The following is a 72,089-nucleotide window of genomic DNA, read 5'->3' on the forward strand; positions in this document are numbered from 1 at the left end:
CTGGACACTGTAGATGCCCCTACACATGGAAATTGTAGAAGCCCCTACACCTGGACACTGTAGATGCCCCCACACCTGGACGCTGTGGATGCCCCTACACCTGGACATTGTAGATGTCCTTACACCTGGACATTGTATTTGCCCTTACAACTGGACATTGTAGATGCCCCCACACCTGGATGCTGTAGATGCCCCTAGACCTGGATGCTGCCGATGTCCCTACACCTGGACATTGTAGATGCCTTTACACCTGGATGCTGTAGATGCCCCTACACGCGGACACTGTAGATGCCCCTACACCTGGACACTGTAGATGCCCCCACAACTGGACATTGTAGATGCCCCATCACCTGGACACTGTAGATGCCCCCACACCTGGACATTGTAGATGCCCCTACATCTGGATGCTGTAGGTGCCTCTACACCAGGACACTGTAGATGCCCCCACACCTGGACGCTGTAGAGGCCCCTACACCTGGAGGCTGTAGATGCCTCTACACCTGCACAGTGTAGATGCCCCATCAACTGGACATTGTCGATGCCCCTACACCAGGACGTTGCAGATGCCCCTACACCTGGACGCTGTAGATGCCACTACATTTGGACGCTGTAGATGCCTCAACACCTGAACGCTGTAGATGCCCCTATATCTGGATGCTGTAGATGCCCCATCACCTGGACATTGTAGATGCCCCTACATCTGGACGCTGTAGGTGCCTTTACACCTGGACACTGTAGATGCCCCGTCGCCTGGACATTGTAGATGCCCCTATATCTGGACGCTGCAGGTGACCCTAGACCTGGATGCTGTAGTTGTCCCTACACCTGGACATTGTAGATGCCTTTACACCTGGATGCTGTAGACGCCCCATCACCTGGACATTGTAAATGCCCCTATATCTGGACGCTGCAGGTGACCCTAGACCTGGATGCTGTAGATGTCCCTACACCTGGACATTGTAGATGCCCCTACATCTGGATGCTGTATGTGCCTCTACACCAGGACACTGTAGATGCCCCCACACCTGGACGCTGTAGATGCCCCTACATCTAGACACTATAGGTGCCTCTACACCTGGACACTGTAGATTCCTTTACACCTGGATGCTGTAGATGCCCTGTCATCTGGACATTGTAGATGCCCACGCACCTGGACATTGTAGGTGCCTTTACACCTGGATGCTGTAGATGCCCCTACACGTGGACACTGTAGATGCCCCTACACCTGGACACTGTAGATGCCCCCACAACTGGACATTGTAGATGCCCCATCACCTGGACACTGTAGATGCCCCCACACCTGGACATTGTAGATGCCCCTACATCTGGATGCTGTAGGTGCCTCTACACCAGGACACTGTAGATGCCCCCACACCTGGATGCTGTAGAGGCCCCTACACCTGGATGCTGTAGATGCCCCTACACGTGGACACTGTAGATGCACCTACACCTGGACACTGTAGATGCCCCCACAACTGGACATTGTAGATGCCCCATCACCTGGACACTGTAGATGCTCCCACACCTGGACATTGTAGATGCCCCTACATCTGGATGCTGTAGGTGCCTCTACACCAGGACACTGTAGATGCCCCCACACCTGGATGCTGTAGAGGCCCCTACACCTGGAGGCTGTAGATGCCTCTACACCTGCACAGTGTAGATGCCCCATCACCTGGACATTGTAGATGCCCCTACACCAGGACGTTGCAGATGCCCCTACACCTGGACACTGTAGATACCCCTACACATGGACGCTGTAGATGCCACTACATTTGGACGCTGTAGATGCCTCAACACCTGAACGCTGTAGATGCCCCTATATCTGGATGCTCTAGATGCCCCATCACCTGGACATTGTAGATGCCCCTACATCTGGACGCTGTAGGTGCCTTTACACCTGGACACTGTTGATCCCCCATCGCCTGGACATTGTAGACGCCCCTATATCTGGACGCTGCAGGTGACCCTAGACCTGGATGCTGTAGTTGTCCCTACACATGGACATTGTAGATGCCTTTACACCTGGATGCTGTAGACGCCCCATCACCTGGACACTGTAGATGCCCCCACACCTGGACATTGTAGATGCCCCTATATCTGGACGCTGCAGGTGACCCTAGACCTGGATGCTGTAGATGTCCCTACACCTGGACATTGTAGATGCCCCTACATCTGGATGCTGTATGTGCCTCTACACCTGGACACTGTAGATGACCCCACACCTGGATGCTGTAGATGCCCCTACACCTAGAGGCTGTAGATGCCCCTACATCTGGACACTATAGGTGCCTCTACACCTGGACACTGTAGATTCCTTTACACCTGGATGCTGTAGATGCCCTGTCATCTGGACATTGTAGATGCCCACGCACCTGGACATTGTAGATGCCACGCACCTGGACGCTGTAGGTGCCTCTACACCTGGACGCTGTAGGTGACTCTACACCTGGACACTGTAGATGCCCCGTCGCCTGGACATTGTAGATGCCCCTACACCTGGATGCTGTAGATGCCCTGTCATCTGGACATTGTAGATGCCCACGCACCTGGCCATTGTAGATGCCTCTACACCTGGACGCTGTAGGTGCCTCTACACCTGGACGCTGTAGATGCCCCATCACCTGGACATTGTAGATGCCCCTACACCTGGACCCTGTAGGTACCTCTACACCTGGATTCTGTACATGCCTCTACACCTGGACACTGTAGATGCCCCTACACCTGGACCCTGTAGGTGCCTCTACACCTGGATTCTGTACATGCCTCTACACCTGGACACTGTAGATGCCCTGTCACCTGGACACTGTAGATGCCCCTACACCTGGACATTGTAGATGCCCCTACACTTGGACATTGTAGATGCCCCTACACTTTGACGCTGTAGATGCCCCTACACCTGGACATTGTAGATGCCCTTACACCTGGATATTGTAGATGCCCCCACACCTGGACATTGTAGAAGCCCCTACACCTGGACATTGTAGATGCCCCTACACGTGGATGTTGTAGATGCCCCTTGACCTGGATGCTGTAGATGTCCCTACACCTGGACATTGTAGATGCCCCTACATCTGGACACTGTAGTTGCCTCTACACCTGGACACTGTAGATGCCCCTACACCTGGACACTATAGATGCCTTTACACCTGGATGCTGTAGATGCGCCAACACCTGGACACTGTCGTTGCCCCCACACCTGGACATTGTAGATGCCCCTACATCTGGATGCTGCAGGTGCCTCTACACCTGGACAGTGTAGATGCCCCTACACCTGGACATTGTAGAAGCTCCTACACCTGGACATTGTAGATGCCCCTAAACCTGGACACTGTAGAAGCCCCATCGCCTGGACAATGTAGATGCCCCTACATGTGGACATTGTAGAAGCCCCTACACCTGGACACTGTAGATGCCCCTACATCTGGACACTGTAGATGCCTTTACACCTAGATGCTGTAGGTGCCCCATCACTTGGACTCTGTTGTTGCCCCCACACCTGGACATTGTAGATGCCCCTATATCTGGACGCTGCAGGTGACCCTAGACCTGGATGCTGTAGATGTCCCTACACCTGGACATTGTAGATGCCCCTACATCTGGATGCTGTATGTGCCTCTACACCTGGACACTGTAGATGACCCCACACCTGGATGCTGTAGATGCCCCTACACCTAGAGGCTGTAGATGCCCCTACATCTGGACACTATAGGTGCCTCTACACCTGGACACTGTAGATTCCTTTACACCTGGATGCTGTAGATGCCCTGTCATCTGGACATTGTAGATGCCCACGCACCTGGACATTGTAGATGCCACGCACCTGGACGCTGTAGGTGCCTCTACACCTGGACGCTGTAGGTGACTCTACACCTGGACACTGTAGATGCCCCGTCGCCTGGACATTGTAGATGCCCCTACACCTGGATGCTGTAGATGCCCTGTCATCTGGACATTGTAGATGCCCACGCACCTGGCCATTGTAGATGCCTCTACACCTGGACGCTGTAGGTGCCTCTACACCTGGACGCTGTAGATGCCCCATCACCTGGACATTGTAGATGCCCCTACACCTGGACCCTGTAGGTACCTCTACACCTGGATTCTGTAGATGCCCCTACACCTGGACCCTGTAGGTGCCTCTACACCTGGATTCTGTACATGCCTCTACACCTGGACACTGTAGATGCCCTGTCACCTGGACACTGTAGATGCCCCTACACCTGGACATTGTAGATGCCCCTACACCTGGACATTGTAGATGCCCCTACACTTTGACGCTGTGGATGCCCCTACACCTGGACATTGTAGATGCCCTTACACCTGGATATTGTAGATGCCCCCACACCTGGACATTGTAGAAGCCCCTACACCTGGACATTGTAGATGCCCCTACACGTGGATGTTGTAGATGCCCCTTGACCTGGATGCTGTAGATGTCCCTACACCTGGACATTGTAGATGCCCCTACATCTGGACACTGTAGTTGCCTCTACACCTGGACACTGTAGATGCCCCTACACCTGGACACTATAGATGCCTTTACACCTGGATGCTGTAGATGCGCCAACACCTGGACACTGTCGTTGCCCCCACACCTGGACATTGTAGATGCCCCTACATCTGGATGCTGCAGGTGCCTCTACACCTGGACAGTGTAGATGCCCCTACACGTGGACATTGTAGAAGCTCCTACACCTGGACATTGTAGATGCCCCTAAACCTGGACACTGTAGAAGCCCCATCGCCTGGACAATGTAGATGCCCCTACATGTGGACATTGTAGAAGCCCCTACACCTGGACACTGTAGATGCCCCTACATCTGGACACTGTAGATGCCTTTACACCTAGATGCTGTAGGTGCCCCATCACTCGGACTCTGTTGTTGCCCCCACACCTGGACATTGTAGATGCCCCTAAATCTGGACGCTGCAGGTGCCTCTACACCTGGACACTGTTGATGCCCCATGACCTGGACATTGTAGATGCCCCTACACCTGGACGCTGTAGGTGCCTCTACACCTGGATTCTGTACATGCCTCTACACCTGGACACTGTAGATGCCCTGTCACCTGGACACTGTAGATGCCCCTACACGTGGACATTGTAGATGCCCCCACACCTGCACACTGTAGATGCCCCATCAGCTGCACATTGTAGATGCCTCTACACCTGGACACTGTAGATGCCCCATCGCCTGGACATTGTAGATGTCCTTACACCTGGACATTGTAGATGCCCCTACACCTGGACGCTGTAGATGCCCCTACACCTGGATGCTGTAGATGTCCCTACACCTGGACATTGTAGATGCCTTTACACCTGGATGCTGTAGATGCCCCTTCACCTGGACACTGTAGATGCCCCCACACCTGGACATTGTAGATGCCCCTACATCTGGACACTGCAGGTGACCCTAGACCTGGATGCTGTAGATATCCCTACACCCGGACATTATAGATGCCCCTACATCTGGATGCTGTAGGTGCCTCTACACCAGGACACTGTAGATGCCCCTACACCTGGACGCTGTAGATGCCTCTACACCTGGACACTGTTGATGCCCCATCACCTGGACATTGTAGATGCCCCAACACGTGGACACTGTAGATGCCTTTACACCTGGATGCTATAGATGCCCCTACACCTGGACACTGTAGATGCCCCCACACCTGGATGCTGTACATGCCTCTACACGTGGACACTGCAGTTGCCCCATCGCCTGGACACTGTAGAAGCCCCTACACCTGGACACTGTAGATGCCTTTAGACCTGGACGCTGTGGATGCCCCTACACCTGGACATTGTAGATGTCCTTACACCTGGACATTGTATTTGCCCTTACAACTGGACATTGTAGATGCCCCCACACCTGGACGCTGTAGATGCCCCTAGACCTGGATGCTGCAGATGTCCCTACACCTGGACACTGTAGATGCCTTTACACCTGGACGCTGTGGATGCCCCTACACCTGGACATTGTAGATGTCCTTACACCTGGACATTGTATTTGCCCTTACAACTGGACATTGTAGATGCCCCCACACCTGGACGCTGTAGATGCCCCTAGACCTGGATGCTGCAGATGTCCCTACACCTGGACATTGTAGATGCCTTTACACCTGGATGCTGTAGATGCCCCTACACGCGGACACTGTAGATGCCCCTACAGCTGGACACTGTAGATGCCCCCACAACTGGACATTGTAGATGCCCCATCACTTGGACACTGTAGATGCCCCCACACCTGGACATTGTAGATGCCCCTACATCTGGATGCTGTAGGTGCCTCTACACCAGGACACTGTAGATGCCCCCACACCTGGACGCTGTAGAGGCCCCTACACCTGGAGGCTCCTGAACTAATCATATCCATCCAAGGTTGCTGGGGCCCTGTTTAAAATCCCCAATGACATCGTCAGGGTCTGACTGCAATTTTAACTGGACTCCTGATCAAAAAACGATCATGAGGCAGGGTCAATTCCCAGTGGGGAAGAGATTGGGGACTAGAATAGCCTCAGTAAAGAAAGATTTCCATTTGTTCCTGTATCGTCTTCCTGAGGTCAGGGTGTGAATGATTATTCTGTTTAGTGATCCCCGGCTGTGATTTAATCCACACCCATCCACCCCAAATCGTGAAACTCGATAGCTGATCCGACCTGTTGCTGGGTATCGCCCACTGCTTCCCGATGACTTCTTGTCCTGATCGGACTGGGGATTGGGCTGACTGGATTTTAAGAGCGTCCAGATGTTGAAATGAGCTGAATCTCGTGCTTGACATGAGCGGGTGTCAGATGAACTTATCAGAACCGTTTCCCGTCAGAAAGCCAGTGACAGTTAAAATAAGGAGCAAAACTGTCCCAAGCACACGGTCCCAGGTAACAATATAAGAGCTGACACCGCAAGTTTCTGAGATGTGTTTATTTACAGCTATGTTGCTTCTTTTTTCATCCACTTTCATTTTACCCCATTTGTAGTTCAAACAATACTGAGCAAAAGCAGAGAATGAAGCAAAAAACGGTTGTCATATATTTAGCTGCACAGACTGCAAAGCGTTTCCGCTGAGGTTTTGAGGCTGGAGGTCGATAATCAGTTGAAGGAATTCAATGTGAGGAGGCCTTTCCCAGGCTGAAATTCAGCGGTTAGTATAAATTTGCCATTTCAGTCGGGCCGTGTCTGCTCCTGTGACTCTTTTACAAATTCCACCCTGAGAACCTTGTGCTCTGTTCCCTGCACTCCGCTTTTTGACCTACTCCCACTGCCTGCGAGGTTCAGCAGAACCTTGGAAAATTGGGACTTCCTTTGAATACCCAGCGCAAAGGAAGCCAGTTGCTTTCCTGTCTGTGAGCAGATCTCTCCGAACCACCTTTCAGATCCTTTCAACAAATAAATGCAACTCTCCGACTCCAATAGCCGTTTGCAGTAGCAGGACTTTGTCTGCCTTTAAGCAATGCCATGGGAGCTTTGTTTGCTCCCATGAAGTGAAGTGAAGCAGGCATATTGAACCAGTGTGTGTGAAATTCAGCAGGCGCGTAAGACTGGTGAGAATAGATTGGCCATTTTGCAGGGCTCCTGTACCAGATTCCTTTCCATTGAAATTCAACCCATCCTGGTGGAATTTCAGCCCTTTTCAATTCTCAAACAGATCTATTTTTCTTCCCAGTTTTTGCAGTCTTTCCATTTTGTTGTACATACCAAACCATATCCACAGCGAGTTTACTGCAATTTAATTCTCAAAACCAGACCAGACCAGTCAGTCAGAGTAACTGAGACAACAGACACTGACGAAACCACAGAAGCGTCAACCAAACTGTGGGTGTAACGGGTGATAGTGTTTAATGCTAAAATGTAGAAAATACTCAACTTTAGTTGAGCAGTAAAATGCCATGATTAAAATAACAACTCTGAGATATACAGCATTCAAAATGTCCAAGGTGTCAAAAGGTTATGGAACAGGGAAGAGTTCTCTAGCAGAAACAGGGGAGTTTTCAGCATTACCTGATGCACTGGGGGTTGTTGCCTGTTTGGCTGATTGAACAACTGGCAGCTTCTCACAGGACCAACAGAATAGAGACAGCCTTTGATATTACACCTTTTACAAATGAAATAACGTGAAGTGCTGAGTTGCTGAAAGGGGAAGTCTTGAAGTTGACCCACCAGATCGAACTGAACCACATCTCCTCACAAGGATGGAAGGTATGAATGCTACAACTGGCCTCAGTACCCCACCGATTGGGGAGAGGCAAATCATCCTTGGTTCCAGCTCTTATTTGATATCCAGTGACCCACTTGCATGTGGGTGGGCATCAGGTTAGGGTGGCACTGAGTCTGAAACGTCTTCTTATTTAAACTGGGCCATCAATCGTCATCTTCGAATCTCACTTTACAATTCAAAGTCATTTGGGTGAGGTACTAAAAAACCTCTAAATATCTGTTATTGTTCATGAAAGGACAATTCATCAAGAAGCAAAATGTTCATCTCAAGTTTCCATCTCAAGTTGCAAGTCTTGAAGCAAGGAGCTTTGATTGGAAAACAGGAATTGACAGACAAAAAAAAGAGCGAGGTTCATCTAGTTCACACTTTATCATCCGAGTAGTCACGTGACACAATGATAATGGAGTCATTGCCTGATCACAGTGATCAATCTCAATCAATGAATCTACAACAGACTTGGGATCTGACCAATCGCTTGTGTTACCCTCTGTGAGGGGTTGCAATGAAATACCATCAGAGCTGCTGTGTTTACACAGGTCAAGGCCAAGCAATTATTGAAATGATTTGAAGACACAGCAGATGTACTTGATGAGAGCATTGTGTTGAATGTTAGGGATATGAAATCCATCTGAAAGGGTTCCTGTTAGATTTTGGGATTTTGTCTAACCTCCTTACCTGACATTATTTCAGGTCACATATCTTGGATCAGTCATGCTTGATTTTGCCTTGGTATTTAGGGAAACTACAAGGACTAAACAGTGAGAGCTATTTGATGATTGTTTTGAAGAGTTGAGTTGTCACTCATGTTTCTGTTCACAAATGGAGTAAAATATTACAAGACCTTATTTAAAGCTTAAAGTTATTAAACGAATGCATGATCTAACAGTGGCAAACCACAAAAACCTGCAATAAAAGTAAGTGAAGGGATTGGCAGCACTCAATGTGGAAAGATCACCTGATCTGGATGGGATATATCTGAGGGGAGTAAGGTTGAAAATTGTGGAGGCTCCTCCTTTGATGGGGAGGGAACTGGAGGCTGTAACTGCTGCATTACTGTTCAAAAAAAGGGGAAGAGATAAGTCAGGTAACAACAGGCCAGTCAGTCCAACATCGGTGCTGGGAGAATTTTTACAGATATTAATCACAGAATCATAGAATTGTTACAGTGCAAGAGCCCATTCGGCCCATCGTACCTGTTCCATTCTCCTGTCTTCTCCCTGTAACCCTGCACATTCTTCCTTTTGAGATAACAGTCTAATTCCCTTTTGAAAGCCTTGATTGAACCAGCCTCCACCACACTCTCAGGCAGTGCATTCCAGATCCTAACTACTCACTGTGTGATAGGTTTTTTCTCATGTCGCTTTTGTTTCTTTTACTAATTACTTTAAATCTGTGCCCTCTCGTTCTCGATCACAAGTGGGAACAGTTCCTCTCTAGCTACTCTGTCCAGACCCCTCATGACATTGAACACCTCTGTCAAATCTCCTCTTGGCCTTCTCTTCTCCAAGGAGAACAGTCCCAAATTCTCCAATCTATCTTCATAACTGAAGTTCCTCATCCCTGGAACACTCTCTCCAATGCCTTCACATCCTTCCTAAAGTGTGGTGCCCAGAACTGGAGACAATAGTCCAGTTGAGGCTGAACTAGTGACTTATATAAGTTCAACATAGCTTTGCCCTTGTACTCTATGCTCCTATTAATAAAGCCCAGGATACTGTGTGCTTTATTAATCGCTCTCTCAACCTGTCCTGCCACCTTCAATGACTTGTAAATGTATACACCCAGGTCCTTCTGCTCCTGCGCTTCCTTTAGAACTGTACCTTTATTTTATATTGCCTCTATGTTCTTCCTACCAAAATGAATCACTTTATGTTTCTCCACATTGACCTTCATTTGCCACCTGTCCACTCAATCCACCAATTATCTATATTCCTTTCAAGTTCTACACTGTCCCCCTCACAGTTTATAATGCTTCTGAGTTTTGTATCATCCGCAAACTTTGAAATTGTTCCCTGTACACCAAGATCTAGATCATTAATATATACTAGGAAAAGCAAGGGTCCCAACATTGTCCCCTGGGGGATTCCACTACAAACCTCCCTCCAGCCTGAAAAACATCCATTAACCAAGACTCTGTTTCCTGTCACTCAGCCAATTCTGTATCCATGTTGCTGCTGTCCCTTTTACTCCATGAGCTACTACTTTTCTGTTGTGTGACACTGTATCGAATACCTTTTGAAAGTCCATGAACACCACATCAACAGCATTACCCTCATCGACCCTCTCTGGTACCTCGTCAAAAGCAAGTTACTTAAGCATGATTTTCCCTTAAGAAATCCATGCTGGTTTTCCTTAATTAACTGTATTTGTCCATGTGATGATGAATTTTATTCCAGATTATTTTTTCCGGAATTTCCCCACCACTAAAGTTAAACTATAGTTGCTGGGCTCATCCTTACACTTTTTTTGAACAAGGGTGTAACATTTGCAATTCCCCAGTCCTCTGGCATCACCCCTGAGTCTAAGGAGGGCTGGAAAATTATGGCCAGTGCCTGTGACAAAATGATTCGTTAGCTGGAAACCTGGTTTAATAAATAACAGCGAGCTGAGACTCATTAGAAACAAACCCTATCGGTCTGAAGTACAGGCTGCATGAGGGGAGTGCAGCTGAAGAGCATATGGACTTTCAAAAAGTTTTGATGCATTATCACATATTAGACTTGTTAGTAAAATTAGTCCATGTACACCACATCAACAGCATTACTCTCATCAACCCTCTGGTACATCTTCAAAAGACTCCAGCAAGTTACTTAAACATGATTTTCCCTGAAGAAATTCATGCTGGTTCCCCCCCACAACCCCCACCCCCACCCCTCCCCACCACCACCCCCCCTCCACACACCCCCCCCCACCCCCACCCCCCCTCCCTCTCCCCCCCCCACCCCCCTCAATGGGATTAAAGAGATGTTGTCAGCAGCTTAGAAATAAACAACTCCCCAAGGCTCCTTAGGCAGCACCTTCCAAACCCATGACTGCTACCATCTAGAAGGACAAGGACGGCAGATAGATGGGAACACCACCACCTGGAAGTTCCCCTCCAAGTCACTCACCATCCTGACTTGGAAATATATCAACGTTCCTTCACTGTCGCTGGGTCAAAATCCTGGAACGCCCTCCCTAACAGCACTGTGGGTGTACCTACACCACATGGACTGCAGCGGTTCAAGAAGGCAGCTCACCACCACCTTCTCAAGGGCAACTAGGGATGGGCAATAAATGCTGGGCCCAGCCAGTAAAGCCCATGTCCCATGAAAGAATAAATAAACAAATAAAATTGGGTAAGTCAAAGAATGCAGAGGGTTGTGAATGGTTGTCTTTCAGGCTGTGAATCAGTAGACAGTATAGACAGCGGTGTCCCCGAGGGATCACTATCAGGAGTGTGTCTCTTTTGATATTTATGAGTAACCTGGATTTAGGTTCTGCAGGGCACAATTTCAAACTTTGCAGATGACACGAAGTTCGATATGTAGCAGAGAGTGAGGATAATAACAGCCTCCAGGAAGATATACACACTCTGGTCAGATGGACAGACACAAGGCTCATACAAGCCAATGCGGAAAAGTTTGGAGTGTTGCATGCTGGTGGGGAGAATAGGAGAGACAATTTAAACTGAAGAGTACAGTTCTGAAGAGGGTGCAGGAATAAAGAGACCCTGGAACTTTAGGCACACAAATCTTTGAAGGTGGAAAGATGCTAAACTCTCTGTAAAACATAGGGCAGAATTTTGCAGTCCCATCGTGGTGGGGGTGGGGCTGTAGAATGCGGCAAGACGATCAAAAGCCCATTGACTTCAGCAGAAGCTGAAAATCCCACCTATGGGAGAGGCCATAAGACTCCACCCATAGCAATCGGACCCAGCTGGAGCACTGTGCCCAGTTTAGCAAAGATGGCGAAGCCTTGGGGAGGGTGGAGAAGAGATTTACCAGAATGGGACCAGGGATGAGGAGCTTCAGTTATAGGGAGACACTGGAGAAGCTGGGGTGGTTCTCCCTAGAGCAGAGCAGGTTGGGGGTGGTTTAAACAAAAGTGTTGAAAACTATGAGGTGTTTTGATCAAATATATAGGGAGGGTCATGAAGGGGCCTCAGGGGTGATTGAAGGAGAATTCAAGAGGTTCAGGATCCCTCAGGAAGGGGTCTCTCCAGCACACTGGCACCCCAGAAGACCCCAGGATGGAACTGGACCAGCCCTTGGTAACAGCATGAGGGAGCCTCCTGTGTACCCAGAGAGTCCGCCAGGTGAAAGGGAGCTTTCCCAGCTCTGCTTGTTGGAGCCAAGGGCTTTCCCTTCTTGACCCACAAGCTAATGAGCAATTCTAAACTTTATATAAATGGTTTAAATACAAACAGCACTCGTCCTTTTGGACCATCGCTGTTCTGCTCAATATTTTCCAGCTGCCTTTCCACTAATTTTATTTTTAAGTTCTGCAAAAGAGTGACGAGGATTTCAAGAAGTTTGAAAATGAAGCGTTCCCATTTGAAAAAGGGAGTGAGCTAAAGGAGCAGCAGAGCCGATCACTGCAGTGTCAGGGGAAATCCCACCACCACCGGCCCTGGAAACCATAGCCGCCAGGTTATTAAATTCCAGTAACCACAGCCTCTGTGCAGCTGAGGCACAATGTCCCCCCTCCCAAAGCCGTCAGCCGACCAGAGGGTCTGCAGCTCATCAGACCCAGCAGCGCCACCAGGATCAGTGGCCAGCGCTGGAACTGCAGCAGACACCAGACCAGCCATGATGGAGGAGGTCCAGAGTGCAGGGAAATGAGGTCGGGGTCCACCGGGGCCAATCAGACAGGCCCTGGTGAATGCGGGGTGTGGAGTGGGCAATCACAAGGTGGTGGGGGGGGCGGGGGGTTGGGGGCGGGATCATCCAGCTGGGGCAGCCCATGCTGCTTGGGGGTTGGGGGGGTGACACCATAGGCAACATGGGATCAGAAGAGGAGGGAAACCTCCCCTTTCCAAATTGCAGGGAGACGTTAGGTTGGCACTGGGTGACCTCCCTATGTGGAGAAGTGCCCATCTTGCCACTGGTAGAGTACCAGCGGCAGTGAGAAAAGACCCTTAGGTGGCCATTAAAAGACCACTTAAGTACCTCAGTTGGTCTAAGAGGGGGTGGGGCATTCAGAAACTACCCTGCTACTGGTAAAATATCAGTGGAGATGGGATGGTGATGGGCACAGCGTGCCCCGCATCCCACCCAATATTACCCTCTGTCCCCCTCCCTCTCGCTCCCTCGCTGCCCAGCTCGGTCCTGGGGTGGGGTGGTGGGGCAGAGCGGTGGTTAACATAATATTCCAGCCCTGTATCAGGATGGGTGTGTCACAACACTGTGTGTTCAGGCGGCTGTCCAATAACCTCTCTTCAAGGACAGAAAACAGAGCAGGACAGGGACAGAAACAGAACATTTTAATCAACACTCATACCAGGAACATAAACTGAAAGTACATCTCCTGGGAATCCAAGTTCCAAATAGTGGTCACCAATTAGGAAACTGTAACTAGCAGAGACCAGGCAAAGAGTCCTGATGCTCATTTCTGGACATGGTCACCAAGGATTTTATTGACAGTGTCAGTCCACTAATGAGATATTTATTGTGTTAAACTCACTTAAAGGGGCTGAAGAGCCAAGTCCTGTTACAGAAAAGGGCTCACTTGCTTTCAGTCCTCAGACCCTCCTCAATTCTAATTGACCAAACTCAAATTTTAAGATAAAAACAGAAACAGAAATACCTGGAAAAACTCAGCAAGTCTGGCAGCATCAGCAGAGAAGAGCACCGTTGACGTTTCGAAGTCTGTTTCGAGGTTTGACTTCTGTTGAAGGGTCATGAGGACTCCAAACGTCAACTGTGTTCACCTCCACCGATGCTGCCAGACCTGCTGAGTTTTTCCAGGTATTTCTGTTTCTGTTTTTGTTTTGGATTTCCAACATCCGCAGTTCTTTGCTTTTATCAAATTTTAAGATTCTGGCTTCAGATTCCCCAGCCAGAGGAATTAATTTCTCTGGATCAACGTTATCAGCTCCCTTCCCTTCATCATATTAAATACCTCAATTAAATCACCAGACAGCCTTCTAATCTCCAGGGAATACAAGTCAAGTTTATGCAACCTACCCTCATAATTTAAACCTTTTAGACCTGGTATTACTCTCATAAATCCCCTGCTTCCCCCACCTCCCCGGCCAGTATACACGTCCTGAGGTGCGATGTCCAGGACTGACTGCAGTCATTCCAGATGGGGTCTGAGCAGCGCTGGGTACAACTGTAGGGGTCTGTTCTTCACTATTGGGCAGTAATGCCGGGTCTGCGGAAGGTTTCAACGTTGGAGAGGAACACGTGATCTAGACGCACTGTCCACGGAATGCAGATGAACAAATGGTGAGTGTGTCAGTAAGCTCTGGTGAGCAACCTGCAGCCAAAGAGCGGGTTAATGATGCGAGAAGCTGTCTTGCAGATTCCAGAAATGCTGTTCCGATTGCATCCAGCATTTGAATAGATGTTTAATGTCTGTTAAATAGAATTAGAAATAAGGTGAGGGCCAGTCACCTGCAGTGACCTTATGTTTGAAAAGAAACAGAGAACTTGCATTTATATAGCACCTATAACATAGTAAAACCTTCACAGGGAAGTAAAATTTGACGCTGAGCCACCTATGGTGGTATTAGATCAGGTGATGGTCCAAGAGGCGGGTTTTAAGGATCCTCTTAAAGGAGCAAAGTGAGGTAGAGTGGAGGACAGGTTTAGAGAGGGAATTCCAGGGGTAGAATTTTACCTCCCACGGACTGGCGCATGCCAGGTCCAATCCGATGTCAAATCGGGCGAGTGTCCTGACATCATCCCGTGCTCAAGCGATATTTTGCTCGGCGGATGGGTGCGTAAGTTGGAAGCGGCCCGCCGACAATTCAGAGGGTGATTAAGCCCATTAACGGCGCAATTGTCACTGATTCAATGGTCTGTCCAACCTTAGGGTTAGCGGGAGGGCAAATCGGCCGGGTGGACTTTACATTTTTCATCCAACCTCATCCAAGGGCAGGATGAGGTTTCCGTTATTAAATAAAATGATAACAGAAACCTGTGGGAAGCACTTTTATCATCTGTGTGTTCAGGTGCCCAATTGTGATGATTGGACACTTGTTTCAAAACTTTATTCCATGGTTTTGGGGTCTCTGCGGCTCCCCTGTCTTCAGGGAGCGTGCTCTCAGCGCTCGCTCGCACCCATGGAAACGTCAGCGTCCACCCTCCTCCCACCCCCGACCTCGGCCCCCGGCCCCGGCAGCGCACACACCACGCTGGCCGCCCGTTAATTGGCCAGCCAGTGAAATCACAACCTTGGGGGCCGAGCGCGGCAGGCGCTCCATTTCCCAGCCAATCCTGGGCCTGACTATTGTTTGCGCCCAGCCATCAGGCTGAAACCTTAGGCCCAGAGCTTAGGGCCCACACAGCGGAGGGCACGGCCACCAGTGGTGGAATGATTAAAGTCCGGGTGTACAAGAGGCCAGAATTAGAGGAGGCAGAGATCCTGGGGGGTTGTAGGGCTTGAGGAGATTACAGGGATAGGGAAAGGGCAAGGCTGTGGAGTGTTTTGAAAACAAGGATGGGAATTTTAAAATTGAGCAATCGCTCACCCAGGAGCCAGTGTAAGTGGGTCAGCAGCAGGGTGATGGGGGAATGGGGCTCGAAGCGAGGTAGGCAGCAAATCTTAGACTTTATCAAGAGCGGGAGATGGGGAGCACATTGGAATTGTCAAATCCGGAGGGAAGAAATGCATGGATGATAGTTCCAGCAGCAAATGAGCTGAGGAAGGAGAGGTGTCGCTTAATGTTGAGGAGGAAGAGATAGGTGGTCTTAATGATGGTACAAATACATGGTCAGATGCTCATCTTGGGGTCAAATATGAGGCTCTGATTGTGAACAGGGGAGTTGGTGGTAACGCTGCTGGACTAGTAATCCTGAAACCCAGCCCAATGCTCTGGGGTCATGGGTTCAAATCCTACCATGGCAACTGGTGGAATTTAAACTCAGTTAATAAAATCTGGAATATAAAGCTAGTCTCAGTAATGATCACCATGAAACCATCACTGATTGTTATAAAAACCCATCTGGTTCACTAATGGAAGGAAATCTGCTGTCCTTACCTGGTCTGGCCTACATGTGACTCCAGACCCACAGCAATGTGGATGACTCTTACCTACTGTCTGAAATGGCTGAGCAAGTCACTCAGTTCAAGGACAATTAGGGATGGGCAACAAATGCTGGCCTTGCCAGTGACACCCACATCCCATGAAACAATAAATCAACAAAAAAAGCAGCCTGGTTAAGTGTTATACAGTTGCCAGTGAGAGGAATGGTGTCAATAGTTAGAGAGTGGAGGTTGCAGTGGGCACTGAAAGCCATGGCTTTGGTCTTCACTGATTTTACTGCCCATATAATAGCCCCAGCTTCCTCTGTTCCCTCACCCCCTTTAAAGTATTATCATTTAGCTTATATTGCCCTTCCTCATATTCATCACACCACAATTCACTGTGATAAACTTCATCTGCCATGTTCTGCCGATTGCATGTTCTCCTGAAGTCTGCTCATTGTTTACCACTGCTCTGAGTTTTGGGTTGTCTATAAATCCTTGTATCGTTTGTAATATGATGGGTCAGCCCCCTACAACCCCCCCCACTCCCCCAACTCCCACTCCACAACACAATCTCCTCCTTCCCCGCCGCACACCCCTCTAGGAGAATTATTAACCACTGTAGCCAAAAAATTAAATGGCTTCCCTTGAGAATCAAGCTCCAGGTTATGGGTAGCCAGTGAATCACTGGATATTGCAGCTGGCACAAACCTTGGTATTCTGGGAACAATGTGGGTGAGCAGGAATTTTGGGCTTTTCATTTTCTCAGCATGAAGATGCATTAACGGTGATAAAGCATTCTGGTACCAGAGGGAACTGACAACAAGGAACTCTCAACCAGTCTGGGTTGGAGTTTACCCTCCACGTGAGCAGTTTCCTAATCCCATGTGCCCGCCTTGGTCCCACATCCCTTTATCCCGTTTCCTGCCGGACAACAACATTAATATTGGACATCCTGCACCTTATTCCATTCAATCTTCACCCATGTATCTGTTGTTTGGAGGCTTTGCTTAATTATTCAGCAGTTATTGTGACAAGCATTTTAAAAGTTGCACAAATTATTGGTGCGCTGACCTACAGAGTGAATGTAGGAAATAGAAACAGGAATCCCCAGCAGTGTATTTACTCTTGTCACACGTGGATATTTAGCTGGGATTGACATGAACCTACCTGCACCATCACTGTGAAGGGTCTTTATTTTGTGAAGACACGTTCTTATTTTCAGAAAGGAGGGAAAAAAACAATGATCGATGAACATTCTTTTACACTAAAGTGTTGCTTGGAATCATTGAATTTAGTAGATATCAAGTTTGTTACCTCATAAATCAGATTAGAATCAACCCGGAGATCGTCTGCTCTCTGTAACAAAATTAAATGATAAAAATCAGTGAAGGGATGAGAACAGATAGGATTCAGCAACACACAAGGGCACAGTAAGATTGTTAAACAAGATCACTGAACACAAGGGGAAGTCCAGCCAAGACCCCCGGTATATTATGATGCCTCACACACGACATCCTTCACTGGTTTATGCTAACAGTTAGCAACTTGTTACTGATTCACAAGAGCCACAAACTAATTTTCACTTGGATTGGAGATTACATGAGGGATTATGACACTGAAAGCTGCTAAAATCAGTTCAGATATCAGAAAGGATATAGAGGCACTGGACAATGCACAAAATATGTTCAGCGGGACGATATCTGAACTGAGACGTTGTATTTATGAAGGACCATAGGTATAGTCATTAATAAATCTGATCAGGAACTCAGGAGAAACCTCTTTACCCAGAGAGTGGTGAGAATGTGGAAACCTCGGCCACTGGGAGTGGTTAAAGTGAATAAGTGTCGTTGCATTTAAGGGGAAGCTAGATAAGGATGCGAAGGAGAAAGGGGTATGTTGATGGTGGGGAAGGGAGGGAGTGCATGTGGAGCATGAGCGCTTGTATAAATCTTTTTGGGCTGAATGGTCTCTTTCTGTGCTGTAAGACCCTCTGGCCGGCATTTTCATCCCTGGTCAGTTTTGCAGAGTCCAGAGATTTCCCAGCTCGGTGACCCCTGACCTTTAAAAATGGCCACCTGCAGGTTGGGTTTTCGGTTATAGTGGTGGGGAGGGAGCGGGGGTGGGGGGGGGGGTGGGGGTGGGGGTGGGGGGTGGGGGGTGGGGGTGGGTGTGGGGGGGGGGTGGGGGTGGGGGTGAGGGGGTAGTAGCAGCAGTAGGCGAGCAGGCTGGAAAAATGAGTCAGGGCAAGCGAGCCCAGAATGTGTGCCAAGGATGCCGGGTGCAGAGGTGGACTGGGCAAAGGTCTCTGCAGCCCTCACACCACCCCCACCCCCCCCTCCCCCCCCCCCCACCAACACACACTCCCTATGACAACCCATGCCCCCCATCCAATCCCCCAAGGCCCCTCACACGCCAATTTAGTTCCAACTCATGCCAACCTATGCTCGCACCCACCAACCTTTCCCCTTACCCCCTCCATGCCATCTCACATAGTATCCTTGGACAGGTCTTGGACAGGGTTGACACTCCTTGGACAGGATTGACAGCTGGACATTTCCTTGACAGCTGGACACTTCTTTGACAGCTGGCTGTTCAATGAGTTTGTGCATAAAAAGTACATAATTGTGTTGTGCGGTTTTAACGATCCCAAAGGGTACCTTACCCCTCCCAAAAGTGTCCTGGGACCCTATCCAAAGTGGTATCTTACCCTCTCCAAAAGGGTACCCTGCCTGTCGGAATGAATCCATCAAGTTCAGAGCCCCTCTTACCTGCTCTAATCTACACACTCCAGATTCCACACTTTTGTTCTTCTAAGATCTCAGTTCATTGGAGGCGTTGGTGATTTAGGGAGCGAGCTTACCCTGGCCTGAATATAATCCTGCCCCGACAGAGATGGAAAATGCTAGGTTTGGGGCCGGATTTTCCGCCATTTCTGGAATTTTCACTATGATGGGGAGCCTCTCCGTTGTGGCTAAGATCCAGGCCTAGGTAAGGGCAGGACTTTAAACACATTGGGTGGAACTTCATGGCCTTGCTGAGGCCTGTGGGAAGCCCAAAAACCAAACCCTGTGGAGTTTGCATACAGGCTGCAAGGGGGTGTCCCTTGTCCAAAGGCACTAAAAAACCGGATCGAGGAACCTGGCATGGGGAGGGGGAGCCGGCTGAGAGCCACCTTCCAGCATTACTGCTGAACCCCATTCCCCCCACCCCCACCACCCTGCAGCCCCCATCGCACCCTCACTCACCTGTGGCCTAGGGTTTGCCGTTGATCCTGGGCCTCTGCAGGGTGCACTGGCGGAAGCTAAAACCGTTACTCTGGTGGTGCTGAAGGCAATAAGGAACTGCTGGCTTCTGATTGGCTGGCAACTCTCAACAGAGAGAGTTTTCCACCCCCCCCCCCCCAGGGGTCCTTGATCTCAAGGAAGACCCACCACTGAGCACTTAACTGAGCAAGCACTCCCCAGAGTAGCAACGCTGGGATCTCCCTGGTTCCTCAGCCAGTGGGCAAAACCCCATCACCTGGATTAAATGCCACACGTTGAATTGTTTTATTATAATCGTCCCTGTCAGAATGGAGAGGTGTTGGAAATAAAATAGGCAGCGTGTTGGGGCAGATTTTATCGTTCACTATCTTATATTTATGATCCTTGATAAGTAAAATGTCTCAGTTCTGGTATCACCCTTGTGAACCTTATTTGCACTCTCTCCAGTGTCTCTACGTCTTTAGGGAGTTGCAAGGAGGAGAGGCTGGTGGAGGAAGGGAGTTTTAGAGTTTGGGTCTAGATGGCTGAAAGCAAGGCCAGCAATAGAGGGGAGGAGGAACAACTCTTAGAGACAGTCCCTGGAGCTGTTCAAGAGGTCAGAGTTGCAGGAGTGCTGAGATTTCAGAGAGTTGCAGAGTTGGAGGAGCGCTGAGATTTCAGAGAGTTGCAGAGTTGGAGGAGCGCTGAGATTTCAGAGAGTTGCAGAGTTGGAGGAGCGCTGAGATTTCAGAGAGTTGCAGAGTTGGAGGAGCGCTGAGATTTCGGAGAGTTGCAGAGTTGGAGGAGCGCTGAGACTTCAGAGGGTTGCAGAGTTGGAGGAGCACTGAGATTTCAGAGAGTTGCAGAATTGGAGGAGCGCTGAGATTTCAGAGAGTTGCAGAATTGGAGCAGCGCTGAGATTTCAGAGAGTTGCAGAGTTGGAGGAGTGCTGAGATTTCAGAGAGTTGCAGAGTTGCAGGAGTGCTGAGATTTCGGAGAGTTGCTGAGTTGGAGGAGCCCTGAGATTTTGGAGAGTTGCAGAGTTGGAGAGTTGCAGAGTTGGAGGAGTGCTGAGATTTCAGAGAGTTGCAGAGTTGGAAGAATGCTGAGATTTCAGACAGCTGCAGAGTTGGAAGAGTGCTGAGATTTTGGAGAGTAGCAGAGTTGGAGGAGCGCTGAGATTTCAGAGAGTTGCAGAGTTGGAAGAATGCTGAGATTTCAGACAGCTGCAGAGTTGGAAGAGTGCTGAGATTTTGGAGAGTAGCAGAGTTGGAGGAGCGCTGAGATTTCAGAGAGTTGCAGAGTTGGAGGAGTGCTGAGATTTCAGAGAGTTGCAGAGTTGGAAGAATGCTGAGATTTCAGACAGCTGCAGAGTTGGAAGAGTGCTGAGATTTTGGAGAGTAGCAGAGTTGGAGGAGCGCTGAGATTTCAGAGAGTTGCAGAGTTGGAGGAGTGCTGAGATTTCAGAGAGCTGCAGAGTTGGAGGAGTGCTGAGATTTCAGAGAGTTGCAGAGTTGCAGGAGTGCTGAGATTTCGGAGAGTTGCTGAGTTGGAGGAGCCCTGAGATTTTGGAGAGTTGCAGAGTTGGAGAGTTGCAGAGTTGGAGGAGTGCTGAGATTTCAGAGAGTTGCAGAGTTGGAAGAATGCTGAGATTTCAGACAGCTGCAGAGTTGGAAGAGTGCTGAGATTTTGGAGAGTAGCAGAGTTGGAGGAGCGCTGAGATTTCAGAGAGTTGCAGAGTTGGAGGAGTGCTGAGATTTCAGAGAGCTGCAGAGTTGGAGGAGTGCTGAGATTTTGGAGAGTAGCAGAGTTGGAGGAGCGCTGAGATTTCAGAGAGTTGTAGAGTTGCAGGAGTGCTGAGATTTCGGAGACTTGTAGAGTTGGAAGAGAGGTGAGATTTCGAAGGGTTACATTTTTGGAGGAGCACTAAGATTTCAGAGGGTTGCAGAGTTGGAGGAGTGCTGAGATTTCAGAGTGCTGAGGTGTAGCGTTGGAGGGGGTTAGAGCAGTAGGAAGGGTCAGGATCATAAAGGAATTTAAAAACCAGGATGAGAATTTTAAATAATGCGTTTGTGAACCAGGAACCAGAGTAGGCCCCTGATCACAGTGGGTGGATCACAGGTGGTGCAACCTGATCACAGTGAGCGGTGGATGAAAAGGATGTGGTGGGAGCTAGCACAAGAGCTTGGGGATGAGTAAAAGTTTATGGAAGGTGGTTGATCAGGGGACGTTCATGAGAATGTTGGAACTGTTGGGTCTGGAAGTAAAAAAGGCATGGGTCAGGTTTCAGCAGTGAGGTGATTGTCGGCAATCTTTGTGATGGGAAGAAAAGGGGTCGGAAGCTCAGTTTGGGATTGAATTGGATGCTGAGGTTAGGCCAGTTTGGTTAATGGAGCACAGTTTACCCCCTTGCTGCCAACTGACTCCTAGCAGAGCCTGGCTCTGCAAACTGTGGATGAGGGTCACTGCTGTACTGGTCTCTGAGCTCAGGGCCAAATATTCAGAGGGTCTCTGACAGCAATCAATCCTCTGCATCCCCACTTTGTTGCTGACACAGGGCCGACTGCTCTCCTGGGATACGGCTCTCTGTTTGGGAATGTGCGGAACTTCCAGTGGGGACTAGTGTTGCCAACCCTTCAGGACTGGCCTGGAGCCTCCAGGGTTTGTAGCTTAATCTCCAGGACAGTGCTGTGTGCAGCCTGGAGAAAACTCAAAGGGACATTACCAAAGAGTTCTTTATCATTCTCTTTGAACTTGTCTCTTTACCAGATATAAACATATTGAAAATGGAGGGGGTGTGGGAAGGGTTATGGTTAAGGTCACACAACCAGGAAATAGGCATTATTGGGGGGAGGCCAAAGGTCAATAAAATCACCACATAACATCTTCAATCATGAAACATATGAACATACAAGTTGGAAACAGGAGTAGGCCATTCGGCCCCTCGAGCCTGCTCTGCCATTCAATAAGATTATGGCTGACCTGAATGTAACTTCAACCCCACATTCCTGCCTACCACCGATAACCTTTCACTCCCTTGTTAATCAAGAATCTATCTAGCTCTGCCTGAAAAATACTCAATGACCCCGCCTCCACCACCTTCTGAGGCAGAGAGTTCCAAAGTCACACAACCCTCTGAGAGGCAAAAATTCTCCTCATTCCTATCCTAAAAGGCTGACCCCTAATTTTAAAACAGTCCCCCGTGGTTCTGGACTCACCCACAAGAGGAAACATCCTTTCCACATCCACCTTGTCAAGTCTGTTCAGGACTTTGTAAATTTCAATCAAATCACCCCTCACTCTTCTAAACCCCAAGAGTGACAAAAGGCTGGAAATGGGATGGGCAATAAATGCTGGCCCAGCCAGCGAAGCCCACATCCCATGGATGAATAAAGAAATGTCAGCCAATTCCACTCACCTCTGTGTTTCTAAAAGGAGAAATATTTGCGTAATCTGGGATCAAGGCATTATCACCTGTATGGAGGGAACAAGCTGCAAAAGACAACATTGAGGGCATCATTACTGAGGTTATTCTTATAAATGCTGCACCAAAAGATTCGAGGAACAATTGGAGGATAATAATGAACGTGTCCAATTTTCAATGGAATATCTGATTCTGGTGTTTCATATCATTTAATCTCAATTTATGGGTACATTCACTCCGGCTACTTTATTTCATGTTCGTATAATTTCAGTGAAGTATTGATTTGAACCTACAGGACTGTCGTTTCCTCGTTCGAGCTGGGCAGACCCAGAAGAGAAGAGCAGCTCCAACAATGAGCAAAGCTCCCAGCGCAGCCCCCACACTGATCCAGACAATCTTCAGCTCTCCAGCCATTCGCGCGTTTGAAACTGTAACACAGAGAGGGCCGTGTCAGGGACCAGACTCACAGAATAAGGCATTTCAAATATTGGATATTTTCCAGTCCTATTGCACAACGTGACATCCGATGGAGATCAGTGTTATTACAATGTAAACTGGGCTTACTGGTTATATTCAGTCGTGTTCCATTCCCACTGATATCTCCCCACACTTTGCAATAATAGACGGCAGTGTCACTGGGCTGGACATTGGTGATTGTCAGAATGAAGCTGTTATTGGAGGTGTCTCTGAAAGGCTGGAAACGCTCAGTGAAACCTGGACTCCATCGTGTGATGTTCTTTATATCATATGTTAAAACCCACTCCATATCTTTCTCTGGTAGCTCCCGGTACCAGTGAGCATCGGTGTCTCTCACTGCGGCATTCCTCATGGTGCACTGTAACTGTGCAGTGTGACCCTCTGTGACACGTTCCAGACTCGGAGACTGGATAAGGACTGGAGCATTTGCACCTTCAAGGGAAAAAGATCAATAATTTCAAAACCAGTCTGAAGGTTATAAAGTATTCCTGGTGTTTAAAGGGACAACCTAAGCAGCAGAAGTGAGGTGTTAAACAGAGATAGAGGATTATTACACTGAACTAGTTGTGATGGCTTGTTACTGATTCAGATCAACAACAACTTATATTTATATAGCACCTTTAACGAAATGAAGCATCGCAAGGTGCTTCACAGGAACATTGTAAACAAAGTGTGACACCCAAACACATCAGAGGATTTTAGATCATGTGACCAGGACGCTTGGTCAAAGCGGTAGGTTTGAAAGAGTGTTTTAAAGGAGGAGAGACACAGAGAGAGGCAGAGAGGTGTAGGGTGGGAATCCCAGAGCTTAGGACCCAGGCCACTGAAGGCACAGCCACCAATAATGGAGCAATTTAAACAGGGATGCACTAGAGGCCAGAATTAGAGGAGCAGAAACATATCAGGGAGCAGTGGAACTGGAGGAAATTACAGGGACTGGGAGGGTCCAGGCCATGGAGGGATTTGAATAAAAGGATAAGAATTTTTAAATTTCAATTTTGCATGACTGAGAGTCAACGTAGGTCAGAGAGCACAGGGGTGATAGGGCAACGGGACATGCTGTAGGTCAGAGAGCACAGGGGTGATAGGGCAACGGGACATGCTGTAGGTCAGAGAGCACAGGGGTGATAGGGCAACGGGACATGCTGTAGGTCAGAGAGCACAGGGGTGATAGGGCAACTGGACATGCTGTAGGTCAGAGAGCACAGGGGTGATAGGGCAACGGGACATGCTGTAGGTCAGAGAGCACAGGGGTGATAGGGCAACGGGACACGCTGTAGGTCAGAGAGCACAGGGGTGATAGGGCAACGGGACATGCTGTAGGTCAGAGAGCACAGGGGTGATAGGGCAACGGGACATGCTGTAGGTCAGAGAGCACAGGGGTGATAGGGCAACGGGACATGCTGTAGGTCAGAGAGCACAGGGGTGATAGGGCAACGGGACACGCTGTAGGTCAGAGAGCACAGGGGTGATAGGGCAACGGGACATGCTGTAGGTCAGAGAGCACAGGGGTGATAGGGCAACGGGACATGCTGTAGGTCAGAGAGCACAGGGGTGATAGGGCAACGGGACATGCTGCGAGTTAAGGCACCGGCACCGGCACCAGAGTTTTAGATGACCTCCAGTTTACAGAGAGTAAAATGTGAGATACCAGCCAGGAGAGCAGTTGAATAGTTACACCTAGAGGTAACAAAGGCACAAATGAGCATTTCGGCAGCAAATGAGCTGAGAAAGATTGAAGCTAGGCAATAATATAAAGGTGGAGATAGGGAATATTTATAAAGGTGGAGATAGGCAATATTATGAAGATGCAGATAGGCAATATTATAAAGGTGGAGATAGGCAATATTATAAAGGTGGAGATAGGCAATATTAGCGATGGCATGAATATGAACATTTAATAAGGTCCTGGAGTCACAGCATGCTGATATCAGCAGTACAAGTGTATTTATTATAGAATCACGGCACAGGAAGAGGCCATTTGATTCATCACGCCTGTACTGACTTTTTCCCAAACTTTAATCAATGAGCCCCACTTCTGCCTCCAGCCCCCACCAAACTTTCACATAATCTGCAGCTTTTCTCTGCAAGTACTTTTCCAATTCTCTTTTGAAAGTTATTATAGAATTTGCTTCCATCGCCCCTTCACACAGCTCATTCCTGATCGCAACAACTCAATGCATTAAAAACAGCTTCTTCCATTGGTCCACTTGCCAATTTTCTTAAACCTGCACCCTCTGGTAACCCTGCTGCCAGTTGCTCTTTATTTACTCTTAACAAAACCCCTCATGATTTTGAAAACCTTGATTAATTCTCCTCTAACTACTCTGTTCTAAGGAGAACAACCCAAACTTCTCCATCGACTGAAGTTCCTCATCCCAAACATTCCAGTAAACCTTTCCACAATTTCTCCAAAGCCTTCACATCCTTCCTAAAGTGTGGTGCTGAGAATTAGACAGAATAAGCCAGTTGAGGTTGAACAAGTGTTTGAAACAGGTTCATTATAACTATTCTATATATAAAGGGGGAGGCAGTGGCATTGTGGTATTGTCACTGGGCTAGTAATCCACAGCAATGTTCTGGGGACCTGGCCTCAAATTCCACCAGAGCAGATGGTGAAATTTAAATTCAATAAAAATCTGGTTTGAAACCATGAAAGTGATTGTTGTAAAAACCCATCTGCTTCACTAATGCCCTTTAGGGAAGGAAACCTGCTGTCCTGGCCTGGATGTGACTCCAGAACCACAGCAATGTGGTTGATTCTGAAAGGCACTCAGTTCTCTTAAGTTGGCAATCAGGGGATGGGCAATAAACAGACTGGGTCAAAATCCTGGAACTCCCTCCCTAACAGCACTGTGGGTGTACCTACGCCACATGGACTGCAGCGGCTCAAGAAGGCAGCTCACCACCACCTTCTCAAGGGATCTAGGGATGGGTAATAAATGCTGACACAGCCAGTGATGCCCACATCCCTTGGGCAAATTTTAGTAAAGCCAAGGGTCCCATATTCTTTCTGAACAGTCTCTATGTTATTTGATCAAAGGACCCTGCCATCTTTGTCAGGGTTAATTTACTTTTAACAAATTTATGTGGGTTGTTAATTATTAACTTATGTTCTTCCAAGTGACACTTATTTTTGTCCTAGTTTATGGTGTCCAGGGTCGGATATATCTGGGAGGCGGTGTGGGTTCAAGGGGATTGCTGGAAATGCCTGAACAACTGACTCTGAGACCTAACCAGGCCTAGCAGCAGGACCTCATTAACATTGTCATTCATATAAACAACATAGATGACTATGTGGGGGGTAGGATTAGTAAGTTTGCGGATGACACAAAGATTGGCTGGGTGGTTAACAGTGAGGTTGAGTGTCTTGGGCTACAGGAAGATATAGACGGGATGGTCAAATGGGCAGATAAGTGGCAGATGGAATTTAACCCTGAAAAGTGTGAGGTGATACACTTTGGAAGGAGTAATTTGACAAGGAAGTATTCAATGAATGGCATGACACTAGGAAGTTCTGAGGAACAAAGGGACCTTGGCGTGTGTGTCCATAGATCTCTGAAGGCAGAGGGGCACATTAGTGGGGTAGTGAAAAAGGCATATGGGACACTTGCCTTTATCAATTGAGGCATAGATTACAAAAGTAGGGAGGTCATGTTGGAGTTGTATAGAACCTTGGTGAGGCCACAGCTGGAGTACTGTGTGCAGTTCTGGTCGCCACATTATAGGAAGGATGTGATTGCACTGGAGGGGGCGCAGAGCAGATTCACCAAGATGTTGCCTGGGATGAAACATTTAAGTTATGAAGAGAGGTTGGATAGACTTGGGTTGTTTTCGTTGGAGCAGAGAAGACTGAGGGGTGACCTGATGGAGGTGTACAAGATTATGAGGGGCATGGACAGGGTGGATAGGGAGCAGCTGTTCCCCTTAGTTGAAGGGTCAGTCATGAGGGAACATAAGTTCAAGGTGAGGGGCAGGAGGTTTGACCAGAGGGTGGTGAGGGTCTGGAATGCGCTGCCTAGGAGGGTGGTGGAGGCAGGTTGCCTCACATCCTTTAAAAATTACCTGGATGAGCACTTGGCACATCATAACATTCAAGGCTATGGGCCAAGTGCTGGTAAATGGGATAAGGTAGGTAGGTCAGGTGTTTCTCACGTGCCGGTGCAGACTCGATGGGCCTCTTCTGCACTGTGATTCTGTGATTCTGTGATTGGTGCCTGCTTCCCACCTGGAGCTGCATAAAGAGATAGGCTGGTAGCTGGAAGACAGGCTGACAAATCTTAGAGACAGTCCCTGGAAATTGGGAGGGGAATAGCGAGACCGGGATTGGGAGGGGAACAGCGAGACTGGAATTAGGAGGGGAATGGCGAGACCGGGATTGGGAGGGGAATAGCGAGACCGGAATTAGGAGGGGAATGGCGAGACCGGGATTGGGAGGGGAATGGTGAGACCGGTATTGGGAGGGGAATGGCGAGACCCGGATTGGGAGGGGAATGGCGAGACTCGGATTGGGAGGGGAATGGTGAGACTGGGATTGGGAGGGGAATGGCGAGACCGGGATTGGGAGGGGAATGGTGAGACTCGGATTGGGAGGGCTGAGGGGAGATTGACAATCAGGGGAAGGTCCGAGGTTGAAGCTGAGGTATAGTGGAGAGTTTCCTTCATACTCCCTAGGGAAGTACTCCTCCACACCCTGACCCACAAGGAGTGCTGAAGAGGTAAGTATCCTGTGGAGTTGGACGTTCTGGGCTCCCTTTCCCTGACAAGTTTCCAGACACATGGGAAAACCATGCAGTGAATTTTAAATAAAAAATAGAAAACAGTGGAATTATTAACCCAGTCAGGCAGAATATACGGAGAGAGAAACAGAGTTAATGGGCTGAATTTTCTGTTCGTCGGGGTGGGCGGAGCTGACCCAATCTCCGGCGAGTGGGGAGCCAATCCCTACCAGAGAAGTGGGCCCCGCTGCCATTTTATGTGGGCGGGGCCAATTAAGGCCCACCCAGTGTGACACCCGGCAGGAAACGCTGTGCGCTCCTTGTGCAGGCGGGGGTGGGGTGGGGGGGGAGTCCCCAAAAACATGAGTGTGCTCTATCGCATATGTGGACGGAACAGCGCACATCTCCCTGAGGCTAAGTGCAGCCTCAGGTGGATCGCCTCGACTTTTAAAAATATTAAAAATAGAAAATAATAAATTCCCTTACATGTCCCCCTCATGTGACAATGTCACATGACTTGGGACATGTTCATAATTTGCATAACAACTTTATTACAATTTTTAAAACCCTGCATGAAACTCCATCCCACCGCTGGATGAGGTTTCATGTTTTCTCTAGTTCCCGCCGGGGCTCCCGGCGAACCCAACGACCTTAAGGTCGGACGGGCAGGTCCTTTAGTTGTTTTAATGATCCTGTTGATAGCCTCAATTGGCCATTGACAGGTCGGCGGGCCCGCAGCTGATTTTGCTGCGCCCCCTCCTTCCTGGAATTTAAATGGGGCGGGATAACATCGGGGGTTCCGCCCAACATCTCGTATCATTTTACCCATTGGTGAGTTTGCCCCACCGGCAAAATTCTGACCAATGTTCCAATTTGGTGACCCTTTGTCAATTAAAGATTGGGGTCTTTTCGATTGAAGTTAGCGCCCTGTCACACCCCTTTGGAAAGCTCAGACACCCTGTAATCCACACCTACACTTGTATGGTATGTTAGGCAGATGTGCAATGTATTTAACCCTTTAACACACCTCTCCCCCTCATTGAGGATGGGTGAATATTGAAGTCTGGCTCTGATTTTACCCACGGTCCTCTGGTTATAACTCAGTTATGCAAACGGGACAATTTATAAAGCATTTAGTCAAATGAATCAATTGTACGGAAACATTATTTGGAATAAAATCAATATAATGTAGAAAGTACTTACTGGTCACATTCAGCAGGGTTCCATTTCCAAAGATCCTTCCCCAAATCCCACAGATATAGACATTGGTGTCATTGAGCTGCACATCTCTGATAGTCAGAGTGTAGCCGTTATTAACAAAGTCTCTGGAAGGCTGAATCCACTTAGAGAGTCCCTTTGACCGATAAACACCTCCAGTTACAAAATGACTCAATATTATATGACTCTTATTTTGTGGATGGTACCAGTGAACAGTATATTTCTCCACAGTGTCATCTTCAATTCTGCTCTTCAAAGCACAATGTAGCTGCACTGTTTTACCCTCAGACACCTTCACAACCTCTGGGGACTGAATAAGGATTGGACCAGCCCCTAGACCTGTGAATAGAAAGTAATTGAGGTCAGAACCGATGATGCCTCACAGAATATAATCACATTCCTGACCAGGTCTCAGATGGAGTGAGGCTGGGATACAGGCTCTGAGTAAATAGCAGGGATGGGTTGAGGTTTGAAGCAGGTCTGACTGACACAAGCTGTGGTCTTATTGGATGGGTTCCTGCAGACTTCTGAGCTCAGAGCAGAGCAAGTTTGTTCAGGAGCAGAGTGTGTGATTTCCTCCGATTGGGCTAGAGCAAGAAATATCATAAAGCATTTTGGACTGGAGGTGGCTTAATTTTACCAAGAGCTTCACATGCTTCATGCATTTTTATGTCAGTTACATTTTAAGTTGTACAAGTGATTGGCTCACCTTTTGTTCCTTTTCATGCTGGTTCCTGCAGCTATGAATTCTGGGATTGTCACTGACAGGATTTTGGGGAAATGGAATTCTTCCTGTCCATGTTCCCAGCAAAGCCCATTCTCTGTCTTTCACTGGGATCCCCCCATTACTGATCCCACCTTCCCTCCATTGAGGCTGAGGAGATGGGCGATGGACCTCAACAGCTGATGGGCTCCCAGGTTCTCAGCTAAATCTATGGAAACGGTGGAATTGGGGGGCAGGTGAGACAAACTGCTGGGGGATTGAGGGTGAGAATCCCCTGACTGGAGACAGGTGGTGGAGTGAGTCAATGGATTGTCACACAAAGCGGGGAGAGGTAAGTGATTTCCAAAGGTTGGCCAAGGATGGTCAAGGTACAGCCTCCAACACATTGCATCCATCACTCACAGCTCCTTATTTATCAACCTCCTTCCCTCTGGGTGCCAGAGGACCTCACATCGGACAACCAGTGCAAAGACCCGAACACCTTCTTTGTTCAAAATCACTCTGACAACTCACATTACCCGACACAAGGTCCATCACTAGTCATCATGGCCACTTCACTCAAAAGGACAAGAAATCTTCACATCTCCTCACAGGATGAATGGGCTCATACAGATCACATTATTCATGTCACTCACATGCCCTTAATGCTGCCCTCTCTTAACCCAAAGATCAAAATGACCCACAAAATGCAAGGAGATTCAGCCAGGCTAATCCAGCGCTTCATTCAGCTACCGGATATAACAAACCTTTTCTATTGCAATGGTAATCAGGGGCATGGCAAATGATTTTGGAGACTGGAATGTGCTGAATCTTGGTTATCATGTGGGACAGCGCTGGGTTTCTTCCTCTTCATGTCCCCGTCTGAAGGTAGCTCCAACTGTCAGCACCCTGACCTCCACTCGCAGCACCAGGACCACCACCACTGGTAGGGCAAGGAGGCAGCTCCTGAATCCACCCCAGCCACAACAGGGATCAAACCTCATTGCCATTGGCACCAAATAGTCCGAATTGCTGTGGCAACATCCACTTTCCCATGCATGGTGCAGTCTGGAGCTATGGTTAGTGATGGCAATTTTCTTTCCATCAAATGGCTGACCAGGGATCTCTCCCACTCTTACCACCTGCTATTGGTGTGTGTTGGAAAGGTTTACAGATTGATAATTGACCTGTTTGGCTGCATTAAGAATACATATTCCAAGCTCATCACGTCCTGGACTGGGACTCAAACCCAGAACTTCTGACTCCACTGGTTGGAGTCATACCTAGCACAAAGGAAGATGGTTGTGGTTGTTGGAGGTCAATCATCTCAGCTCCAGGACATCACTGCAGGAGTTCCTCAGGGTAGTGTCCTCGGCCCAACTATCTTCAGCTGCTTCATCAATGACCTTCCATCCATCATAAGGTCAGAAGAGTGGGTGTTCGCAGATGATTTCACAATGTTGCGCATTAGTGACCCCTCAGATACTGAAGCAGTCCCTGTCCAAATGCAGCAAGACCTGGACAATATCCAGACTCGGGCTGACAAGTGGCAAGTAACATTCACGTCACACGAGTGCCAGGCAATGGCCATCTCCAACAACAGAGAATCTAACCATCACTCCTTGATGTTCAATGGCATTGCCATCAATTAATCCCCAACTATCAACATCATGGGGGTTACCATTGATCAGGAACTGAACTGGACCAGCCATATAAATACTGTGGCTACAAGAGCAGGTCAGAGGCTAGGAATCCTGTGGCGAGTAACTCACCTCCTGATTCCCCAGGAGGGAATATGTCCACCATCTACAAGGTACAAGTCAGGACTGTGATGGAATACTCCCCACTTGCCCGGATGAGAGCAGCTCCCACTACACTCAAGAAACTTGACACCATCCAGGACAAAGCAGCCAGCTTGATTGGCACCACATCCACAAACATTCACTCCCTCCACCACCGACGTACAGTAACAGCAGTGTGTACCATCTACAAGACACACTGCAGAAACTTACCAAGGCTTCATAAACAGCACCTTCCAAACCCACGACCACCGCCATCTAGAAGGACAAGGGCAGCAGATAGATGGGAACACCACCACCTGGAAGTTCCCCTCCAAGTCACTCACCATGCTGACTTGGAAATATATCACCGTTCCTTCACTGTCGCTGGGTCAAAATCCTGGAACTCCCTTCCTAACAGCACTGTGGGTGTACCTACACCACATGGGCTGCAGCAGCTCAAGAAGACAGCTCAGCACCACCTTCTCAAGGGCAACTAGAGATGAGCAATAAATGCTGGCCCAGCCAGCGAAGCCCACATCGGGTGAACGAATAAAGATAAAGAGGCAGGAATGCTACCCACTGTTACCACAAGACCTGCCACCTGCAGCTTTAACTAGCATTTTAACTGGGATTGAGAATTCCTATGGTCTGCTCTTTGATATATTGTGTAGTGACATGAGCTGTAAGGTATTTGCACCAGATTCCCACACAACCCCAAGCCTGCAGCAACCTCACTCGAGTCATGACCCTAAGGAGCAGCCTTCTGATGCCTCTATTGGTCAGTGAGGTCAAAGCTAGACATTCTGCATCTCAAAATCCAGCTGTCCAGCACTTGTTTTTTGGGGCTGGGGGAGTGGGGCATAACTGGCCTCTGAAGACTCGAACACAGTGGTGCAGTGTTACAAACCGAATGCATGTGGCCCAGGATATTGGAAATGCTAAAAATATCTTCATGCTGTGCCCACACCAATGATGGGTGTAAGGCCCTTGGCATTCAGCAACACCAGGCCTACATGTGAAGAGTGTTTCAAAGATATACTTACCTAGATATGGAACTGGGATTTCTACCCTGACCCCATACTAAAGGAACAAAGTCCACAGCCAGTTTTTGCCCTCTATCCATGTACACCATCTCTCCCTTCCCCTCCCACCCCTCAAATCATCAGGTCTCCCACCCCAACCCAACAGGCCCAACCCAGACTCCCATGATCCCCAACGTTCCTTCCCAAACCCCTCCAACCTCTTGGATCACCCACATTCCTTCATCCCCTTCTCCACAAAAACCCCCAACTCCCTGCCCCCCCACAAGATCATCACCACTCCCCCAACCATCCCCCAGATCACCAACAATCCCCCACAGCCCTCCACAATTACCACCTCTCCCCTTCAGATCACTCTGAGCCCACAAAAAGCTCAGTATTGATCCCCGCACTGCACCGCACATCCTCAAACAGGCCCATTTGAATTTCTGGGCCTCTCATTCTGTAGACTGGTTATCAGCATGTAGGACAGGATAATACTGACTGTGAGCATCTCCAATCTACTCCCTTGCCATATCCTCCTCCACAGCAAAATAGGATTCCCATTGGGAAGCTCATGTTGCCAATGCAAAGTGGATCAGTAAAACTAATCACAAAATTCCTGACTGAAGCACTGAGGTGCTAAGAATCCCAATATTCTGTCAAAGTCGCTTCAACCTTCAACCTCGGTACATTAAGTGGCCTCCTCAATGCACTGCCCCACTCAGTAATCCCTTCTTCCATCTCCTACTGTCACTTACATAGCCGTGCAGGAAGTAAATACTGGGACAATCAGGAAAAGGGTTAGAGGTGACCTATTATCCTGAGACAGATTGGATTCCTGATGGACATTAAAGAGGACTGACGGTTTTTGGGATGATAATTCAGGATCCCCAACAGCAGATTTCAGCAAGATTCATCCTGGAAATGCACGGATCCTTTGGGAGCTCACCATCACCATCTCTGAATCAGTGGACATAACTCCATTTTATTTGACGGTCAATAGTTTTTTCCCCTCACCCTGATGTTGTTGACCTCACTGAGGGGAGTGATGCCACAGACAATGTCACCTTCCAATAGTTCACTTCAGCAACTGTTCCTTATCAGTGAACTCGGGCAATGAGTTTCTAACGACTCCCTGGACATGAAGATTGACAGGGCTGTGCCTGTGTATTGTCATCCGATGGAGTTTAGGTGTGAGATAACCGGGCTGGGCATCTCAGTGTCATATCTGATGCTGCATTTTCCCATTGAACCATGACAAAGGCCAAACTGTCGCAAATCTTAAACAGAAACATCGGACCACAAAATACACATCACCCACCCGTAATCACAAGATCAAACTCAGAAACCAGCCCCAAGTTGGGTGACCCAACCCTGGGTGTTTACTTACCCACTGCGATACACAGGATCACCACCAGAGCTGAGTCTGTTGAGCAAAACATTTCAAACAAACTTATTTTTCAAAGATTCAGCACTTGTTCTTTCACACGCCGTATAACATATTTACAATGAATGTTCCATAAACTACTTAACTTCCCTTTTGGTTGTTGACTTTACCATAAAACAGGGATGGAATGAGAGCTAATGGACTGTTCACTTGTGAAATAAAGCTAAAAATATAAGTTCACATATCTTGAATAAGCAGCCACATCTTGTCCTGTGCTTCCTGTAGCTCAGTAAGTGAACTCTCCTGCCTCCAAGTCAGAATGTCGTAGGTTCAATCCCTATTCCAGAGAGTTGTGCAGGCTGATCAACATTCCAGTACAGTACTGAGGGAGTGCTGCACTGTCAGAGGAGCTATCTTTTGAATCAAGTGCTAAACCGAGGCCCTGTCTGCCCTTTCAGGTGGATGTTAAAGATCCTATAAGCACTATTGTGAAGGGGTGTCTGCCCTGACCAATATTTATCCATCAGTCAATGTTAATTAAACAGGTGTCCTGGCCATTATCATGGCTACTCGTGGGATCTTGCTGTGTATAAATTAGCTATAGCATTTCCTCTATTACAACTGTGACTACACCTCCGTGTCTATAAAATGTTTCGGAATGTCCTAAGATTGTAAAAGATGCTATAGAAATGCAAGTCTTTCTTTCTAGTTTCTCTCCATCTCTTTGGAAAGGGGGTGACCTGCTGGGCTGGACACTCTCAGTTATTCACCAGCTTAACCTAAAATCCATTCTTCCCATCGGAGATTGGTACGAAGGCTTAGAAATCAGTCCACACATGGCCTGCTTATCAATACCACCCACCCTACTCAAGTGGAGTATAAACACCAGCTTGGTCTGTTTGGGCTGAATGGCCTGTTTTTGTTCTGTATCGGATATATAACTATGGTCAGTGTAATTCAGGTGTGTGGGCTGTACATCCCAACAACTGGCAGATCGTATCAAACAGCGAGTCCCTTCGGCTGTTCACAACAGACAAAGGACTGACCCTACCCAACCAGCCTGCGCTTGTAAAGCTCAAAGCCGAGGGCAATGATGTCACATGTCTCTCCCAGGTCCACGCTCTCTCGCGCCTGTTGTGCGCCAGCTTGGCCTGTATGAAGAAGGAAGAAAGGCGTGTGTGAGAAGGGATGGAGCAGAGGTTGGGTGAGATGCGTGTACCCTGTGTGTAGTGAGCCCTCCCCAGAAGGGCCAGGGGATGGAGTGTGAGCAACATGATCGATAGGATGGTGGTGAAGTGAAAGTCACGGTGAGAGAATGAGTGTTGACATGTGTCCCTGGCTAATTGTTGTGTGAGACCCCTGAAGAGAGTAGCCATTTGAGTGCATGATGCCATGATGAGAGTTTGATATTGGAGCGAGTTGAAGGATGACTTACCCTGTCGGAGCGGATGAGATCACTCACCCTCTTCCTGCACTGGATAGCGTTTCTGGACGCGGTAGCCAGCTGCACTGACCTGCTCTGAGACAGCCTCTCTGGCCAGAGAGGTGAGGCTGCTGCACTGGTGGGAGCAATCCCTGGGATACATGCCTGTGCACCTGCACCCCTCTGATCAAGGCCAGGAGGGCCCAGTGGGTGAAACAGACTGTTGCCTTCTTCCTGAGGATTACAGCCTTCGGCTTGCGAGTGGAAGACATCTAGAACTGGGCTGGAGAGAATGAGATTGTGTGTTTGTCTAGCGTTTAAATGTGGCACTCTGACCTTTGACCCTGCCAGCTGACAGCGGACAGGCGAATCAGCTCCAACCCGCCAGGTGATTTGGCCCGATACACGCATGTGCATAATTAATGAGCTTCCAGGCGTGGAATCAGCTGAGACATCCTATCAGTCCGAGAGTGGGGTGAGCTGTACATGAGCTGCCCATCACTGCACTTAGTCTCACAAATAAACTCTGCCCGTGGTGTCCAACATCAGATGTGATTCTACAATTGGACAACACTTGCCAAACAATCCCGGTTATTTTAAGAATTACACTGATTATCGTGATCATCTTAAGAATTACACTGAAAACCAATTTAAGATTATGGGTCAGATGCACAGTTGAGGCTCACTTATACATGCTAGAAGCTGCCTATATTCACACACAGGGTCCTGTCTTTTGCAAACAGAAGGAACAAGTCCACACATTGCACCTTTATCAACCAAACAATAGCTGGGGTGGGGACAGCCATTCTCTGGTTCATTCCTCATGGCAATGCCATGAACATTCACAGTCGACCTGCCTGGTTTGAATTTAAACAAAAGCTTGGCAGTTAACTGTTCCTTGGTGCATTCTCCATGGCAATGTCTCTACTAATCAGAATCCAATTGCCAACCAATCAGCAGCCTCTTCTAATGCAGTATAAATTGTTGTTGCCTTTGAGATTTGGGATTCTTGTGAATCTGTCCTGATGACTGCAAGAGGAAACACCTCAACAACATGTGATTACTGTATTGCTGCTGTTATTGTCCACTCACTGTCAGAGCTGTGTTGATGAGTTAGCCATGAGCTTCACTCCAGATCCTCAGGATTTTTGCTACACCAAACACGGCCTCTACCACCTAGAAGGACAAGAGCACCAGATGCATGGGAGCACCACAGCATAGTGTCCTAAGCCCAACCATCTTCAGCTGCTTCATCAATGACCTTCCTTCCATCATAAGGTCAGAAGAGGGGATGTTCGTTGATGATTGCACAATGTTCAGCACCATTCACGACTCCTCAGATACTGAAGCAGTCCTTGTCCAAAAGCAGCAAGACCTGGACAATATCCAGGCTTATGCTGACAAGTGGCAAGTAACATTCACACCACAGAAGTGCCAGGCAATGACCATCTCTAGCAAGAGAGAATCTATCCATCGCCCCTTGACATTCAATGGCATTATCATCACTGAATCCCCCACTGCCAATATACTGGGGGTTACCATTGACCAGAAACTGAACTGGACTAACTATATAAATACTGTGGCTACAAGAGCAGGTCAGAGGATGGGAATTCTGCACACAGTAACTCATCTCCTGACTCCCCAAATCCTGTCCACAAGGCATAGGTCAGGGCCGTGATGGAATACTCCCCACTTGCCTGGATGAGTGCAACTCCAACAACACTCAAGAAGCTTGACACCATCCAGGATGAAGCAGCCCACTTGATTGGCACCCCATCCACCATCTTCAACATTCTCTCCCTCCACCACCACCACACAGTAGCAGCAGTGTGCACCATCTACAAGATGCACTGCAAGAACTCGCCAAGGCTCCTTAGACAGCACCTTCCAAACCCATGACCACTACAATCTAGAAGGACAATGGCAGTAGATAGATGGGAACACCACCACCTGGAAGTTCCCCTCCAAGTCACTCACCATCCTGACTTGGAAATATATCGCCGTCCCTTCACTGTCACTGGGTCAAAATCCTGGAACTCCCTCCCTAACAGCACTGTGGGTGTACCTACACCACATGGACTGCAGCAGCTCAAGAAGACAGCTCAGCACCACCTTCTCAAGGGCAGTTAGGGATGGGCAATAAATGCTGGCCTAGCCAGTGCTGCCCACATCCTGTGAATGAATAAAAAATAACTCAGAGTTATAACATGGCGGTGGGCCAGATGCAGGGCTGAGAGTGATAAGCCCATGTTCAGTAACAAGAAAGTCAACTCTGAACTGATGTCCATTTGAAACTGCTTCTACTAAGCAACCGTCCTTTTACTTTCCTCTGCTTTTGAATTTAGACTCAAATTAAATTGCATGTCCAAAGTTTTTGTCACTTAATAAGATTTCAAATTCTCCTCTTTTTGTGATTTCCCTGTTAGAACCTTAATAGTTGCTGTCAATGATATAAAATTAAACAAGTTTCTGGAAAACAACTGTCAGTCTAAAGATAGCAGTTTTAATATCTGTTTCCTGGCGTTCCTGCTCCCTCAATGGATTCCCACAACTGTTCAGATAGAGACATTCGTGCCATTGAACTATTCACCTCCGTCTGTCAGAGTGTAGTGGTTACTGGTCACATCTCTGGAACTGAAACTGCAGAGAGAAATATGTTGGGGCTGGAGTTCCTAGCCCTGCCTGGCAATGTTATTAGGTGGAGGGTGGTGGGGTCTGGGGAGGGGGTGGTTGCCCATATGAAATATGATGGCTGCCAAGCCTTCCCACCCCCAGTCCTCATAAAACGGTAGGTGGGCGAGTGCTAAAATTGGCAGAACACCCACCATTTTTAAAAAATGCATGAATGGGCAATTGAGCTTTTTTTATTTGTTCACAGGATGTGGGCTTCGCCGGCTGGGCCCAGCATTTATTGCCCATCCCTAATTGCCCTTGAGAAGGTGGTGGTGAGCTGCCTTCTTGAGCCGCTGCAGTCCATGTGGTGTAGGTACATCCACAGTGCTGTTAGGGCAGGAGTTCCAGGATTTTGACCCAGTGACAGTGAAGGAACGGCGATATATTTCCAAGTCAGGATGGTGAACGGTTTGGAGGGGAACTTCCAGGTGGTGGTGTTCCCATCTATCTGCTGCCCTTGTCCTTCTACGTGGCAGAGGCTGTGGGTTTGGAAGATGCTGTCTAAGGAGCCTTGGTGAATTCCTGCAGTGCATCTTGTAGAAGGTACACACACTGCTGCTACTGTGTGGTGGTGGTGGAGGGAGTGAATGTTGGTCATGGTGGATGATGTGTCAGATCTGTTTGAAATCTATATCCCATTTAGCACGGTGGTGGTGCCACACAACACGATGGAGGGAATCCTCAACGTGAAGCCGGGACTTTGTCTCCATAGGGATTGTGTGGTTGTCACTCCTACCGTTACTGTCATGGACAGATGCATCTGCGAAGGCAGGTTGGTGAGGATGAGGCCAAGTGTTCCCTCACCACCTGCCGTAGACCCAGTCTGGCAGCTGTGTCCTTTAGGACAGCCAGCTCGGTCATTAATGGTACTACTGAGCCACTCTTGGTGTTGGAAATTGAAGACATTGGGTACATTCTGCACCCTTTCCACCCTCAGTACTTCCTCCAAGCAGTATTCAACATGGAGGAGCACTGATTCATCAGCTGAGGGAGGGTGGTAGGTGGTAATCAGCAGGACGTTTCCTTGCCCATGTTTGACCTGATGCCATGAGACGTCATGGGGTCCAGGGTCTATGTTGCGAACTCCCAGAGCAACTCCCTCTCGGCTGTATACCACTGTGCCTCCACCTCTGCTGGGTCAGTCATGCTGGTCGGACAGGACATACCCAGGGATGGTGATGGTGGTGTCTGGGACATAATCATATTCATGGAAACATACCTTACAGACAAATCAGGCTGTTGCTTGACTGTCGCTCAAACACAGACTGGGTGACCGCTTTGTGGAACACCTTCGGTCTGTCCGCAAGCATGATCCAGACCTCCCTGTCGCTTGCCATTTTAACACTCCACCCTGCTCTCTTGCCCACATGTCAGTCCTTGGCCTGCTGCATTGTTCCAGTGAAGCCCAACGCAAACTGGAGGAACAGCACCTTATCTTCCGACTAGGGACTTTACAGCCATCCGGACTGAGTATTGAGTTCAACAGCATCAGATCATGAACTCTCTCCTCCATCCCCACGCCCTTTTGATCCCCTTTTTTCTAATATTATTAGATTTAGCTAAATAATTTTTATATATAGAACCATAGAAAAGTTACAGCACAGAAGTAGGCCATTCGGCCCATCTTGTCCATGCCAGCCTGAGGACACCCAGGTGCCCTTTCTAATCCCACCTTCCTGCACCCGGCCCATAGCCCTGCAGTTTACAGCACTTTAGGTGCAGATCCAGGTACTTTTTAAAAGAGTTTAAAGTTCCTGCCTCTACCATCAACTTGGGCAGTGAATTCCAGACATCCACTACCCTCTGTGTAAAAAATTTCTTCCTCATGACCCCCCTACACCTTCTGCCACTTATCTTGAATCTATGTCCCCTGGTTCTAGAATTATCCACCAAGGGAAACAATTTTATCCTGTCCACTCTATCTATTCCCCTCATAATTTTGTATACCTCAATCAAATCACCTCTCAGCCTTCTTTGTTCTAAGGAAAATAACCCCACCCTATCCAATCTCTCCTCATAGCTACACTTTTCTAACCCTGGCAACATTCTTGTAAACCTCCTCTGCACTCTCTCCAGAGCTATTACATCCTTCTTGTAATGTGGTGACCAGAACTGCACACAATACTCCAGTTGTGGTCTCACCAGTGTTTTATACAATTCCAACATTATATCCTTACTTTTATATTCTATACCTGCCAATGAAGGAGAGCATTCCATATGCCTTCTTTACAACCTTGTCTACTTGAACTGCTACCTTCAGGGACCTGTGTACTTGTACTCCAAGATCTCTCACTTTATCTACACCTCTTAATATATTCCCATTTATTGTGTAATCCCTGTAACTGTTCGACCTCCCTAAATGTATGACTTTACACTTCTCTATGTTAAAATCCATCTGCCACTTTACCGCCCACTCCACCAACCCATCTATATCGTTTTGGAGATTATGGCTATCCTCTGCACTATCCACTACTCGGCTAATCTTTGTGTCATCTGCAAATTTCCCAATCGTGCCCCCCACGTTCACGTCCAAATCGTTAATATATAACACAAACAGCAAGGGTCCCAACACTGAGCCCTGTGGAACACCACTTGAGACAACTTTCCATTCACAAGGGCATCCATCAACCATTACCCATTGTTTCCTGTTACAAAGCTAACCTTTTATCCAGTTTGCCACATTACCCTGAATCCCATGGGCTTTTACTTTCCTGACTAATCTGCCATGTGGGACCTTGTCCAAGGCCTTGCTAAAATCCATGTACACAACATCCATTGCACTCCCTTCATCAACCCTTCTTGTCACTTCCTCAAAGAATTCAATCAAATTTGTGAGGCAAGACCTTCCTTTAACAAATCCATGCTGACCATCCCTGACTAGTCCATGCCTTTCCACATGACAGTTAATCCTATCTCTCAGGATTGATTCTACTAATTTGCTCACCAACGATGTATGACTAACTGGCCTATAATTGTTTGGCATTTCCTTTGATCCCTTTTTAAACAATGGAACTATGTTTGCATTTCTCCAGTCCTCTGGTACCTCCTCTGTATCTAGTGAAGATTGGAAAATCATCCTCAGAGCATCTGCTATCTCCTCCCTGGCTTCCTTCAGCGGCCTCGGAAACAATCCATCTGGTCCTGGTGACTTATCAACTTTCAAGGATTTCAACCCTTCGAGTACTTCCTCTCTCTTTATGACTATCCCGTCCAATATCTCGCAGTGTTCCTCCTGGACTACTATATCTACGTCCTTCTTTCCTTTGTAAACACGGAGACAAAATATTCATTCAAAACCCTTCCCACAGCCTCTGCAGCTTCCCACAAGTTTCCATCTTCATCTCTGGTAGGTCCCACTTTTTCCTTAACTAGCCTTTTAGCATTAATGTATTGGTAAAATATCTTTGGGTTATCTTTAACTTTACTTGCTAATCTTTTCTCATGCCCTCTCTTTGATTTCCTTATTTCCTTTTTTACTTTGTCCCTGCACTTTCTATATTTGTCTAGGCTGTCTGCAGTGCTTAGTTCTTTGTGCCTATCATACGCTTTCTTTTTCTGTTTGATCTTCCCCTGTATTCCTCTAGACAACCTGGGGAGGTCTAGATTTGGCAGTACCACTCTTATTTTTGTAGGGGACATGTCTACTTTGTACAATTAGGATCTCGCTTTTTAGTGCTTCCCACTGGTTTTCCAGTGTTTTGTCCTCCAGCAGTGCTGTTCAGTCCACCTCAGCCAAGCCCCTTCTCATTTCTGCAAAATTTGCCTTCCCCCAGTTCAAGACTTTTACTCCTGCCTTATCTCTGTCCTTTTCCATGGTGATGCTAAATCTAACTGAATTGTGATCACTGTCCCCTATATGGTCGCCAACTGTCACTTCACCCACTTGCCCTTCTTCGTTCCCCAAGACTAGGTCTAGAATTGCATCTCCTCTCGTTGGGTTTGTCACTAATTGGTTGGAAAAATTTACCTGGACACACTGCGTTAATTTTCCTCCCTCAGTGCCCCTTATATTGTTTGAATCCCAGTTGATAATAGGATAGTTGAAGCCTCCTACTATTATTGCCCTCTTGTTCTTACAAGCAGAAATTTGCCTACATATTTGTTCTTCTATCTCTTTCACTATTTGGTGGTCTGTAGTATACTCCCACTAGTGTGACTGCTCCTTTTTTATTTCTAAACTCAATCCATTAAGCCTCTTTTGTTGACCCATTTAGTATACCATCCCTTCTCACAACTGGAATTGATTCTTTAACCATTAGTGCTACCAAACCCACCCCCCTCCTTTTTTATCTCCTACTCTATCGTGTCTGAAGACTCTATAACTAGGGATATTTAGCTGCCAGTTTTGTCCCTCCTTTAGCCAGGTCTCCGTTATACCAATGACATCCTGCTGCCATGTGTCTACCTGTGCCCTTAACTCATCTACCTTGTTTGTAATATTCCTTGCATTGAAGTATAAACAGTTTAACCCCATCAATTTCCCTTGCTGGACACTTTTTAAACTTTGCTTCTCCTGTAACTCCATGTCTATCACAACGTCCCTAGCTAATGTCCTACCTCCATTTTTCTGATCTGAATCTGACCTATCTGATCCTACTCCTGGGATCCCATCCCCCTGCCACACTAGTTTAAATACACCCCAACAGGACTAGCAAAAGCCCCCACAAGGACACTGGTCCCAGCTCTGCCTGGGTACAGCCCGTCCAGTTTGTACAGGTCCCACCTTCCCCAGAACCGGTCCCAGTGCCTCAAGAATCTGAATCCCTCCCGGCTGCACCATCTCTCCAGCCACATGTTCATTTGATCTATCCTCTTATTCCTGCTCTTGCTAGCATGTGGAACTGGGAATAATCCTGAGATTACTACATTTGAGGTCCTGCATTTTAATTTATCTCCTAACTCCCTGTACTGAGTTTGCAGGTCCTCATTCCTTAGTTTACCTATGTTGTTGTTACCAATGTGTTGTTGGACAGTGTTGGGTCAGTTTTGTCCATGTCGGATAGTGTTGGGTCAGTTTTGTCAGTGCTGGACAGTGTTGGGTTAGTTTTGTCCATGTTGGATAGTGTTGGGTCAGTTTTGTCAGTGTTGGACAGTGTTGGGTCAGTTTTGTCCATGCTGGACAGTGTTGGCTCAGTTTTGTCCGTGTTGGGAAGTGTTGGGTTAGTTTTGTCCATGTTGGACAGTGTTGGGTCAGTTTTGTCCATGTTGGGAAGTGTTGGGTAAGTTTTGTCCGTGTTGGACAGTGTTTGGTCAGTTTTGTCAGTGTTGGACAGTGTTGGGTCAGTTTTGTCAGTGTTGGACAGTGTTGGGTCAGTTTTGTCCATGTTGGACAGTGTTGGCTCAGTTTTGTCCGTGTTGGGAAGTGTTGGGTTAGTTTTGTCCATGTTGGACAGTGTTGGGTTAGTTTTGTCCATGTTGGACAGTGTTGGGTCAGTTTTGTCCGTATTGAGAAGTGTTGGGTAAGTTTTGTCCGTGTTGGACAGTGTCTGGTCAGTTTTGTCAGTGTTGGACAGTGTTTGGTCAGTTTTGTCAGTGCTGGACAGTGTTGAATCAGTTTTGTCAGTGCTGGACAGTGTTGGGTCAGTTTTGTCCATGTTGGATAGTGATGGGTCAGTTTAGTCAGTGTTGGACAGTGTTGGGTCAGTTTTGTCCGTGTTGGGAAGTGTTTGGTCAGTTTTGTCTGTGTTGGACAGTGTTGGGTCAGTGTTGTCAGTGTAGGACAGTGTTGGGTCAGTTTTGTCAGTGTTGGACAGTGTTGGGTCAGTTTTGTCAGTGTTGGGTCAGTTTTGTCCATGTTAGACAGTGTTTGGTCAGTTTTGTCAGTGTTGGACAGTGTTGGGTCAGTTTTGTCAATGTTGGGTCAGTTTTGTCAGTGTTGGACAGTGTTTGGTCAGTTTTGTCAGTGTTGGGTCAGTTTTGTCAGTGTTGGGTCAGTTTTGTCCATGTTAGACAGTGTTTGGTCAGTTTTGTCAGTGTTGGACAGTGTTGGGTCAGTTTTGTCAGTGTTGGGTCAGTTTTGTCAGTGTTGGACAGTGTTGGGTCAGTCTTGTCAGTATTGGGACAGTGTTGGGTCAGTTTTGTCAGTGTTGGACAGTGTTGGGTCAGTTTTGTCAGTGTTGGACAGTGTTGGGTCAGTTTTGTCCGTGTTAGCCAGTGTTGGGTCAGTTTTGTCAGTGCTGGGCAGTGTTTTGTCACTGCCCAAGACCAGCAAAGCACCAAAACATCTGAGGGAGACAGTGCAGCAAGGCTCTTGCTGACTGACTCGATGGCCAGGATTGTATTGCCCCTCCTGCCCAGTGAGATATTACAATCCCGCACTGTCAGAGGGTCCGTACTGAGGGAGTGCTGAACTGCCAGAGGGTCAGTACTGATGGTGTGCTGCACTGTCAGAGGGTCAGTACTGAGGGAGTGCTGCACTGTCAGAGGGTCAGTACTGAGGGAGTGCTGCACTGTCAGAGGGTCAGTACTGAGGGAGTGCTGCACTGTCAGAGGGTCAGTACTGAGGGAGTGCTGCACTGTCAGAGGGTCAGTACTGAGGGAGTGCTGCACTGCCGGAGGGTCAGTACTGAGGGAGTGCTGCACTGTTGGAGGGTCAGTACTGAGGGTGTCCAGCACTGTTGGAGAGTCAGTACTGAGTGAGCGCTGCACTGTCGGAGGGTCAGTACTGAGGGAGTGCTGCACTGTTGGAGGGTCAGTACTGAGGGAGTGCTGCACTGTCGGAGGGTCAATACTGAGGGAGTGCTGCACTGTCGGAGGGTCATTACTGAAGGAGTGCTGCACTGTCGGAAGGTCAGTACTGAGGGAGTGCTGCACTGTCGGAGGGTCAGTACTGAGGGAGTGCTGCACTGTGGGAGGGTCATTACTGAAGGAGTGCTGCACTGTCGGAGGGTCAGTACCGAGGGAGTGCTGCACTGTCGGAGGGTCATTACTGAAGGAGTGCTGCACTGTCGGAGGGTCAGTACTGAGGGAGTGCTGCACTGTCAGAGGTGTCATCTTTTGATGAGACATGAAACTGAGGCCTTGTCTGCCCTTCAGCTGGATGTGAATGATTCCAGAACACTGACCTGATCAGAGACACCAGCAGCAGTCGTGCTCAATCTAATATCCTGCAATAGAAATGTCCTGGTCCCAGTCACTCTTTCATGCCGTTGATTTCTTCATCACTGTAATTTTGCTGATGTTATCTTTGGTGAATCGCTGTTCCTGACTCAATCCCAGTTTGTTTGGGATGGCCCGCCGTTCTGATCTCCTCCTCGTTGGTAAATATTGACAGGAAGCAATTGTTCAGCAAGTTCATCATTTCCTGATTTTCATCGACAATGTCACCATTATCAGTTTTCAAGGGCACATTATCCTGACCACACTCTCTTTTGCCTAAAATCGTTATTAAATTGTTTTGTGTTGATTTTGATAGGAATGCAGGAGCATAGGAGAGGGGTAGGCCACACAGCCCATCGAGCCTGCTCTGCCATTCACTTAGATCATGGTTGATCATCCACCTCGCCATCAATTCCCGCACTATCCCCATATCGATTGATGTCATTAGTCTCCAGAAATCTATCGATTTCTGTCTTGAACAAGCTCAATGATTGAGCTTCCTCAGTCCTCTGGAGTAGAGAATTCCAAAGATTCACCACCCTCTGAGTGAGGAAATTTCTCCTCATCTCTGTCCTAAATGGCCTGCCCCTTATCCTGAGACTGCGTCCCATGGTTCTAGACCCCCCAACCCAGGGAAACATCCTATCCATATCAGCCCTGTCGAGCCCTGTAAGAATTTTGTAGGTTTCAATGAGATCACCTCTCATTCTTTGAAACTGTGGAGAATACAGACTCAGTCTCCTCAGTCTCTCCTCATTAAACAGCCCAGGGATCAGTCTGGTGAACTTCCATTGCACTCCCTCGATGGCAAATATATCCCTCCTTAGGTAAGGAGACCAAAACTGTACACAATACTCCAGGTGAGGTCTCACCAAGGCTCTATACAATTGCAGCAAGACATCTTTACTCTGTTACTCAAATCTTCTTGAAATCAAGGCCAACATACCATCTGCTTGCTTAATTGCTTGCTGCACATGCAAACTAGCTTTTAGTTTTTTTTAAAAATTCATTCGCAGGATGTGGGCTTCGCTGGCTGGGCCAGTGTTTATTGTCCATCCCTAGTTGCCCTTGAGAAGGTGGTGGTGAGCTGCCTTCTTGAACCGCTGCAGTCCATGTGGTGTAGGTACACCCACAGTGCTGTTAGGGAGGGAGTTCCAGGATTTTGACCCAGCGACAGTGAAGGAACGGCGATATATTTCCAAGTCAGGATGCTGAGTGACTTGGAGAGGAACTTCCAGGTGGTGGTGTTCCCATCTATCTGCTGCTTTTGTCTTTCCAGATGGCAGTGGTCGTGGGTTTGGAAGGTGCTGTTAAAGGAGCTTTGGTGACTCATGAGCAAGGCCATCCAGGGTCCCTTTGGACATCAACACTCCCAACATCTCACCATTGAAGAAATACCCTGTCTTTCTGTTTTATCTCCCACAGTGAATAACTTCACGCTTATTCACATTATGTCCCATCTGCCATATTCTGGCCCATTCACTGAACCTGTCCACATCCTTTTGAACCCTCCTTTCATCCTCCCCACAAGGCCATAAGATCACAACTGACATTCCTACCTAGTTTTGTGTCATCAGCAAATTTGAAAATATTACATTTGTTCCTCACATCCAAATGATTGCTTGAGATTATGAACAGCTGTGGCCCCAGCACTGATGCTTGATGGTACCTCGCCAGTAACAGCTTGAGAATGACTTGTTTATTGCTGCTTTCTGCTTTCTGTCTGTTACCAATTCTCAGTTCACACCAGTATATTATCCCCCATCCCATGTGTTCTAATTTTGTTTACTAACCTCCTGTGTGGGACCTTATCAAAAGCCTTCTGAAAGTCCAAGTAACATCCTCAAAAAACTCCAATAGGTTTGTCAAACATGATTTCCCTTTCATAAATCCATGTTGACTCTGTCCAGTTTTACCACTTATTGAATTTTAATATTTTCAACAGCTCCAATTGCATCTGCTGCTAGAAAATTGGCCAAATAGGATTTCACATGCATACTATTTGTTTGCATTCATGTATACACCATATTAAATGAGATAAAATATTGGTGATATTCTCTGTAACTTCTGTGGTAACAAATTTAAAACATTCAAACTCTGATTTTAAGTGTGAATTTGCATTTTGTGAAGGATAGACAAAGAACTAAACTGCAGCAAAATAAGTTCCAAATTGCAATCTACTTTTCAGAAAAAAGAAATAGTTTATATAAGATTTCAGAATGAACAAGGCAAGATGGGATAGCTTTAAGAAATTGATGCCCTAAATTGCCTAGAATCAGGAACAGCTCACAGGCTGTAAGGATAAAGTGATGGAAATAGTTTCACTGAGAAGTAGAGTTTGGAGAGAAAGGAATTAAGATTGTGGAGATCTAGCCTGGACAGTAATCACTGTTACTGCCTTTTAAAAATACACCTGCTGAGTGAATAAAACTGTCTTGTTTTAGATCCGATCTCATCAATCACTACGGCTTGAGAGTGCGTCAGCTTGTCACAACACACACAGAGTGAAAATTACAACGCAATTGCTTGTGATACAACAGAAAGAGAGAGACAGTAAAATAAAGCTAAATGGTTAATTTGTCCTGAAAATAAGTGTTCAGATAACAAACAAAAGCTTTTAGAAAAACACTATTTATTTGACTGAGAAATCAGTGTTGTCACATCTCGGGTAATACAATTTTTAAATGAGCTTCTGATGAGTTGCAAATAATGGGATTAACGTGATGGTGACATAATCTCAACACATGGAAAGCGCAGTGTGCAGTGTGGCTGACGTTACGCTGGATCAGACACCCAAGCACCTCCTGATCATACATTTCTGCCTGTAACCATGGATACCTTGACATCATTTATAGCTCCCAAAGATCCAAAGAGATGTTGAAGAGAATGCTGCCTTAAAAAACCTCTAGAACTCATCTCCTGGGTAGTCGTCCTCTCTTCCTATCAGGGTCTTTGCACTTCTACAATGCTCATTTTGTATCACGCTCAACTTCTGAATCAGAACGCTGTGGTTCCAAAACACTCCAGAAGTCCCACGGGTCATTTATGATGACACAACAGTGCTGAGGAAGTGCTGCACTGTCAAAGGTGCTGTCTTTCGGTTGAGACATTAAACTGAGGCCTTTTCTGCCCTCAGGTAGATATGAAAAACCCTGTAATGCTATCTGAAGTAAAGCAGGGGCTGGGCCAGTATTTATCCCAGCATACAGATTATCCGATTATCATCACGTTGCTGTTTGCTGTGTTCAAATTGGCTGCCATATTTCCCTACTTTACATGAGTGCCTGCATTTCAAAGATAGTTAATTAGCTGTGAAGCACTTTGAGAAACCCCAAGGTTGTGAAAGAGCCTATATAAATGCAAGCTTTGTCTTTCTGAAGAACGCATTGGAGACGATGTGCCAATGAGGGCAACGACAAGCAGTGACCCTGTAAAAGCAGCCCGTCACTGCTGACACCTGACATTCTTGCTCCCACCGCACCTGGTTATCCATCACGCACCACCCACCATGTCAGGTCAGCTTACCCGGGCACAGGTGCAGCCAATGTTATTAGGAAATGAAGAGTTATTAGGAACATGAATGTCTTGTGGCACAGTAGGTGGTATCTCTGAGTCAGAAGCTCTGGGTTCAAGTCCCACTCTAGGACTTAATGGCCATGGAAGGTGCGTTCATCATGTGGCCAAACAGGTTGATTATTGGCCTGTAAATCCTTCCAAAATGACTGATGACAGGCGGTCAGAGCCGGAGAGTTTCCCGCTCAGCTATGCTGCAGAAGGCAACGGCAAACCATTGCAGTACTTTACCAAGCATCATCATGGACTGATCCAGTGAAGTCCATGGTGGCCAATGCCCTCTTAGAGCCATAGTACCTGGAGGAGGAGGAAAACAAATTAAATGCTCCTCTCTTTTATCACTGCAAAGCTTTTTGATAGCCGGTGCCTTCTCAGATGAGGCTGGGGTTTTGTTTTTGACTTTCCCAAGCCTCTAGACCTCGATTTCCCTACCTGCATGCAGCCAGTTAATATCAATTACACCCATGGCCACAGTGGGTATCTCACTCGCATGAAGCATTGACAGCTGCATGCTTTGAGGGGGATGAGTGAGATCAGTAGTGGAGATGCATGTTTGAAACAGGTTCAAGAAAGGCTCTCAGCACCAGGTGTCACCACAGGATGAGTCCCCAGTTTCCCAAAGTCTCTTATCCTTACAACACAATCAGAATTTTCAAGCAGAAGTCATAATGCTCAATACAAAAGGAAACAAGCTTTGAAGGATATGATGTAAGAAAGATTATCACTGTAAAACATACCTTAAGAGTGTGAGGAACCTGGCTCATTAACTAGAAAATTAATTTCCTCTCTATTCCTGTGTAATACGGAACTGCAGGGAGTTGCAGTGTTCTGGTGTAAGTGGATCTCTGAGGTTTTCTTCATAGTTTTTCACCAGTTTCCCACCAGATCTCTCAAGGATTCACGGGCTCTTTACGTTAGTGGATGACTCGGTGTCTGTTGCTGGCTGAATCTTTCAGACTCCACATTAGCCAATTCATTAGGTCTTGAAATGTATTCTATCAGGATCAAGTGTAACATTCCAAACCACCATCTTACAGGGACAGTATTACAATACCAGAATTTTCAGCATGTCCCAAGGAAACATGCTCAGTTCCAGGTCAGAAAACAAAGACCATAGGGTGGTATTTTCACTTTGAGGCTGGGGAGCAGGAACCAGGACTTTTTGGGTCCTGAACCCACCCCTTTCCCTGGCAAGAAACATTCACTCATTGGAATTTTGCCTGCGCCACCCCCCTTTTATTAACATGGAGACAGGTTCCCTGTCCAATCAAAGGCAGCAGATGGGCTCTTGAAAAGGGCTAATCAGAGGCCTTCTACCTTCAGAAGAGCAGCTGGCTGCAGTAAAGGATGAGTAACAGAGAGGGTGCTTCGACATAGCTGCACCCTTACCAGGCAGGCAGGGAGGGCCTGAAGAACCACCCACCAACCCTGCTCTGCCACTGGGTGCCCACCTCCAGGCAGTTAAATAGCCCCCATTGCATCGGGAAACTGGAGGCTGACTGGGAAACCCCATTCAGCGTTCCTTCAACTGAGGTTAACAAGGCTCTCAATGAGCCTGATTGGCTTTCCATCTCATGGGGAGGAAGAATCTTACTGGGCCTTGAATGCTCCTCCACTAAAACGGCCAGTACCAGGAAGAGTCTCGGGAAATTGCGTGCTGACCAGTGCTGCTATTCTTGGGCCCTGTCTACCTCTGTTCCCAGCCCCATTGAAGCTCGAAGGTTCTTCCCCACCATTCAACAGTATGTCACGTTCTACAGGGTCCAATTAACAGAACTGAGTCAAGCCAAACTCAGCAAGGCCAGTGTGAAGCAAGATGGGCCGAGAGGGCATTGCAGATAGAAAAGCAGGACGTTATTATTAAAATCTCACAGCGATGGGGCCTAGAAACACAGAAAATAGGAGCAGGAGTAGGTCATTCACCCCCTCGAGCCTGCTCCCCCATTCAATATTATCACGGCTGATCCGCTATCTCAAGGCCATACTCCCGCTCTCTCCCCACACCCCCGGTGCCTTTAGAGTCTAGAAATCTATCTATTTCCTTCTTAAATATATTCGGGGACTTGGCCTCTACAGCCTTTGGTGGTAGAACCACAGAGCAGTAACAAGCAACATTGGGAAATGCTTCAACAGTTGTGGTGGGGCTTGGGGTTTAGTGGAAGGGCTGATCTCCATTCTACTGGGTTCCTGATATCAGTTGTAAGTCTGTGTGCAGGACAAAGGAGACAGCAGCTGGAGTAATGAAAAATCAGACTGACCATTGACCCAGAGCTACTCATACGAGGTCATGAGCAGTTAGCACAGAGGAACGGAGCATGAATCTTCGGCTGAAGTCAGGTGTCAGCCTGATCTCAGTAGCTGCATCTTTTAGGAAGGCCAAGATAAAAGGCTGGAACTTTGCAAATCTTCTCACAAGTTTGAACAATCAGATCCAAAGCCCTGAATGCACGGTGTGTTACAGGATAGAAATAGTCATTCGGTCATACAGGTCGTGAGTATTGCTGAAAAAAAGAAACACGTCAAAGCTTTTTGTCTTACACTCATCAGGACACTTTGCAAGAACACTAATATAAGGGGGGAACAACAATTTATACTGCATGAGAAGAGAGTGCTGATTAATTTGCACTTGGACCCTGATTGTTAGAGGCAATGCCATGGAGAATGCACCAGTGATGGTGACTGACCGTTAACTGCTAAGCATTGTTCGAAATTTAAACCAGACAGCTTGACCCTGATTGGTCAATGCTGCCTGGTTTAAAGTCAGTCACCATCACTGGTGCACTCTCCATGGCAACACTTCTACCAGAGTCCACTTGCCAACCAATCAGCACTCTCTTCACATACAGTATAAATTGTTGTTTTCCCCTCATACTGGTATTCTTGTGAAGTGTCCTGATGAGTGTAAGATGAAAAGCTTCCACGTGTCTCTTTTTTCAGCAATTCTTAAGGGTAGAAATTCTAATTCTTGGATCGATGATTGTCCAGCCCAACTAGGCAACATCAGTAAACATTCCTATAACTACCAAATCTCTCATTTTCTCACAACCATAAATAAAGTAATTCACAGTCACCCGTTAACAGGAACAGTTAACGTCTCCATTCTTGTTGCTCCTGGCATTTTGGCAACATACTCTTAACTCACCTCTTAAAGGTTATAAAAGAGATATGCAGAGGTTAATCATAAATCACCGAACATCCAATCATTAGCAAGACAAACATCTCAAGCTGATTGCTTTCTGATCTCAACATGAGAAGTGAGGAATGAACCTCGAGGCTATTTAACGTCTGTGTAATTAGCCAATCATGCCACTCAGCCAAATGGCCAAATATTCAGCATGGGGCTGTATTTACAGAGTGGATCTCTTGACATTGAGCAAAACAAACACAAGGATACAGATGTTCTTCTCATCTTACTTCCCACCTCTAGATTTCATCAGTTGGACCCTAATTAAGCATTTCAAGCTCGACTTCAGTTACTCCTCAGTGTCCTGAGCTTTGTTAAAATGCCAGCACTTCCTCTAAACATTATCTGCCAAGGGTTATTTCAATTACTTAACACATTCCATAAACCTGGTTGAAATGCATCATTGTTTTGACTTTTACATGGAATTACCTGGATTAAAATTATGCATAGCCCCTCCACCATTCCACACAAAAGCGTTTTTTTTAGCCCATGAAGATGGTTCCCAGTTTCAGTTAATGAACGCCCTCATTCCCCTACCCTGGATAGAATCCCTTCCCCATTCTGTTTTAAGTCTCGTTACTTCAGCTTGGCCTGGTGGATGACTGTCTCTCTCCTGTCTCATGCTGCTGCTGTCTGAATTGATCAAGCTGCCGTCAATTAGGAACTGGTTTGGCTTGGCCTGCCTGTACCCTGGCCTGATCCACAGCATCTAGCAAGTTCTTGGAATCCACCGCAAGCGTGTGGGCGGCTGTTAACATCTGTTTCTTACACTCTTCACTCAGCGAGGTAACCGAGTTCTGCTGGGCCAGTTTCATCTTGTTTATCAGCTCAGCCAAGTCCTTATTCAGAAGTCGTTGCGTTCCTTCAATCTGAAAAACACAACCAAGAAAACCTGTCTTCAATCCTTTCAGCAAGAAACAGGAATATCGCAATGCCCTTGTAACATTCCCACAATCCCACTAAGGGTTCCTCCAATTCCTAGACATTCTAAAATCCCAGAATACTGTGCCAGTTTCTGCAGACGGTGAACGTGTGCAGTTAAATATCTTCAGAGATTTGGTTGCGTCTCAGTGGGCCTTTGGTTCATCTGCATTACGTCTCCCTAGATCCGTCTAATGAGATATTTAAATAATGAAACTTATACATACTTCAGTGCCTGTAATAATGTAGGAATGGTGTATTGGCTTATAATTTTAGTATAATTTGAATTCAACATTACCTACCCTTCCTTTGATATGCTGTCCACCACTTCGCCATTACCTGGGGGATTTGTCTGTCTATTTCTGTTTCTGCTTGAGTGTTACATGTTTCCATGTTTTTGACCTGATTACTTAGTCTATACATGAACCTCTTGATCTAAGTTACACAGCAGTTCAGTTGTTGAACTGCAAATGCGTTTCTTGCATAAAATTCCATTCTTATTATAAGTACATGGAGGGCAAACTTATTAGGGAGGACAGAAGCATGCCACTGAAGGTTGATAATAAAATCCTTGGTGAGAATACAGAAGAGATTTACTGGAATAGCTCTAGAGATTAGGGTTAATCACTTGGAGAAACTGGGATTGTTCCCTTTGGAACAGAGAAGGCTGAAAGGAGATTTGATTGAGATGTTTAACATCAGGAAGGGTAAACAAAGAGAAACTGTTTCCACTGGATAAAGGGTCACAAACAAAAGGAACAGGTTTAAGGTGATTGGCAAAATTGCCAGAGGCGATGTGAAATATTTTTATACACAATGATTTGGAATGTGCTGTCTGATAGGGCAATGGATACAGATTCGATAGTAGCTTTCAAAAGGAACTCAGATAAATACTTGAAGGAGTAAGAATTGCAGGATTATGAGGAAAGATTGGAGAAGTGGGACTAACCAGATTGCTCTTTGATAGAGCCAGCACAGAATGGCTTCTTTCTGTACTGGAATTGAAAGGTTCTGTGATACTCCACCTTCTTTGCTGGCCATTTTCCTGATGCCAGCTCACAGGATTAGAACTGATGATGTCGGAGTTGATTGTCCGGTAATATAACTGTTACATTATACTCTGGTATCGAGCCAAATATTTTGTTAAACAGTGGCATTTTCAATAACTCAAAATCAGCTAGAAGGTGCTGTATGAAAGCTCCTCTCTCTGGTTGGGATCTGTTGGAATAATTGTGGAGAATGTTTCAGGTGCTATGGTTTCACCCCTGGAACACAGATTTAAATCTAGTCCAGACTTACAGGGCAAAGATCTCCTGGAACTAGAGAAGTTTACAGCGCAGAGGAGGCCAGATATGATTCAGTCTCTCATATCTGTGCTGGCTCCTTTGTAAGAGTGAGACAATACCAATTCCACCTCTACATTTCCAGCAAAGGGTTGCACTGCTGTCAGTTTCAATCAATCCCACTGACAGTGTTTTCCAACAATTGTCAATGTAAATAAATTAATCCTCGCTCTTTTAACTTTCAATTGATGACCTCTTATCACTAAATCCTCAATAACAGCAAATAATCTTTCCTTCGTCACTCCATCAAAACCTTTGCCAAAAAGCATTTAGAAACCTCTATTAACTCTCCTTTCTGCTGCAATGGAAATTGTCCCACTCTCTCCTCATTTGGGACAGTCCAAAGCAGAGTGTTACAACAGTCTCCATTTGAAATTAAGCTCTGTTCATATTAGCGTATAAAAGCTCATTTGGAATGTCTTTATCTGCTAGTTAAGGAATGCACCTTTAAAATAATCCAGCTCGGACATCCAGAAGATGATTGTAGCAGCTGGTAATAACATTCGCTGTGACTTACCTCTGTGCGAGATGCTGCTGGTAACTTTGGCAACAGCTCATCCACACTGCCAGTCAAACTGCGAAGGTTTATTCCCACTGTCTAGAATGTAGAAATTATTATAGGTGTTACATTCATGGTAGAATAACCATGGAAATCATTCAAATGAATTGGTCTGAAAACCACTGTTGTAGTAGCTGCAGCCAGAGAGAAAGGTCATCAGCTACTGTTCCTATTTATTATTCACAGAGCAGAGCAGGTAAATACAGCTCCAAATTCATCTAAATCAGCGAAAGAGTAATGTTTATCTGAGCCTCTTGGTCATCTATGTGACTGCTTGTTATGACCGATGCAGTTGGTAAAGCGGAGTTACTTAAAAAGCCCAGAGGGAAACATTAAACAACTGTCATAACCTATAATCTTAAGTGTTATGTTCGAGATGTGACTCTAAATTCAGGAATCAGACCACCAGTTATCGAGGTTTTATATTAAACTAATTGAAACATTTTATTGATTTACACAGGTTAGAATATATATACACATAGCTACAAATTACTATCATGGCTACTAATTACTACAATCATAACCTTTGACAAATTCCCAAACTGATCTCCATTAAGGCAACAGCAACCCATAGACTTACCCAAACACCAGGCAAAGCATTTTCACCTTACAAATTCAAAATGAGGCTCTTTTCACTGTGGAGCCAGTTAGAGGCTTCCAGCTGCCTTTTGATCTCACCTTGCCTCTGCTCTGAACACCCAAAAACTACTGAAGTTATACCTACCAGCCCCACTGAATGTTAATTCTCGTATCAACAACCTCTTTGAACTTTACCCTTTAACAATGAAACCCCATTCAATGTACCAAATTTTATTCGTAATATAAACATATTGCTTGGTAACTGCTAGAAAGGGGTCAAGTTTTCACCACACTTCTTGAATTCTCTATTCAAAAAATGCAAATGCAGCTATCTCTCTGTTTACATCTCGAGCTAGTACATCAAAGCACTCAGACTTGCTGGTTTTAATCCAATTAACCCGCAAACTAAATCTCTATTTTAAAGGAAAAATATTTTCCAAAATATTATATATGTTAATAGCTTCATGACAACACCATACTTCACTCTTACCAATGACAAACCCCAAATACACTGCCAGTGATACGGGCCTAAAGGGACACAATCACCTTCACCTGTGCACTACATTCCGATGGGAATCATAGAATTGTTACAACAGGAGGAGGCCATTTGGCCCACGATGTCTGTACTGGGTCTCTGTCGGAACATTCACCTTTGGCCTTACCTGACCAAAGGCCTTGCCCTGCCTTCTCCCCATAACCCTTCTCGTTCCTTTTCAGATAACAGGCTAATTCCCTTTTGAATGCTTCAACTGAATCTGCCTCCACCACACTCTCAGGCAGCGCATTCCACATCCTAACCACTCGCTGCATGAAAAAGTTCTTTCTCATGTCTCCATTGCTTCTTTTACCAATTACTTTAAAACTGTGCCCTCTCATTCTCGATCCTTTCACAAGTAGGAACAGTTTCTCCCTACTATTCTCTCAAGATCCCTTATGATGTTGAACATCTCTATCAGATCTCCTCTCATCGTTCCTTTCTCCAAGGAAAACAGTCCCAACTTCTCCAATGTATCCATGTAACTGAAGTTCCTCATTCCTGGACCCATTTTTGTGAATATTTTCTTCACTCTCTCCAATGCCTCCACGACATTTCTAAAGTGCGGTGCCCAGAAGTGGACCCAATACTTCAGTTATTAGTGTTTTATGCAGGTTTAATATAACTTCCTTACTTTTATACTCTATGCCCCTGTAATAAAGCCCAGGATACTGTATGCTTTATAAACCTCTCTCTCAACCTGTCCTGGCACCTTCAATGCTTTGTGCACATATACACCCAGGTCCCTCTGCTCCTGCACTCCCTTTAGAATTGTACCCTTGATTTTATATTGTCTCTCCACCTTCTTCCTACCAAAATGAATCGCTTCACACTTCTCTGCATTAAACTTCATCTGCATCTTTTATTCCACTAACCTCTCTATGTTCTTTTGATGGTTCACAATACTTCCAGGTTTCATTTCATCCACAGGTTTTGAAATTGTGCCTTGTACACCCAAAGTCTAGGTCATCAATAATATATCAGAAAGAGCAAGAGTCCCAATACCGACCCCTGGGGAACCCTACTATAAACGTTCTTCCAGTCTGAAAAACAACTGTTCAACACTACTCTCTGTTTCCTATCACTCAACCAATTCCAGATCCATGTTGCTACTGTCCCTTTAACTTTGCTCACAAGTCTGTTGTGTGGCACTGTATCAAAAGCCTTTTGGAAGTCCATGTACACCACATCAACAGTGTTACCCCCATCAACCCTCTCTGTTACCTCTTCAAAAACCACCAACAAGTTAGTTAATCAAGATTAGAAAATGGATGCTGGCCTTCCTTAATCAATTCACATTTGACTATTAATTTTTTCCCGAATTATTTGTTTCTAGAAGTTTCCCCACCACCGAAGCTGAACTAACTGGCCTGTAGTTGCTGGGCCTATCCTTACACCCTTTTTTGAACAAGGGTGTAACATTTACAATTCTCCAGTCCTCTGGCACCACCCGAACCTAAGGGAAACTGGAAAATTATGGACCGTGCCTCTGAAATGCTGTGCTGGTTTATTTTGCTTGTAGCACAGCAGAGATTGCCTAAGTGCTTCACCACTCAATCTGTTGCTCAGTAAAACTCTGAAATACTCGAGGAGCCGAAATGGGTGCAGTTGGTTATTTGAGCCCCTGGTCTAGCTTGAACAAGGTATGTGGCCATTATGAATAACAGTTTCATCTAAAGGAGACAATGATGTTTATAAATCCCTGTAGAAAAGCAGCCAAGAGAACAAAGAACAAGATGGGTCTAGGATTAGGTCGTTCAGTTGATATGAACATGTGAACATATGAAGTAGTGGCAGGAGTCAGCCATTCAGCCCTCGAACCTGCTCCGCCATTTGATAAAATCATGGCTGATCGGTTTGTGTTTCGATTTCCACATTCCCACCTAACCCCGATAACCTTTGATTCCCTTGCCCAACAAGAATCTATCTACCTCTGCCTTAAAAATATTCAATGACCCTGCCTCCACCACCTTCTGAGGCAGAGAGTTCCAAAGTTGCACAATCCTCGGAGAGAAAATATTTCTCATCTCTGTCCTAAAAGGGTGACCCCTAATTTTAAAACAGTGCCCCCTAGTTCTGGACTCACCCACAAGAGGAAACATCCTTTCCACGTCCACCTTGTCAAGGCCGTTCAGGATCTTGTAAACTTCAATCAAATCACCCCTCACTCTTCTAAACTCCAGTGGAAACAAGCCCAGTCTGTCCAACCTTTCCTCATAAGACAACCCATTCATTCCAGGTACCAATCTGGTAAACCTCCTCTGAACCGCCTCCAACACATGTACATCTTTCCTTATATAAGGAGACCACAACTGCACACAGTATTTGAGATGTGGTCGCACTAATGCCCTATATGACTGAAGCATAACATCCTTACTTTTATCCGAATATATGAACATACGAACTAGGACCAGGAGTAGGCCGCTCAACCCTTCAAGCCTGCGCTCTGCCATTTAATAAGGTCATGGCTGATCTGATTGTAATTTCCCACCTACACCCAATAACCTTTCGCCCCACTTGTTAATCAAGAATCTATCCAGCTCTGCCTTAAAAATATTCAAAGACTCTGCTTCCACCGCCTTTTCAGGAAGAGAGTTCCAAAGATTCACAACCCCCTGAGAGAAAATAAATTCTCATCTCTGTCCTAAATGGGTGACCCCTTGTTTTTAAACAATGACCCCTAGTTGCAGATCCTCCCACGAGAGGAAATGTCCTCTCCACATTCACCCTGTCAAAACCCGTCAGGATCTTAAAGGTTTCAATCAAGTCACCTCTTACTCTTCACCTTTTACTCTTAATTATGTTCAGTTCCTCTTGCAATAAAGAATAGCATTCCATTAACCTCCTTGATTATGTGCTGTACCTGCATACTAACTTTTTGTGACTCATGCACTAGAACACCCAGATCCCTCTGCACCTTGAAATTCTTCAGTCGTTCTCTGTTTAAGTAAAATTCTGCTTTTTTTGTTCTTCCTGCCAAAGTGAACAACTTCACATTTTCCCACATTATACTCCATCTGCCAGATTTTTGCCCATTCACTCAACCTATTTATATTTGTCTGCAGCCTCCTTATATCCTCTTCACAACAAACATTCCTACCTATCTTTGTGTCATCTGAATATTTAGCTACCATGCCTTCACTCCCCTCATCCAAGTCATTGATAGAAATTGCAAATATTTGAGGCCAAACCCCTGCTGAACTCCACTCATCACATCCTGCCAATCAGAAACAGATCCATTTATACCTACTCTCTGTTTTCTCCCAGCCAGCTATCTAGGCTATTATGTTACCCACTACACCATGAGTTTTTATTTTCCACAATAATCTTTGATGTGGCGCTTTATCAAATGCTTTCTGGAAATCCAAATGCAGTACACCTACACGCTCCCCTCAATCCACTATGCATGTTACTCTTTCAAAGGACTCCAATAAATTGGTTAAGTGTAATTTCCCTTTCACAAAACCATGCTGACTTCCAAATTATCTTGAGTTTTTCTAAGTGCCCAGCTATAACTTCCTTAATGATCGATTCTAACAACTTCCCCACGACAGACATCAAGCTAACTGGCTGATAGTTTCCTGTTTTCTGCCTCTGTCTTTTCTTGAGAGGGGTTATATTTGCTACTTTCTAGTCTCTTGGAACCTTTCCAGAATCTAGTGAATTCTGAAAAATTAACACCAACACATCTACTTAATTAGCCATCTCTTTTAAGAGCCTAGGATGAAGTCCATCAGGACCCAGAGACTTGTCGGCCCACAGCTCCATCAATTTGCTCTGTACCACTTCCCTAGTGATTGTAATTTCACCAAGTTCCCCTCTCCCTTCCACGTCCCGATTTACAGCTATTACTGGAATGTTTTTGTATCCTCTATAGTGAACACAGAAGCAAAATATGCGTTCCTTTCTTCCACCATTTCCTTATTATCAACTATTAACTCCCCAATCTCACTCTCTGAGGACCAACACTCACTTTACTTACACTTTTCCTTTTTAAATATCTGTAGAAACTCTTGCTATCTGTTTTCACATTTCTAGCTAGCTTCCTCTCATACACTAATTTCTTTCTCCTGTTTAACCTTTTAGTCATTCTCTGCCATTCTTTATACTCTGACCAATCATTTGACTTGCCACTCATCTTTGTGCTGTTATATGCATTTTCCTTAAGTTTGATGCTTTCCTTAACTTCTTTAGTTAACCATGGATGGTGGGTCCTCCCCTAAGAATTGTTCTTTATAGTAAGAATATACTTATTCTGAATACTCTGAAATATCCCCTTAAATGTCTGCCACTGCTTCTCTATTGATCTATCCTCTAGCCTTAGTTTCCCAGTTCGCTTCAGCCAGCTCAGCTTTCATACCCACATAGTTGCCCTTATTTAAGTTTAAGATACTAGTCTCAGACCCACTCTTCTCCCTTTCAAACTGGATGCAAAATTCAATCATATTGTGTTCGCTGCTACCTAGAGGCACTCTGAGGTCATTAATTAATCCTGTCACATTACACAATACCAAGTCTAATATAACCTGCTCTCTGGTTGGTTCCAGAATGTGCTGCTCTATCAAACTATCTGGAAAGCATTCTATGAACTCCTCATCCAGGCTACTACTGCCAATCTGATTTTTCCAGTTTATGTGTAGATTAAAATCACCCATGATTATTGCCGTCCTTTTATCACACAGAACCAATATTTGCTTGTATGCTTTGTCCTACATTGTGGTGACTGTTAGGGGGCCTATAGACCACTCCCACTAGTGACTTATTTCCCTTAATATTCATCTCCACCCAAACCAATTCTACATCCCGATCTCCCAAACCAAGGTCATCTCTAACTATTGCACCAATGCCAACCTTGATCAACAATGCTATGGCTCTACCTTTATTTAGCTTCCTATTCTTCCTGAATGTCATTTACCCCTCAACATTCAGGACCCAATCCTTGTCATCCTGCAGCCACGTCTCCGGAATGTGTATCAGATCATATTTATTTATTTCAATGTGCTCTATCAATTCATTTATTTTGTTATGAATGTGACGCAGATTCTAACGGCTAACAGCTCTCAAAGAATACAAACTTTAGTTTAGAGGGTAACTTGAAGAGATGACAGAGAGAATACTGGCGATCCTGGGGTCTGGGAAGAGGCAACCAGAGAGATAAAGGAATAAGGTTTTCTATTGCTTACAAATGTAAACAGCAACTTTTTCATATGGGGCTCAATGTAAAATGTCTCCTAAAGTACTCCACAGGAGCGCTATCAAATGCGATGAAAGGAAAAACAAGAATCAATGTGTTTACGTTAAAATGACATCTTTAAGATCTAATCAGAAAATCTCTCAACCACTGGAATCAGACTCCACATGTGTTACGGTCAATTTCCAGTGTCCAAACGGGAGATTGATTGGAACAAGGGTCATTCTACACTATGTACAAATTGCCACAGAGAGAATAATTCTTTGAATTATTTTCACTCTTGGGATGCAACATCACTGCCAGAACAGCTTTTACTGCCCATCCCTAGTTCCCCTAAAGCAGTTTGATACAACTCTTAAAAGCTAAAATCAACCATGTTGGTGTGGGACTGGAGTCACATTTAGGCCCAGATGGTGTAAAGGACATTCATGAACCATTTGACTTTTCTCAGCAGTGTAACCGTTTCATGGTCAGTTTTATTGATACCAGATTTTTTTTAAATTTCAATTTTTGTTTTCAAATTCTCAAGCCGCTATGGTAGGATTTGGATCAATAGCTCAGGTCTGTGGATTATTATAACCACAACAATATTGTACCCTGGGTTACTGAGCTCAGAATTTTCCAGTAAAAACTATAAGCCTGAAGAAAGAATATATTGAAGCATATTCCTCTGCATTGAGCCCAAATCCAATAAACCAATGATCTCCAGCTTCTTCACTCAGTGATGATTGAATACAGCTCAGGTGGTAACACTCTTGCCCTCAAGCTAGTAGGTTCAAATCTCACTCCCAGGCTTATGGACAAAATCTGGACCAACACTTCAGTGTTGCATTATTGGAGGTGCCATCTTTCAGATGAGATATAAAACTGTCTGCCCCTCTCAATTGGACGTATAAGATCCCTTGGCACTATTTCATAGAAGAGCAGGGCATTTTCTCCAGTGTCCTGGGGCCAATATTTATCCCTCAATCAACTTGACAAAAACAGCTCTGCAGAAGAGTCATACGAACTCGAAACGTTAACTTTCTATCTCTCTCCTCAGATCCTGCTGAGTGTATCCAGCACTTTCTGTTTCTATTTCAGATTGCCTGCATCCACAGTTTTTTGCTTTTATTGCAAAAACAGGTTACCTGGTCATTATCACAGTGCTGTTTATGGGAGCTTGCTGTGCTTCCCTCTGTGTTCGGGAGCTTTGAGACATGCTGAGGGTGTGAAAGGGGTTCTGTCGAAGGGTCATGAGGACTCGAAACGTCAACTCTTTTCTTCTCCGCCGATGCTGCCAGACCTGCTGAGTTTTTCCAGGTAATTCTGTTTTTGTTTTGGATTTCCAGCATCCGCAGTTTTTTTGTTTTTATTTTTGTTTTTATTATTATTAAAGACATCCTTTCCTGGGTTGGATCAGCTTACCTTCACCAGGATGACATATTCTTCGGATGGAAGCTGATAGACTTGGTTTTTCAGATGCAGCACAGCTTTAACCAGCTCCATTACAAGGGTGTAGACCTTGTCATCAGTACGATCAAGGTTTGCAGTGGGAGCTGCTTGTATCGGCTAAGTATAAGGAAAAAGGGAAACATCACAAGACAGTAATTTACACGGAAGGATTTTATTCACAATTTAGGAACTGCAGTCTCCAATGTGCCAAAGTGGACACTGATGGCGCGTTTAGGTATCTGGTAGCACGTTCATCGCAACAGGTTGTGAGGATGAGGCAAATTCCTTTGGCCAGACATTTTAATGACAGGCTGTGAAAGCCACAGAGGCCAACACTGGACACTATTCAGAACTGGTTGCACCCAACATGTCCCATTAAGAGAGCTCAGCTGACTGGTGCATTCAGTACATGGGACTCTGCATTGCCAATGCGAAGGTCATTGAGGTCAAGGTGATGTGAAGTGAGTTGGTGTTTTTTGTTTCTCTATTTGTTGATGGGATGTGCCCTCACTGGCAGGGCCAGGATTTGTTGTCCATCCTTAATTGCCCTTGAACTGAGTGACTTGCTGGGCCATTTCAGGGGGCATTGAAGAGTCAACCACATTGTGGGTCTGGAGTCATGTGTAGGCCAGACCAGGTAAGGACGACAGATTTCCTTCCCTAAAGGGCATTAGTGACCCAAATGGGTTTTTACCACAATTGATGGTAGTTTCATGGTCACCATTACTGAGGCTAGCTTTCAATTCCAGATTTTATTAATTGAATTTAAATTCCACTGGATGCCATGTCACTGCAACGGAACTTGTATCAGACAGGGAATTGCTTTCAAGGATGGTCCCTCCTCATGGGGGGGGCAGAGTCAAATCACTTCACATGACAAGCAGGATAAGGACAAAGGGAGCTGTAAAGTGAAGCAGCATACCTACAGCGGCTCCGAGAATCTACAGGACCTTCCTTAAAGCTCTGCATTTGCCTGGAACTGACAGGAGCTTTGCTGGTTAAAAAGGTCAATGTCTGTTAGAACCCCAGCAAACAAGAGTTCTTCAACTGCATTGCTTTTCCCTGATGTGAGAATGCTGCGGAATACACAGTATAACTCACTACTGATGGCAACTATCAAAACCCAATCACTTCCACAATGTCAGATACAGCACAACATTCCCAGATCCCAGGAACTCAAGAAGCTCAGCCCGAGAACTCACCGGTAGATTCTTCCTCGGAGGTTTCTCAGGTGGTCCTGTGAACTCAGCTCCAGGTAAGAGATAAAAAGCAAAGTGATCAGTACACAACAACAACAACAACAACAACTGGCATCTACATAGTGCCTTGAAATTAGGAAAATATCTGACAGCCTTGCACACCCTGACATTGCTGTTTGGACCTGTAGCCATTACTCTGCAAACTGTATGAGTGCAACACACCACATTCCAACACTGACCCCCCACCCCCCACCACCCTGGTTTACCTGAACGAGGTATCAAGCGCCAGTTCCCACTTGCTGAGTGGGTTAACAGTTTATTAGTTAAACCTCACTTAGATCCTGACAACCCTACCCATGGGACATCATCCACTGAAACAAGTTGGATTCAGACTGTGTCCCAGGGGTAGGTGCACATTGAGCTGCTGCAAGACCCACTTCCAACAGTAAGGTGAGTTTAAAATTATATTCAATACCAATGCACACTGTATGTTATAAGATTCCCACATTTTAACTGCCTACCTCTTTGCTTCCAAAATGCAAAATCAAATAGATTAACGATCAATTCATTGGTAGGAGAGTTGTGGAGTGATTAGTTTCTGCTTGCTCAATATCACTATACAACTGCGATATAAACATTCGGTTTTAGTCCTGATCGGTTCTATTTCCAGCTGCTCAGATACTGAAGCAGTCTGTGCCCACGTGCACCAAGACCTCGGCAACATTCAGGTTTGGGCTGATAAGTGACAAGCAACATTTGTGCCACACAAGTGACAGGGAATGGCCATATCCAATCAGAAAGAATCTAACCATCTCCCCTTGACATTCAATAGCATTACCATGGCTGAATCCCCCACTATCAACATCAACCATTTTCATCTATGAATCTGTTACTTACTGTAGGGAGTCTCCTGGTCACTATCCTGGAAAATAAAAGAGATCAAAAACATGTTGACTGTTCCTCTATTTGATTGCTTACTGCTGTGTAGTTAAATCCATTCATCGCTCACCTTGGGGGTGTCCATTTTATTACATTGAAGTGAATCCCAGTTGACTGAGAACAAACCCATTCTCTCCTGACCCATCAATAAACCATCTCATCAAAAGAAGTGACAGGCAGGAGAAGCCATTGGAGTTCAACCTGATACAATTGGGTCAGATGTCCTATTGAGTCTCCTGGAACAATTGATCTTTAGCCAATCAGCACCATATTCGACTGATGTGAATGTATTTGATTAGTTGTCAACTAAATTCCATTTAGTAGTTGTTTGGTTGTCCAGAGCCTGTGCGTTGCTGAAAAAAAGAGACGTCAAAGCTTTTCATCTTGCACTCATCAGGATACTCGCAAAATCCTGGAACTCCCTCCCCAACAGCGCTGAGGGTGTACCTACACCACACAGTCTGTAGTGGTTCAGGAAGACAGTTCCTCACCACCTTCTCAAGGGCAATTAGGGATGGGCATAAACTGTCAGCCTAGCCAGCAATGCCCACATCCTGTAAATGAATAAAAAAGAGAATACCAATATAAAGGGTAAATAACAATTTATACCATATGAGAGAGTAGCGATTGGTTGCCAAGTAGACTCTGATTGGTAGAGGTGTTGCCATGGAGAATGCATCAGTGATGGTGACTGACAGTTAACTGCCAAATATTGTTTGAAATTGAAACTAAGCAGCTTGAACCTGATTGGTCAAGGCATTGCCCTGAGGAATGAATGGGTGAGTGGCTGTCACTTGGCTGTTTTTGTTTTCAATTTCCAGCATCTGCAGTTTTTTGCTTTTATATTTATTATAATGGCTGTCACTTATTTTGTTTAGCTGAAACAGGCACAATGTGTGTACCTGTTCTTTCTGTCTGTAAACAACAGGGTCCCGTGTATTAATATATGTAGTTTCCAGTGCACGCAAATGCCCCACGTTGTGAGTCTGACTGACAGTCTTCAATGGGTTGTCAATGTAATTTTTAGCACATTGAGGATTATTTAGCAAATGTTGTCCAATCACAGAATCGCATCTGATGCTGGACTCCGTGTTTTGTGTTTTGCGAGAACGGGCTGGTTGGGTACAATCTGTACCTCACCCATTGCAGCATGAAACAGCTAGCTTCACCTGTTGCTCAACTGTTGAGGTACTTTACCCTTGCAGGGTAATCTGAGGTAGGCCGGGCACTTTTTAGGGCTGAAAGTGACGGCCTTAGGCCCATCCATGAGTTTGTGTGATACACAGAGTGAAATGACCTGATCAGGGTAGCCATTATTCCTCAGGATGCCTTTGATGTCCCTGTTTCAGCATCAAGCTTGCATGGTGAACAAATGGCTCGGGCCCTATTTACAAGGCTGCCAACAAAAGTGATGTCCCTTTACACCCTATCTTACCCATGACCAGTTCTGCACAACATGAAATGGCCAACTGGTTGGGTGAGTTGTTATGACTGGTTTTGAGCAGGTTTTCCAGATACATGGTGAAGGATTCCTTCACATTTGCGAACGCCATCCAGAACTTGCATGTCGATAGCAATGCTGTGTCCGTGTGCTCATTTGACATTGCTAGCTTATTCACCAATGTTCCACTTAAGGGACCCATAGATATTTGTGCTGCAGCACTATATCATGGGGATCTAGACCCGCCACTATCGTGTGAATCAGCGTTCATTGAACTTATGAGCTTGGCAACTCGTGAAGTTGAGTAATGACACCATGTATGCCCAAATGGATGGTGTTGCCATGGGATCCCCTCTAGGCCCAGCTCTCACTAACATTTTTGTTGGGTTATATGAGGAACGTGTTTTCGATGGAATGACACTAAGCTCCTACCCCTCACATATTTCCAATTTGTGGATGAAACGTTTGCTTTATTTAAATCCAGAGCTGAATGTAATCATTTCTTTACATCTTCTAATGGGGTCCATCCTGCGCTCAAATTCACCTTTGAAATGGAGCAGCTGAATGAACCCCTCTTCCTTGACATATTAGTTGAGAAATCTGGCAGGAGGGGTTTCCCTACCCGGGTCTACCACAAGCTGACCTTCACTGATCAATATACGTGTCGGGATTCTTACACTTCCACACGCGTTAGATTGGTCTCATCAGCAGCCTTGTAAATAGGGCCTGAGTCATTTGTTCACCATACAACCTTGATGCTGAAATAGGGACATCAAAGGCATCCTGCAGGATAATGTCTGCCCCCTGATCAGATCATTTCACTCTGTGTATCACACAAACTCATGAACGGGCCTAAGGCCGTCACTTTCAGCCCTGAAAAGTGCCCGGCCTACCTCAGATTACCCTGCAAGGGTAAAGTACCTCAACAGTTGAGCATCAGGTGAAGCTAGCTGTTTCACTCTGCTACTTTGCAGTAGCAACACGAGTCAAGCCAAAAAGACATCACACAAATGAGTGATGTGGTATATGAATCTCAGTGTCAGTGTGATGCTGGGTATGTGGGCCGTATGTCTCAAAGACTGGCAGATAGTATCAAACATCATGTCCCAGCCGCTGTTCACAATGGGCAGGGTACAGACCCTACCCAACCAGACCGTGCCGGCAAAACACAAAACACGGAGTCCAACATTACAGGTGATTCCTCAATTGGACAATATTTGATAAATACTCCTCAGCGTGTTAAGAATTATGCTGACAACCAATTTAAGATTGTCAGTCATGCTCACAATGAGGTGCATTGCGTGCACTGGAAACTACATATATTAATACACGGGGCCCTGTACTTTGCGGACAGAAAGAACATGTACACACATTGCATCTGTTTCAGCTAAACAAAATAAGTGACAGCCATTCGCTGACTCATTCTTCAGGGCAATGCCTTGACCAATCAGGTTTAAATTTCAAACAATACTTGGCAGTTAACTGTCAGTTACCATCACTGGTGCATTCTCCATGGAAATGTCACTTACAAACCAATCAGCACTCTCTTCACATACAGTATAAATTGCTGTTTACCCCTTATATTAGTATTCTTGCGCTGTCCTGATGAGTGCAAGATGAAAAATTTCAACGTCTCTTTTTTCAGCAGTCCTTAAATTCCATTACCTGGAAAATCGGATCAATCAAAAATGATTACATTGTTTAAACAACCAATCAATACCCACCAATATCTCTAAAAGCACCAATCAAAACCTAGAAATTTCGCTATTTACAAAAATCAACCCTATTTTAAACTTATTGCACGAAGTTAATGAGGGTTTTAATTTTCCAAATCTGAATTTATCAAATGGTCATTTATGACTGACATAAGAAAAGAAATGATCATGAAATCTGCTGGTTCATCACAAAACCCCAACAGGTTCACTGATGCTCTTCAGTGAAGGAATTTCACCAGCCCGACCTGGTGTGGTCTCCATGTGACTCCAGTCCCATGCTACTTAGTTGACCCCCAATGCACTCAGGCTAGCTAGAAAAGGGCAATAAAATACTGACTGGTCAGTGCTGTTCACAGCCCAGGAACCAATAAAAGGAAAAATATGAGAAGGAATTGATGTCATTCCAAGCAGAGATTGAGGTTAAGGCAGATGTAGAAAATTGACCAAAAAAAACTGAGAGATGAAGTTATTCCTGATGTCAGAGTAATTTTGTTACAGCAATATTGATAATGTTTAATCACAACTGTTGATTTGATAATAAGTAAAAAGACAGAAGATTGATGAAGTGGCTGACAGTTTAAGGGTTAACACCCCTGGTGTAATTCCCCTGAATGATCTACATAGCGACATGAACTGCAGGGACGGTGTAACTCTCAAATGGTCACCACCTCACAATATTTCTAAATGTAATTATGAACAATAATTTATTGAATGAAAACTTACATTGTGTAGTTTGCTGTAATCATTTGGAGCCTTGGGAAGAAAGGAGAGCGACAATAAATTATTTGAATCTGCCCGTATAGGTATTCACAAAGAAACAGCAGAATTGGGTTTGAGAACCCAGTCTTGTGGTTCTGCCACTGCAGGGTAAGATGGATTAGAGTGTGGTAAAGACAGCTGATTCCTGATTGATTGGACCAAAATAACAGATACATTATGGTTAAGAGTCATAAACTTTCACTATATTCCAAAATGGTTTGAACAAAACTTTCAAGAGTAGCAGATGGTTCAGAGTTCATGCTCAATAGTACCCATCTCCTGTATCTCCACCCCCTGTACTTCCATCACTCACTCCTTTTACCCTTTCCCCTCTATATTCCTCTTCCCCCATAAACTCTTACCCCCTATACCCCATCTACCATTCCCTGTACCCCCACCTTGCACTCCCTCCTTCTCCTCATTCCCTCTCCCTTCCCCTTTACATCCACCCTGGTCTGTCCTCCCTCCCCCATGTAGCCCCTTCCCCCTCACTCCCTTCTCCCCTGTACCCTCTCACCACCCTGTACCCTCTCCCTCTCTCCCACCTCCCTTTAACCTCTCTCTCTCCCTTTACCTTCTCCATCTCCCCCATACTCCCTCCCCTCATGTTCCCTCTGTACATTGACTGAAGCTTTTAATTGAACTGATTCTACTTCATTAGCCGCGTAAATTCCTCTAACTCCAAACTACAACTCTTTGTGTAAATTCCATGCGTGTCAGAATTGTGTGGGTAATGGTTAGTGGATGGCACCTCTCCCCAGGTGACACTTTGGATGTATTGTTGCACCCACCCTGGGACTCCTGTACTTCCTGAGTAAGTGGGTTGATCCACTTCAAAATCCTCTTTATTGGGGTTCCAGGTCTAGTGATGAATGGGGCTCCTGTCAGGTCTCAGGACAGTTGGTGTGCCTCACCTCCTGCAGTATACTGGCCCCCACTGATATCTGGTAAGTCCTGCCATAAGGACTCTCTGTTCCCTAGTCAACTTTTGCCCTTGGACAGAGACAAACTGAGATTCTGTCCCTTACAGAGTAGAGAGGGATATCCCAGAAATGGAGAATCTTGACAACAAGAGAGAATCTAACCATCGCCCCTTGACATTCAATGGCATTACCATCACTGAATCCCTCACTATCAACATCCCGGGGATTACATTGACCAGAAACTGAACTGGACTAACCTTATAAATACTGTGGCTAGAAGAGCAGGTCAGAGGCTAGAAATCATACGATGAGTAACTCACCTCCTGACTCCCCAAAGACTGTCCACCATCTACAAGGCATAAGTCAGGAACGTGATGGAATACTCCCCACTTGCCTGGATGAGTGCAGCTCCCACAACACTCAAGAAGCTTGACACCATCCAGGACAAAGCAGCCCCGCTTGATTTGCATCCCATCCACAAATATTCACTCCCTCCACCACTGACACACAGTACCATGCAGTATGTACCATCTACAAGATGCACTGCAGGAATTCACCAAGGTTGCTTCGACAGCACCTTCAAAACCCATGACCACTACCATCTAGAAGGACAAGGGCAGCAGATAGATGGGAACATCACCACCTGGAAGTTCCCCTCCAAGTCACTCACCATCCTGACTTGGAAATATATCGCCGTTCCTTCACCGTCGCTGGGTCAAAATCCTGGAACTCCCTCCCTAACAGCACTGTGGGTGTACCTACACCACATGGACTGCAGCGGTTCAAGAAGGCAGCTCACCCCCACCTTCTCAAGGGGCAATTAGGGATGGGTAATAAATGCTGGCCCAGCCAGTAAAGCCCACATCCCGTGAATGAATAAAAAAATCCATTTTTGTAGGAAATGTATCTGTCCACAGGATTTAAGATGAGGGGCCAGCAAATTCCCAGGAAACTTTGGAGCCATAGTGAACATCAGAGTCATTAACAAGAAGGCTAGAATTAGAAACTTGTCTTACTACAATGTTCTGTCAGAATCATTTAATAAACTGGCTGCTCAGTAGGTAATAACTTCCAATAGCCTGAGACCTCCTTGTGGTGAAGCCATACAGCTTCTCTCCACATGAATTCAAAAGAAAACTTACCAGAAGTTTCTCTTCTTTCTCCAGCCACTTTTTATCCTCCAACATTTCTCGCTGTTGCTGTCGGATTCTCTCCTGGAGTTTGCCTTGCTCCATCTCCCTGAGTTTCTGAGCCTCTTCTTTGTTGTTAATCTCCCCAATAAGGTCAACTTCCTGTGAAACCCAGAGATTAATCAGGTTTGTCTCAAAAACAAGTAACAGCAAATGTTTCCATTGGAGACTGAGGTGGCTCTCTGTACAGTCTCCTGAGAGACGCTCTCTCCCTGCCAGCAAAGAGGGTCCTGAGTTGAAAGCGGACAGCACAATGGGTACGTGCACAATATGGTGAGCTGCTGAGATCAGGAACATGTTCTTGCTACATGTTGTACTGTGCAATCTCTGCTAATTTGTGCTAACAGTAACACATTGGCTTCAGTGCCCAATACAGGCACTGAATAAAACACACTTGCGTTCTCACCTTTCAATAACCTCCTCCCAATGAAACTCTGTCCAACTAAACATTGATGATAGATGCTTAGTTTCAATGTTCCTGACTGAATGCTCTGTTCCTGCAGAGTGGGTAAGTTTTGAAATTTACCAGCTGGCTGATAACTGGATTGACCACGCCATGTTGACCGACACTACCTTTGTCTACTTGACGAAACTTATCCCCACACTGTCTGAATCCCCAGGTTACTCACACACAAATCAGATCAACACCAACAGAACCCAAGTTTGCATTCCAGCTGTGGAACTGAGTGAGAATCTTCAATTTTCAATGTCCATTCCCATTCAGCTCATGGCCTTAGATGACATTAAAAATTAAACAGGCAGTTGGAGCAACCAAATATTAAAAGACATCTCAGGGCTGAACAGTAACATCAGGACGCAGATTTCATTCAAACACAACTGGAGTGGTAAATTTACTCTTTTGAAAAATCAATGATTCCAGGATACTAGCAAGGATACTCTTATTTATGAGTCCGAAGGTTCTGGTTCAAGTCCCACTTCAGAGACTTGAGCACAAAACTGAGGCTGACACTCCCAGTACAATAGTGAGGGAGTGCAGCATGGTCAGAGGTGCCTTCTTTCAGATGGGATGTTAAAACGAGGCCT

The 72,089-nt window shown here is 46.1% G+C and overlaps 2 protein-coding genes across 7 annotated transcripts in view; both read right to left on the minus strand.

Annotated features, from left to right (window-relative positions):
• Positions 1-14,190: 14,190 nt before the first annotated feature.
• Positions 14,191-34,570, minus strand: LOC121274305. 2 transcript variants are annotated; one of them, XM_041181555.1, is made up of 8 exons: positions 34,370-34,570; positions 29,459-29,812; positions 23,625-23,969; positions 23,354-23,488; positions 23,055-23,128; positions 17,709-17,750; positions 17,562-17,605; positions 14,640-14,776 (listed from the first exon to the last, which is right to left on the minus strand). In XM_041181555.1, the coding sequence occupies exons 1-7, from the start codon at positions 34,419-34,421 to the stop codon at positions 17,570-17,572; spliced, it is 1,038 nt and encodes a 345-aa protein (XP_041037489.1). In that variant the 5' UTR covers positions 34,422-34,570; the 3' UTR covers positions 14,640-14,776; positions 17,562-17,569. The 2 variants fall into 2 exon arrangements, with proteins under 2 accessions (XP_041037481.1, XP_041037489.1); XM_041181547.1 differs by lacking the exon at positions 17,562-17,605 and having other exon boundaries at positions 14,191-14,776.
• Positions 34,571-52,024: 17,454 nt separating this feature from the next.
• Positions 52,025-72,089, minus strand: part of ptk2ba (protein tyrosine kinase 2 beta, a) — a 225,795-nt gene continuing 205,730 nt past the window's right edge. For 3 of the 5 annotated variants that reach the window (XM_041174678.1, XM_041174712.1, XM_041174692.1), the window contains 7 exons: positions 70,998-71,147; positions 68,897-68,926; positions 64,976-65,000; positions 64,082-64,131; positions 62,853-62,996; positions 55,099-55,179; positions 52,025-53,186 (listed from right to left, as the gene is read on the minus strand). In XM_041174678.1, coding sequence (XP_041030612.1) covers positions 52,971-53,186; positions 55,099-55,179; positions 62,853-62,996; positions 64,082-64,131; positions 64,976-65,000; positions 68,897-68,926; positions 70,998-71,147 — 696 coding nt within the window. In that variant the 3' untranslated portion in view covers positions 52,025-52,970. Of the gene's footprint in view, positions 53,187-54,208; positions 54,457-55,098; positions 55,180-62,852; positions 62,997-64,081; positions 64,132-64,975; positions 65,001-68,896; positions 68,927-70,997; positions 71,148-72,089 lie in introns of those variants that run through there. The other 2 variants (XM_041174685.1, XM_041174702.1) reach the window with 2 other exon arrangements.

This window comes from Carcharodon carcharias, chromosome 2, assembly GCF_017639515.1.
Source record: "Carcharodon carcharias isolate sCarCar2 chromosome 2, sCarCar2.pri, whole genome shotgun sequence".
Classification (NCBI taxonomy): Eukaryota; Metazoa; Chordata; class Chondrichthyes; order Lamniformes; family Lamnidae; genus Carcharodon; species Carcharodon carcharias.

Coding starts and splice junctions, on each gene's coding strand:
- LOC121274305 (XM_041181547.1), bottom strand. CDS start 34,421: ATGTTTTGCTCAACAGACTCAGCTCTGGTGGTGATCCTGTGTATCGCA. Junction 29,813..34,369: donor GATCCTGTGTATCGCAGTGG/GTAAGTAAACAC, acceptor TTCTATTCACAG/GTCTAGGGGCTGGTCCAATC. Junction 14,777..17,708: donor ATTCTAATCTGATTTATGAG/GTAACAAACTTG, acceptor TCTATTTAACAG/ACATTAAACATCTATTCAAA.